At 41.1% G+C, this 72,089-nt stretch overlaps 4 protein-coding genes across 6 annotated transcripts in view; all 4 read left to right on the top strand.

Annotated features, from left to right (window-relative positions):
• Positions 1-27,923: 27,923 nt before the first annotated feature.
• On the top strand, positions 27,924-39,595 carry scrt2 (scratch family zinc finger 2). The gene is made up of 2 exons (XM_058050505.1): positions 27,924-28,475; positions 33,234-39,595. The coding sequence occupies exons 1-2, from the start codon at positions 28,313-28,315 to the stop codon at positions 34,022-34,024; spliced, it is 954 nt and encodes a 317-aa protein (XP_057906488.1). The 5' UTR covers positions 27,924-28,312; the 3' UTR covers positions 34,025-39,595.
• A 10,123-nt stretch (positions 39,596-49,718) lies between these two features.
• Positions 49,719-57,949, top strand: tcf15 (transcription factor 15). 3 transcript variants are annotated; one of them, XR_009119834.1, is made up of 4 exons: positions 49,719-52,892; positions 54,720-55,415; positions 55,662-55,875; positions 57,849-57,949. XR_009119834.1 is itself a non-coding variant. In XM_058052387.1 (4 exons), the coding sequence occupies exons 3-4, from the start codon at positions 54,933-54,935 to the stop codon at positions 55,716-55,718; spliced, it is 540 nt and encodes a 179-aa protein (XP_057908370.1). In that variant the 5' UTR covers positions 49,719-51,841; positions 52,834-52,892; positions 54,720-54,932; the 3' UTR covers positions 55,719-55,935. The 3 variants fall into 3 exon arrangements, 2 of the variants coding, with proteins under 2 accessions (XP_057908370.1, XP_057908369.1); XM_058052387.1 differs by lacking the exon at positions 57,849-57,949 and having other exon boundaries at positions 49,719-51,841; positions 52,834-52,892; positions 55,662-55,935; XM_058052386.1 differs by lacking the exon at positions 57,849-57,949 and having other exon boundaries at positions 55,662-55,935.
• Positions 57,950-64,511: 6,562 nt separating this feature from the next.
• LOC131104757 (uncharacterized) lies at positions 64,512-67,176 on the top strand. Its single transcript, XM_058052260.1, has 5 exons — positions 64,512-64,561; positions 64,628-64,753; positions 64,827-65,031; positions 66,391-66,533; positions 66,681-67,176. The coding sequence occupies exons 1-5, from the start codon at positions 64,535-64,537 to the stop codon at positions 66,729-66,731; spliced, it is 552 nt and encodes a 183-aa protein (XP_057908243.1). The 5' UTR covers positions 64,512-64,534; the 3' UTR covers positions 66,732-67,176.
• Positions 67,177-68,920: 1,744 nt separating this feature from the next.
• Positions 68,921-72,089, top strand: part of slc13a3 (solute carrier family 13 member 3) — a 15,598-nt gene continuing 12,429 nt past the window's right edge. Inside the window, exons 1-3 of the mRNA XM_058052258.1 lie at positions 68,921-69,086; positions 71,218-71,483; positions 71,571-71,749. Of these exons, the coding sequence (XP_057908241.1) occupies positions 68,955-69,086; positions 71,218-71,483; positions 71,571-71,749 (577 nt within the window). The 5' untranslated portion in view covers positions 68,921-68,954. The remainder of the gene's footprint in view (positions 69,087-71,217; positions 71,484-71,570; positions 71,750-72,089) is intronic.

Raw genomic sequence — 72,089 nt, 5'->3', positions numbered from 1 at the left:
CCCACGCATGCACGAGGAGAACATGCAAACTCCACACAGAGATGGCCGAGGGTGGAATTGAACCCTGGTCTCCTAGCTGTGAGGTCTGCGCGCTAACCACTAGACCACCGTGCCGCCCAGTCGGAAAATTATATTTGAAAATGATATTTTTCCGAATGGCAGATGGACTATTTTAGCATAAAGTAAAATGTTATTATTGGAAAGTGCATAGATTTCACACTTTGAGTTACTATGACTCAGCAACGGATCACAAAACAATTCTCCAGCTCAACTGTTTAGGATTCTAATCTCAGCTGTGCACAGCGTTGTTTTTTGGGCCGGGGCAGAAAGTGAACAAGCTCCCTGACGACCTACGAGACCAGCTGGCAAATATAGATTCCCCTCAGGTGTTAGAAGGAGGGGGGGGGGGTAAATTAGCTGAAATTAAATAGCTGACTCACATTCATCCACAGAACAGAAGCAGGGTTTCAAATAAATGCTGCTGTTGATTTATGCTTGTGTGTACATGATGTTTACATTTTCACCTGCTCCATTTAATCGATGCTGGTCTTCTTCGTCTTATTTACTTCTCTCGCCCAAATGTGACTGTAATTCACCCGAGAGCTGGCTTGGAGCCAAAGAAAGCTTTTTTTTTTAAATGACATCTGTTTTAAAGATAAGGTTACAAACTACACTGGAAGTTAAAACATGAAGACATTCTGACCTGATTTGTGTGTTTGCCGCTTGCATGCTGTATACTTCAGGGACAGCCATTCGATTTCTGCAGGTTTCCAATTTTTTCCCCATAAGAAACAATAGATTCTGAATCAGAGTGGAACCTTGATTAGCGTCATTACTTTGTCCCAGAGGGTCAGACTCTAACTGAAACGGACGCTAACCAAATGCATTTTTTGCCATAAGAAATAATGTAAATAATATAATCCCAAAATGTTAACACACGTTTTTTTTTTTATAGTTTTACAAATATAGTTGACATTATATAAATGATGAATAAAAGGAATAAGTCAGATTTAAGGTTACTTTGCCTACTTTACATTGGCCTTCAGTCTTGACTTGACTGTCCCCAAAGACGATGTGGCAGCGAGACACCACCACCAGACTATTTTGGTTTCATTCTGAGCAAATGGAGGCTGGGTGAACTTTGGCTGACCTTTTAATAAATGTGTAATATCTCAAAAACAAAAGCAGCAAAAGATCATTTAAATTGCACAAAACAGCACAAATGCAGTACAAATAAATTATTACTATTTTGTTTTTGTTTTTTACGCAAAAAGGCTCTCTGATGCGCAGTTCGGTACTGCGCCTTTAAAGGCAATGAGTTCATTTGATTGGTTAAAATGACACTTGGCTGGGTTAAATCCTCTCATGAGTTCTCTTTTTCCCTCTTTGCGATTAGCACTGGTGGGAGGTAGAGAGGCGTGGGTGCGCAGCGCTGCGCCGGATCGCGTACAGCGCGTTGTGACCGGGACTTTAGCCCATGCCCGATGGATGGTTACATCAAACTCACCACACCCAAGTGCTTGCCCCCAAATGCCACACAAGCGCCACCCTGATGCAACATTTTTTTGAGGTACGTTCTGCACTGTGTGAAAAAAAAACTTATATCACTCTCACAAAGACAGGAAGTTCCACACACGGCAGACATGGGGTTGAGCGATTTGAAGAAAGTATCGGCCGATACCGATCGGTGATCGATCGATCGAAGCACCCCGAATATTATTATTACAGTAAACCTCAGATATATCGGACTCGGATATATCCGAAATCCGCTCACAACGGACAGATAAAAAAGAACCAATTTTTCTGTAATGCATTTCCAATAAAAATTCATTGCATATATCAGATTTTTTTATAACGGATTTCGCCTATTTCGGACAAAATCTCCAGTCCCGTTCCAATGCATTTCCATTAAATTTCCCTCGCATATATCGGATGGCCGCATCGTGGCGCTCCGATTCGCCGAATCGTGACAGGCCGCTATACGACGTCATTTGCAGCGTTTGCAGCGTTGCCTGCGCGTCCAGGTACATTGGAAACATAGTCAAGGAAGTGCCTTTTTATAACGGATAAAATCCGATTTACGCATATACCGGATATAAATCCGATATATGCGTAAAACGGACATTTTCCGGTATACGCATATAACGGATTTCACTTATATCGGACAAAACCAGTGGGAACAATTGAATCCGATATATCCGAGGTTTACTGTATTATAAACATTATTTGTACAGACAATTCAGACTTTCCTAACCACCTCTTGTAAAGAGAAACATTAGAACACATTCTTTAATGATGAATGACAAAGGTGTGGGATGATTTGTGGTGCAAATCCGGAACACAATTGGAAGAAAAAGTGAAGCGCTGTTACTAGTATACAAATAAACTGAACAAATAAAACACATCCGACGATGCTGTCGTCAATGCTTTGAATCAGAGTCTGTTTACCTCACGTACTTCACGTAGCTGCAATCATCAGCAATCGGGGGATAGGAAAAGAATACGCGACAGCACCCTTCTCCGATATATAAAACCCATGTTTTATTGAGAATTCAAACAGGTGTCACACTGGTTTCTGATAGACAAAACAAATGATGGGCTACTGAGCCGTAAATAGCACAACAGACGATGGAAGATTGGCCATATGTCCACTGGCTGTGTGAGCGCCCGCTACTCTGGCTCCGTTTGAGATAGGATTCTTTTGGGAAGGCTGCAGTGAAAGCCGAGTCAATCGTATTATATATTTCACTCGTGAATTTCATGAATTATAAACTAAAAAGAACAAAACTGATTATCGCATTGATATAACAAAATTTCCGGGGGGGGGCGGGGGGGGGGGGGGCAGACTATATATTTTACACGTAACAGTCCACCTGGTATTATTGTATCTGTAAAATTGTCATGCAATCTGCTATTATTATTTATTATTTTATATTTATATTTAAATATTTTAAAAATAAAAAAATATTATAATAATTAAAATAAAATTAAAATAATAATTATTATATTATTATTATGTAAAATATGCAAATATAATAATATTATTATATATAATTAATATAATAATTAGCATTAATATAATACATATAATAATCATAATAGTTCTAATAATAATATGATTATTATTATTTTAATTTTTATTATTATTATGTGCTTGTGTCTCTTTTTTAGTCAGGAGCACTTTGTAAACAACAGACCATGTCAAACAACGAAATTGATAAAACCATCAAAAGGTTGGCTCAGGCCATGATGCCAGGTTGTATGTTGAGTTTAAATTAAATACTTTTGAAAGATTGGGCGGGCCGTATTCAAACACTTGGCGGGCCGGATGTGGCCCCCGGGCCGTAGTTTGCCCACCCCTGGTGTAGATGCATCAGGTGGGTCCCAATTTTGGATTCTGGAGGCTCGGTTAAATCGATATATAATTTTGTCCTGCCAACAGTTAAGCATGGTAGTGGTAATAGCACGGTCCATGACTGCATGAGTGCTGCCGGCACTGGGGAGCTGCGGTTTATTGCGGGAAAACATGAATTCCAATATGTACTGTGACATAATATTTTCCCTCTGGGAAACTGCATGGCAGTTTTCCAACATAACGAGTCAAAAGACACTTCCAATGACGTAGGGTGAAGGTGATGGAGTGACCATTCGAGCGCCACTGGTACATCCTCATGCAGGAGCATTCCACCAGAGATGTCATCGTGGAGGAGTTGAAGAGGATTCCAGTATTGGGTAATTGGGTAATTTTTGGTCAGTGATAAATATAAATTCCTTTCATCTACAAGCTATACATGGACTACTCTTATGTCAGCTGAATATAGATCCATAACAGTCCTGATTGGCTAAGGGACACTGACCCATTGTATTCTGTGTCCTGATTGGCTGTAGCCCACTGTCCATCAATTTCCTGTTATAATCTATTGTGGCTAGCAAACTAGCAAACCGTAAAACCAAGGCAGTTTATATATATATATATATATATATATATATATATATATATATATATCTCCTTGGTTTTTGTAACCAAGGATACAAAAACGCTACAGCCAAACGGCGTCAGACGAGTCACTTAATAATTTCTTGTGTAGGTTGATCATTAAAATTAAAAAACGAAATTTGAACTTTGAAAATGTTTAAACAAGACAGGGGCGGCACGGCGGTCGAGTGGTTAGCGCGCAGACCTCACAGTCAGGAGATCCGGTTAGACCTGGGTTCGATTCTTTAGAGAAGGTCATGAACAAGCATTTATGGTCAATAAATAGTTATGTTGCGCTGCACGGCGTTCAAGTGGTTAGCGTGCAGACCTCACAGCTAGGAGAACAGGGTTCAATTCCACCCTTGGACATCTCTGTGTGGAGTTTGCATGTTCTCCCCGTGCATGCGTGGGTTTTCTTCGGGTACTCCGGTTTCCTCCCACATTCCAAAAACATGCTAGGTTAATTGGCCACTCCAAATTGTCCATAGGTATGAATGTGAGTGTGAATGGTTGTTTGTCTATATGTGCCCTGTGATTGGCTGGCCACCAGTCCAGGGTGTACCCCGCCTCTTGCCCGAAGACAGCTGGGATAGGCTCCAGCACCCCCGCGACCCCCGTGAGGAAAAAGCGGTAGAAAATGAATGAATGAATGAATGAGTATTAAATGACTTAAGTTGTTAGGAGCTAGGCGGCACGGCGGACGAGTGGTTAGTGCGCAGACCTCACAGCTAGGAGACCAGGGTTCAATTCCACTCTCGGCCATCTCTGTGTGGAGTTTGCATGTTCTCCCCGTGCATGCGTGGGTTTTCTTCGGGTACTCCGGTTTCCTCCCACATTCCAAAAACATGCTAGGTTAATTAGCAATTCCAAATTGTCCATAGGTATGAATATGAGTGATTGATTGTTTATCTATATGTGCCCTGTGATTGGCTGGCGACCAGTCCAGGGTGTACCCCGCCTCTCGCCCGTAGACAGCTGGGACCCTCGTGAGGAAAAAAGCGGTAGAAAATGAATTTGGAAAATGTTAAAAGAGCCAGAACATCATGCGCCAGGAATAGAACCTGTTTCACTATGAATAAGAAAAAGTGCCATTTTTTTCCTGCAGCACTCCAGAATAAATGCGACGACTCATCATCTCCATGCAGCCGTGCGTTGTCGCATGTTGAACAAAAGCGTCAACAAGTGGGGGGTGCAATGCCGACACATTATGTGAGTAAGATTCATTTTACAGTTAAAACAAGAGCAAATCAGATTATCCCAGCATGTCTACTAAAAAAAAAAAAAACATTACTGTGAATGTAAACTGCCTGATGCTCCTCCTGTGTAAAAAAAAACAACACTTATCTCTGTAATGGAGGAAACACCCTCCATCATCTCATCATTCCTCAACAAGATAAATACGGTGGTCAAGACATTTTGAGACAACCGCTGTCCTTTTGCCTGCTCGGGTTTGGAGTGGTGTATTTATCATGGTTTCAAGTGGTGTCTGGGTCGAACCAAAGTACTGATTATTCCGAGTGAAGAGGAGCTGCCAGCCTGATGCTTCCCAGAAAATAACAATGTAAACATCCACCTCTTGTGGCCTTTTCGCTATGTAGCCTGTCAGAGCTCGTCAGCTGCAGCACCATTCATTCAATCTCAACAAGCTCTTGGTCGCTAGCCACCGTTCCTTTTACATTCCCTGCCTCACATTATATTATCTCACGAAGTCTTACAGGTCCCCCCCCGACCCCCTCACTACCGATTCTACCCCTCACTTCCTCCCATTCTGAGAAACTCCACAGCTCCACCCCTCCGCCCTGCTTGGTCCTGATGAGCCATTGTGAGATTCAAGCAGATGGATGGGGAACAAAGAGGTGAGAGGGGACCCCCACTCTGCCTGTCCCCCCCCCTAGCCCCCCTTGTATCACAGCCAGCAGGCCCTGGGTAATCTTCTCAAGCTTTCACAGCAGAGCAATGAATAACCGCAGCCTCCTCTCTGAGTCCCAGTCCTCCGCCATAGATGCCCCCGAACACCCCCGAAAACCCCCCCCCCCCATCCCTCTCTTCTTATCGCACCCTCTGCAGGCTCGCCAGGGCCGGCTGCTCCCTGGATAGCATCTCTCACCCTTGCTTTCCACTTACTGCCTCGGCCCTGCGCACCCTATCAGGTTTTTTTTTTGTTGTTTTGTTTCTAGGGGCGTGTTACAAGGCCCGGAGATTAATTGGGGCTGTGGCTGGATGACATCTGGTCCCAGCTTCATAAAAGTCCGGGTCCTTGAGGTCTACTGTGTATATAATGAGGTGTATATAAGTTAATTTTCTCATCAATAGTACATTAACCGGCGCCTCTACGGTCGCCATTTCAAGGCCCGCCAAGGGTTAATTCTGACTGTAGTCGTTTTTGACTGGAAGAACATGCTGATGTAATTATACTTTATATATTGATTTATTAGTACATGTACAAAAAACATTATATTACAGTAAACCTCGGATATATCGGATTCAATTGTTCCCACTGGTTTTGTCCGATATAAGTGAAATCCGTTATATGGGTATACCGGAAAATGTCCGTTTTACGCATATATGGGATTTATATCCGGTATATGCGTAAATCGGATTTTATCCGTTATAAAAAGGCACTTCCTTGACTATGTTTCCAATGTACCTGGACGCGCAGGCAACGCTGCAAACGCTGCAAATGACGTCGTATAGCGGCGATTGTCACGATTCGGCGAATCGGAGCGCCACGATGCGGCCATCCGATATATGCGAGGGAAATTTAATGGAAATACATTGGAACGGGACTGGAGATTTTGTCCGAAATAAGCGAAATCCGTTATAAAAAATCCGATATATGCAATGAATTTTTATTGGAAATGCATTACAGAAAAATCGGTTCTTTTTTATCTGTCCGTTGTGAGCGAATTTCCGATATATCCCAGTCCGATATATCCGAGGTTTACTGTAATAATAATATTCGGGGTGCTTCGATCGATCGATCACCGATCGGTATCGACCGATACTTTCTTCAAATCGCTCAACCCCATGTCTGCCGTGTGTGGAACTTCCTGTCTTTGTGAGAGTGATATAAGTTTTTTTTTTCACACAGTGCAGAACGTACCTCAAAAAAATGTCGCACCGGGGTGGCGCTTGTGCGGCATTTGGGAGCAAGCACTTGGGTGTGGTGAGTTTGATGTGACCATCCATCGGGCATCGGCTAAATCCCCGGTCACAACCCGCTGTACGCGATCCGGCGCAGCGCTGCGCACCCACGCCTCTCTACTTCCCACCAGTGCTAATCGCAATGAGGGAAAAAGAGAAGTCATGAGAGGGTTTAACCCAGCCAACTCATTGCCTTTAAAGGCGCAATAGTTTTTTATCTGTCCGTTGTGAGCGAATTTCCGATATATCCGAGGTTTACTGTATATTGATTTATTAGTACATGTACAAAAAACATTATATTATTTATTCTATTCATTTTAAACCTGAGCAAAGACACTGTGTCGCCTCTTGTAAGAACTCAATGGTCTGTGCTTATAAACCCCCCCCCCCCCAAAAAAAAAAAAAAAACAATCCACCTGTTCTGCTTTACAGAAGCAGCTCAACCACTCCACGGCTTCCTTGCACGGACCTGTTAAAATATTGAGCATGTACTTAAGTGCTATTTGGCTAAGTGTCATTTAGGCTGAAGGGCTCTCCATCCACAAAAGATGTCTTAAAGTGACTGGATCAGAGCTGCTAGAGAAGTACACAGGCATAAGCACGTGTTCAATAATTTAATGTGGATAAAATATTTATACTTTTGTCCCACAAACTACTAAATACAACAGTGAAGTAAGGCTGAAGCTACGCAGAGAGAAAGAACTTCACGTTATATTAAGGCTTTCCAGGATCAATGATAAAAATTGGATGTAAATTGAACTGGCATTTATTAATAATAAATAATTTATTAAAACTGTAACGATACTCCATGATAAAAAAAAAAATATTTAGTCAACTCACAATAATCTCTAACCATTTTTCTCCACAACAGCAATTGTACAAAGTCTTATCTGCCGACTCTCCATTTTGCTCCTTAAACGATGATGACATTCACTGATTAAATTAAAGCCGAGTTTACTTTTGGGAAGCACTTGCCTAAATCTACAAAGATTAGCCTATGATTAATGACGGACACTTAATCCTTTGTTCAAATTGGCCTGTTCAAAGAGAAGGGAGGACAAGATGATCGCTCTTCTCTGCTTCCACCTGCCAACAACCATCTTATTACAAAAGCTGCTATGTTGAGAAACAGCCTGCACAAATACACAACGTCTCTGGCTTGGAGAATTGCACTTTATTGACTAAAAAATGCCTCATAGAATGGGTTTTTTTATACTGCTTTTCACATTAAAATGAAGATAGAAGAACATGTGTGTGACTGTGGAGCAAGGACTTTGACAACAATGAGATAACTACGACTAAATATCCTAACAATATTATCATGACTGAGACTAATAAGCTTTCAAATTTTTGGTGAGGATCTGAATAAAGGTGCGGATACATTCCTGTATGCGGATAAATTCCGGTCAAATTTCGTGGCGCATCGCAGCACTGTGAGCAGCCAATTTGGTAATTTGTTAGACTGGACTGCGCCGAGATGATCATGGCGGCGCACCATAGGAGGTGTCCACATTTTCAGTTTGGCGCACTGATAATTTTGTGATAAAACAGTTGTGGCAAAAGTACGCTGAAAGCTCGCCAGCTTCGATTTGGTCTACTCTTGGCGCAGGCGAAGCGCACCCTGTGCAGTGGTAAATTGACAGGACAATCACTAAAACTTTTTTTTAGGTTTTTCAGAGTGTCAGTGAATCGAGTCACGCCCTAACCGGGGTCGGCTCCGCACTGGGGTAGCGGGGCTGGGCAACGACCCCTTAAATAGTAACCATCCAATCACTGTTAGTATGCAAATGAGCCAACACGTAGCACTGACTTTATGGAAACAGAAAGTGACCAATTAGACAACTAATAATTAACAACGACTAAAAGCAACAATTACTATAAATCTGGTTGTTAAAATGTGCCTGTAGTATATATATTTTTTAAATATAAATAATATTAATTTTTTTTAAAAATTTCTTCAGAGGATAAATACCACAAATATACCATCCAAGGTTCTCCTAGGGGTAGGAATGCTGGTGGAAAACAAGTACAATACCTGGGTTAGCCTGATGCTGCGTTTAGGAACAGATGATGTGCCTCACGAGGTGGCGTACGTGGTGCATGATGCGCACTGTGGCCTCTGATGCGCAGTCCAATCCTGCGCATTTAAAGACAATGAGAGGCGTTCATGTAATTGGTTACGATTACACTTGGCTGTGTTATAAACACTCTCACGCCTTCTCTCCTCCCTCTTTGCCACTGGTGGGAGGTACGGAGGCGTAGGTGCGCGGCGCTGCGCCGGACTGCGTTGCTCAGAAAAATTGCAAAGTGTTCTGCCCGCACCCCCACCGCAGGTACGGCGAAGGGCAGGTAAAATTAGAGCCCGGTATCTCAATAGTGATCATTCCACCAAAACATGCTCCTTTCTAAATATGTCATGAAATAGTTCAGCATAGGCTTTTTGACAAATGAGCTATTTTTATCCGGATTACCTGTCAGACGAGTGTTTTCATCTGCCACATAAAGAGCTCCAATCAGAGGTTTTATGGAGATCTGCAGGACAAAAAAGAACAGTTGTAGCCTTATTTAGACAGGAAAAGGAAGCAAAAAAAAAAAAAAAAAAAGCTTTGCCGGGATATCAGCCATCATCGCGTGACACCTCAGTCAGACTCAGAACTTGTTTATACATAATTCCTTTGTACTTCCAGCCGCTCATTGTGCGGTTGATCATATTCCCTTCCATGTGTGCCGGGAAGCTGACCTGTTGTGCAGAGATGTGCATATTTACTCTATTCATAGGCTCCACACACAACACATGCTACAGGCGCACATTCATTACTAAGTAGCCTGTGGCGACTGTCATGTGCAGACAATGGCGGAAGACAAAAAAAACAAAAAAAAAACAGTGCATCCAGCACACGGGGAATCTTGCACACTTGCATCCACTCTATGCAGATCGCTTGTTGTAGTTTTAATCATATTCACATAATCTTGCGAGAGTCGTATTTGGGATCTGCGATAAGCCTCCTTATGCTGCTCATATATTGCCGCAAATGAGCATGTCTGAGAAATGTAACACCTTGCGCAGTCGCTTGCATTTTAATTTCTATAGCATCTGTGACCAGTCCGTCATGTCTCTAAGTCCCCTGGGAGGGGACCCGCAACCTCCGTGCAGCAGACCCTAAAGCCCAAAGGGGGGGCAGGGGGACACATTTGATTGATGATGGTGTGAATTAAACAGAAAGAGATGGAGAGAATCCTTTTATCAGGCCCGAAACACGAGTGGATTAAAATGTAGTTGTACAAGCCCGCTGTATAATGCAGCAGCTTGACAGCATATCACGAGGCACCAGAAAACCCAGATGAGAGCTGCTTGTTATTATTGCACCACGCCCCCCCCCACCACCCCTCCACAACATACACCTCACCCCATAAACTTTTGCTGAGGCAAGGAAACAAGGTTGAAACAACACATCCACACTATTTCCAGCTGACTTTTATGACAATTAATCCTGACGACGATCCATCTGAGACCACTTGCTGCATTACGAACTACCTGTCAAAAATGAAGAAGCCCTTAATTGGCCTTAATGAACAGCATTGTGCAGTGTTTTTTTTTTAATGCACAAGATTAGACACATGAAATCCAGAAAATGATATTTAAATGTTACACTTTTTAAATAAAAAAGTGGGCTAATAAATTCCCCCAAAAAGCATAAATACTGCAGATTTCAGAAAACAACAGATGGAATGATACAGCACTAAAATAAAAATAAAAATAAAAAAAAAATTAAAAATTAAAATTAATAATAAAAAAAATCTAAAAATTGTTACAACTATAATGATGAAAATGGTAATATTAATGATGATTATAATAATGGTGATAATAATAACAATAATAATGGTAATAATGATAAAGATTATAACAATAATGATAATAATGATAATGATAATAATATTATTACAATGATAATAATAACAGGGGAAAACAAGACTGTGGCATGAACATGATTATATCTTGCAAAAATGGGTATTTATTTATGAATTTATGAATTTATGAATTTATGAATTTATGAATTTATGAATTTATGAATTTATGAATTTATGAATTTATGAATTTATATATATATCACCATATATATGTATTATTATTATTATTATTATTATTATTACTTTATATTATTATTATTATTATAATAATAATAATAATAATAATAATAATAATAATAATAATAATAATAATAATAATAATAATAATAATAATAATAATAATAATAATAATAATAATAATAATAATAATAATAATAATAATAATAATAATAATAATAATTATTATTATTATTATTATATATTATTTTATTTTAATATAAGTTTTTGCTTCAGCCTACTCCTTTTGGGCTTGTGATCAGATAGTTGAAAATTTGAAAATTTACAAATGTAAATAATGGAAAGTTATATTTTGATTGATGTAAGAAATGCACTGTAATGTTTCATATATTTGCCCAAATAAAAATTAAGAAAAAAAAAGCCCATCACGACATCCAGCATGTCAGATTAACAGCATGGGCTATGCACTTGACTTTGGTCCACTGCAAAATGTATTACCCTCTTGATGGCCTTCTCTGTGCACTCGTAGCGCAGGTGAGAGTTCAGTGGTTTGGGTTTAACATTCAAACCTGCCACCATAGCAGCACATACTGTACGCCTAAAGCAATTAGAGGAAACATGCAATTGCTGCAATACTGGCTCTCTCATGCAACCAGACAGGGACAATTTGTCAATGATAGCCCAATGGTATCTCCTGAGTCTGCACGGGGGCACCTGAAGGTAACATTGTCCCTGCTTCCTACGCCACAGCTGCCTGTGGCTCATGGGATAGCTGGGAAGACAGCCTGGAGGAAGATGTATAGCTAGGAATGCTATATTGGGTTCAATTATAGAGACAAGCCCTTTGTCTTTGACATATTTGGTCAACCAAGGGCAGACTATAATTAATAACGCAACGCAGGAAACTCACCCCATCATTGTTTGAATTTGTGGCTTCTTGTCCTTGTTAGGGCATGTTGGAGCCTATCCCAAAATGACGTCAGGGGAGAGGCGGGGTACACCCTGGACTGGTGGCCAGCCAATCACAGGGCACATATAGACAAACAACCATTCACACTCACATTCATACCTATGGACAATTTGGAGTGGCTAATTAACCTAGCATGTTTTTGGAATGTGGGAGCTAAAATAATGCATAAAGGTAAAAATAACCAATTACCTAAAAATGTCATCCAATACTTCTCTAAAAAAAAAAACTATATCAGGAAAGCAGGAAGTGAACAAATGTAACAGTTACTGATTGTAAAAGTACCAGATGGATGGGTAGGATTCTTCCTACTCCTTTTGTGACTCCTTATTTCTAAAATCACAAATACTTAAACTTGCTGATATAGTTAATTAACTGAAAATTAATTGAAAATTAATTGAAAATTAATTGAAAATTAATTGAAAATTAATTGAAAATTAATTGAAAATTAATTGAAAATTAATTGAAAATTAATTGAAAATTAACTATATCAGCAAGTTTAAGTATTTATGCTGATATAGTTAATTATGTGCTGATATAGTTAATCAACTGAAAATTAATTGAAAATTAACTATATCAGCAAGTTTAAGTATTTGTGACTCCTTATTTCTAAAACCACAAATACTTAAACTTGCTGATATAGTTACTTATATATAGTTACTTCTCTAAAAAAAACAAACTATATTAGGAAAGCAGGAAGTGAACAAATGTAACAGTTACTGATTGTAAAAGTACCAGATGGAGGGGTAGGATTTAATAAGCTTTGCTTCTTCCTACTCCTTTTGGACATGTGGAACTGGGAACTGATTATGTGATGCATTCAATTGTAATCTGATGCATGTTCAAATGAAATAAAACCATTACTATATCTCAGCAGCACCTCATTAAAGGTTTTGCAGCTACTTCACGGAGATCACGATCAACCAACAGAGCTGTTTGGTGTCTGAGTATGCACAATGGGACACTCAGCTTGACCTGCTGCAAGCCTACCCCCCCCCCACTCCCCCATTTTAAATGGACATGATAGATAGAAGTGGAGCAATGGAGGCAAAGACCATGACAATCCGAGTGCTGACCTGGTTTTCACTGTCATCATCATAAAAACAGAGGCGGCATCCCCGGTATACATGTAATGACATCGGACCTTTGGTGTAATCCACTATCTCACCGTGCGGCAATATAACAAAAGCCATTACATTTGCCTTGTAATTTGCCGCAACCCCAGCGAGGGATTCAGGTGACCGCAAACTCCTTTAATGGAGTTCCAGCGATAAGAACAGGTCTGTTTATTAGCCACATGCGGCCAAGCGTGGCGAGAACAGCTGAGCGCAGGCAGGTGCTGAGCCCGGCGAGGTTTGAGGCATCCCTGGCAGGCATCGGCAATCATTTCACGCACGTTATGACCACGCCGGCCGGGATAGAAAAAGAGGTCGGCGGGTGCACGGCAATATAACTGTTGAGTGATTAGCTTTCCTCAGAGTTACACGGCGCACCGACACCTCCTGGCAATTTGGATTGTTTGCGGAAATCAATGAGTCATCTGTGGTTCTGTGTTTTTTTTTTTTTTTTTTCGTCATGCAGAAGGAGCAGCTCTGCGAGCAAAACAGAAGGACTTGTTCCTACGGGGGCCTGCATCGTTTGAAATGTGCAGGTCACGCGCGTTTAAAGAGTGAGCGGGTTTGAAAAGACGAGCGAAAAAAACCCAAAAATAGAAAGATCACATAAGACGCTGCTAAAAAGAGAAGTTAGTCCTTGTGGCATGCATGCTTGCAGACATTTACAGAGCCTCGAGGAGGGGGGGGGGGATGAACTTCAAATTAAAATATCTGTTTGATGCATTATTCTAATCGGGACGGATGGGGAAAGAGACGTATATGGCGCTCTCATCGTTCAGCCTGAGGGGACAGACTTGGGGAGTTGTCATTAACAACTTAACCCATCAGGATAAGCCTGTTGGGGAGTGGAATCACAGAAATGATCTGATGTTTTGACAGGTGTCTGTGCTGGTTAATTCAGCAGGCAATTACGGAATAAATGGAGCTAAGGGAAACACCATTGATCTGTTTAAAAATGCATTTTCTGACTAAGACGTTTAGATGTCAAGTGCATCAAAATCGGCTTCAATGTTTACTTACCGGGAAGCACGGAAATCGAGTGGTTAGCACGCAGACCTCACAGCTAAGAGACCGGGGTTCGATTACACCCTCGGCCATCTTTGTGTGGAGTTCTCCCCGTTTTCTCCGGGTACTCCGGTTTCCTCCCACATTCCAAAAACATGCTAGGTTAATTAGCGACTCCAAATTGTCCATAGGTATGAATGTGATTGTGAATGGTTGTTTGTCTATATGTGCCCTGTGATTGGCTGGCCACCAGTCCAGGGTGTACCCCGCCTCTCGCCCTAAGTGTCAGCTGGGATAGGCTCCAGCACCCCCACAACCCTTGTGAGGATAAGTAGTAGAAAATGAATGAATGAAAACTCCCCTTTAAGGAAATTGTCGAATCAGCCTAACTGTAATTACCAAGTGTAATTATTCGTATTTGTATACAATTTGTATACATCATATTACAAAATGAATTAATATTAGAAATATTAGAAAATGAATGAATGAATATAATAATATAAGACATTTAATATGAGACATTTACACGTCAAGTGCATAAAAATCGGCTTGAATGTTTACTTACCAGGAAGCACGGCGGTCGAGTGGTTAGTGCGCAGACCTCACAGCTAAGAGACCCGTGTTCGATTCCACCCTTGGGTAATTCTGTGTGGAATTTGCATGTTCTCCCCGTGCATGCGTGGGTTTTCTCCGGGTACTGTCACATTCCAAAAACATGCTAGGCTAATACACTCCAAATTGTCCATAGGTATGAATGTGAGTGTGAATGGTTGTTTGTCTATATGTGCCCTGTGATTGGCTGGTGACCAGTCCTGAAGATAGCTGGGATAGGCTCCAGCACTCACATGATCCTCGTGAGGATAAGCGGTTGAAAATGAATGAATGAATGAATGAATGTCAACATGCATGGCTCTGCAAAAACAACAGATAAAGGTGTAAAGGTGTAGTGTGCAGGCCCAGACAATAGTTGGCAGGGTATTGAACACCTCATCAGTAAATGCCGGCGTACAACAATTGATGACGGAGCGAGTATGGCAAAATTCCAGTGTAGCAAAAGTGAAAATAATAATGCAACTCCAACCTAACCAGAGATGACTTGAGATGCAAGAGTGGATGAATCCTGCCTGTTTTTCCTCCCCATCTGTAATTCCCGCTGTAGCAGCTTCCCAATGGCGGATCCTGTAACTGTATTTACTTCCTTATTTGCTGACCCATGCCGCCAGCACGCTGAGTGTGTGTTCTCGCGTGGCTTCAATCAGATTTTTCTCCATTTGTAAACAAACTCAACCAAGTGGAAAATGGAAAATTCAAAAGAGAGCAAATGAAGCGTAGATGTCAAGAGTCAGCAGCTTAGGTCTGCTGTGCTAATAATGACTAAGCTTGAGGTCTCTTCCTGCTAAAAGGGAAGTAAACATTCAGTCATTCATTTTCTAACGCTTTTTACTCACGAGGGTCGCGGGCTGGTGCTGGAGCCTATCCCAGCTGTCTTCAGAACTGGTTGCCAGCCAATCACAGGGCACAAATAGACAACACACTCACATTCATACCTATGGACAATTTGCAGTTTATTAGCCTAGCATGTTTTTGGAATGCGGGAGTACCCGGAGAAAAACCCACGCATGCACGGAGACAACATGCAAACTCCACACAGAATTACCCGAGAGTGGAATCAAACACTGGTCTCCTAGCTGTGTGGCCTGCATGCTAACCACTCGACCTCCGTGCAGCCTTTAGGATACGATATAAACAATTTGTAAATGACTCTAAGTGCAGACATTGGAACTATCTGTGCACTTTCATGTGGACACATTGCTGCAGTTCCGGATGGGCGAGACAGCAGACGGGCATGGAGCCTTTATGTAGCCTATATAAAGTGTGACCCGGGAGCCAAGGCTTTCTGTAAGTGTGCCAATGTGGACATGCTTCCAGCAATAGTCATGCTTCTGCCAGCTGCATCATCTGTGCCTGCACAAAAGCATGCCCTTTTCAAAAGCGCCCAGCAAACACAAAAAGCACTCATGCATGCGGCACATGCATCAGTGTACAAATGTTCATGCTCACGTTATTACATTTTAGACACCCCAAAATGATTGTTGTCATGGGGAAATCAAGTAACATAAATGGTGGACAAAGCAAAAAAAAAAAAAAGTGTAGTGGTGCTTAAAGAAGAAAAATGTAAATGCGAGGAAGCAGCAGACTGAAGTGGAAGCAACAGAATTCATCTGTCCTCTAGCAAGAGACTCACTGTGAGTCATACCGAGTACACACATCACAGTAGAGACGCTCAATTATGATTCAAATCTCCATAACGGGGCAATAAAGCCATTTGTCATGTGACCATCTGCAGCGCATCTCCAATGATTCTGCCTGAAGAACTACATTTGAAACACTTCTATGCTAGGACTACGTTAAAAAGCCATAGCATTTCAGTAAGCGGAATCAAACTATGGAATGGATTGAGTAAGGAAATCAAACAATGCACAACGATGAGCCAATTCAAGAAACAATACAAGCAGTTGATGTTTGCTAAATACAAGGATGAAGAGTCTTGAACCAGTCATGATGTGCTATATATATCACTATATTGACACTTACTATGGTACCCATTATGGCATTGGATGCTCATATCACCTTGTATTTCGGTACGAGGTACATTATTTAAAAAAAAAAAAAAAATTAAAGTTTATACCATACTTTCAAGCCAAATGCTTCTTGTATAAGTGTTCATTCAAGGCAGTCATCAGTCAAATGAAAACTGCAAAAATTTTTTGAATTAAAACTTCCTCTTTAAAAAACCTTAAACTGTATTATTGAAAGCAGGAAGTGAACAAATGTAACAGTAACTGATATATAGTGAAATAAGGAGTCACAAATACTTAAACTTGCTGATATAGTTAAACAGCTAAAATAATGCATAAGGCTAAAAACAACCAATTACCTAAAAATGTCATCCAATACTTCTCTAAAAAAAAAAAACTATATTAGGAAAGCAGGAAGTGAACAAATGAAACAGTTACTGATTGTAAAAGTACCAGATGGAGGGGTAGGATTTAATAAGCTTTGCTTCTTCCTACTCCTTTTGTGACTCCTTATTTCTAAAATCACGAATACTTAAACTTGCTGATATAGTTAATTAACTGAAAATTAATTTAAAATTAATTGAAAATTAACTATATCAGCAAGTTTAAGTATTTGTGACTCCTTATTTCTAAAATCACAAATACTTAAACTTGCTGATATAGTTAATTAACTGAAAATTAATTGAAAATTAATTGAAAATTAACTATATTAACTGATATAGTTAATTAACTGAAAATTAATTGAAAATTAATTGAAAATTAACTATATCAGCAAGTTTAAGTATTTGTGACTCCTTATTTCTAAAATCACAAATACTTCAACTTGCTGATATAGTTCATTTTCAAACAGCTAAAATAATGCATAAAGCTAAAAACAACAAATTACCTAAAAAATGTCATCCAATACTTCTCTAAAAAAACAAACTATATTAGGAAAGCAGGAAGTGAACAAATGTAACAGTTACTGATTGTAAAAGTACCAGATGGAGGGGTTAGGATTTAATAAGCTTTGCTTCTTCCTACTCCTTTTGGACATGTGGAACTGGGAACTGATTATGTGATGCATTCAATTGTAATCTGACGCATGTTCAAATGAAATAAAAGCATTACCATGAATATAGTTGGCCCCTACAGGTTCTTTTCAGGTGTAAAGAACGGAACGTGTTGATTTATTAGTGTCGGACTCCTAATGTAATCACTACAGGATTTATAATTGTCCATTATTGTTTTAGTTTTTCTGCTCCGATTTGAAGCTCAGCACCAGTTTAGTCCTGGCACCATAATTATCGCCTGCTTTCTCCCTGGGATGTTCACGGACAAGGGGCCTCATAACAGGTGACAGAATGCCTGCCAGCTTCCCCCCAGTTCCCCGCCCCCCACCCCGGAATGGTGACTATTATAAACCAAAAACGTATGCTCTCAATATATATGCAAATGACGCGTGGTCCCAAGGTGAAGTTCGTGGAACAGCAACACCCGCTTGCCTCTGTTTTGCTCATTTGCAAAAATGTTGAGAGTAACAAAGACCACAGGAAATTGAAAAATTGTTACTAAGTATGAGAAAAAGCAATCATTTTCCACAGGGCCGCCTAATCCTGTGGAAATTGATGTCAGCCATCTTGCCTGACATGTACTAGAAGAAAAACACACGCTTGTCTGTGTGTACATACAATGCGTGTGTGGCTGCAGATTTCTTCTTATTTATGAAAGCGTTCCGTCTTTTGGGGTCACGGACTGTTTTCTTTTGTCCCTTCAGCCGCAAAAAAAAAAAAAAAAAAAAAAGCGTATTTGTCACTGGTGTGTTTTTCTCCATATCTTGCACTGTCAGTAATCTCTCCTGACTGCACCATACAGACGACACGCACGCAAATCTGCCCATTTGTTGCCTCGGTGGTCTAAACACTCCGGATATTATCTCACTTATGCATATTCTCGATCTTGCTTTGCGATGAAGTACAAATTAGAAACGACAGTCTATTAACTGCTCTGCTTAACACCGCTCTGACCTTGGTGACGGAACATAATGTGAAAAGACCTACGCTGACTTTTTATTTCAGGGACAAACCGGGGGGGGCAAAGATGCACTTCTGATTAATTAATGCAATTAATTTAGACCAAGATTATTGGAAGAATTATTTCTCAATAAAGCAGAGCAAGGTGCGATGATGACTGTAATAGTTTGGGGTTTAATTACAGCAATGGGAAATGAATGCGCTTGTATTGAGAACACAATGGAGCAGTTTTGAGTGTCTTACAATATGGGGAAAAAAATAATTACTTCCTTCTGTATGAAACCACGCTCGTTTTATAAGGCTTAGAATACAACAGACATGAGGGGGGGTACTTTGTAGCCCACATCTTGATTTTGATTCTTTTTGTCGTAGCACAAAAGAAATGATCTTTCCTTTGGAAGCTGCCACATTTATTCTTAGAGAGAGCATAGTAGCAGGGAAGCCGGCACAGATTTCATATGGTTTATTGCTGCTACTCTCGCTGGGATTATTTATTGAACTGCCGCTATAACCCCCGCCCCCTGTTCACTACAGCCACCCAAAGCCTCAGTTACCCCTCGTTATGCTACAGGAATGTACTGAGTACTGAGCGGGAATTTAAGTGCGATAATTCATACATGGGATGCTATTTACAGTAACACATTCGCACATTCCGCAGCTTCCTGTGAAGAATCTTGAAAGGAAAAATTGAAGAATTTGGTGTGAGTATTCCACAGGCTAAATGAAGAACAAACAAGCAACATGCAACACAGTGGAGGAGGAAAGATGATCATCTGCAGATGAAAGGCCCGAGAAGGAGAGGGGGAAGAGCTTCATTCACTGCCACGCAGCTGTCTTATTTGCAAGGTGTTTGAGAGACCAGTCCCCCCCCCCCCTTCTTCCTCCAAGAGGATGAAAAGATTCTTCTGAAGCCAAAAGGGTCTGCTATCATTTTTGGGCAGCTTGAGTGGTAGAGATGTTATTAGCATAAATTATCTCTGCAAAAAAAAAAAAAAAAAAAAAAATAGGAATGAACAAGCTCCTTTCTGCTTTTCACACTTAATTGCCCTATTTAGTGAACAGTTGCCCGTGGACAACAAATGCACACGCGCTCCGAGATGCACACAGGACAACAGGCAGACACAAGCCAAATAGGGCATGAGTGATACACTCAACTATCTGCCAAACAGTATTAGATACAGTGTGAATGGAGAGGCGGTTTGAGTTGTTGGACAGGAAATCCACAGCAAATTGTCAAATATTGCTTTCAGTGAGCCGTACATATGTACATTTAAAAAAAAAAAAAAACAAAAAACTCCACAAGAGTCAAATGCAAGCATGTCGGCAGCCAAGAGTCGGCAAATTCCAATCACAGGGCACATATAGACAAACAACCATTCACACTCACATTCATACCGATGGACAATTTGGAGTTTATTAGCCTAGCATGTTTTGGTATGTGGGAGTACCTGGAGAAAACCCACAAATGCACGGGGAGAACATGCAAACTCCACGCAGAATTACCCGATCGAACACAGGTCTCCTAGCTGTGTGGCCTGCATGCTAACCACTAACCACCACGCAGCTTTAGGATATTCATCAATTCATTCATTTTCTACTGCTTTTTCCTCACGAGGGTCGAGCGAGGGGTGCTGGAGCCTATCCCAGCTGTCTTCAGGCGAGAGGCGGGGTACATCCTGGACTGGTGGCCAGCCAATCACAGATTGGCACATATAGACAAACAACCATTCACACTCACATTCATACCTATGGACAATTTGGAGTCGCCAATTAACCTAGCATGTTTTTGGAATGTGGGAGGAAACCGGAGTACCCGGAGAAAACCCACGCATGCACGGGGAGAACATGCAAACTCCACACAGAGAGATGGCCGAGGATGGAATTGAACCCTGGTCTCCTAGCTGTGAGGTCTGCGCGCTAACCACTCGTCCACCATGCATACTATGTTACATTATTCTTTCTCACATATACACTTACAATACAATACACTTACAATATACATATATTATATATACACATATATACAAGGAGCTCTGAAAAGGAGCAGGAAGAAGCAAAGCTTATTAAATCCTACCCCATCTCCACGCCATAGCAGTTACCAATTCCATAAGTGATTTTTTTCCACACATATAATCACACAATCTTACATAAGACAAAACAACATAAGAAGAGTTTGAACATCGGACACCCCAGCAAAACCCCAGGACATTGCCGAAGCACACCACCACCAACCCCGCCAGCCAACCCACCTGGCCCCGACCCCCCTCCCCCTAGCCCCTGAGTGCACCCACCGAGCAGTCCCCGCACACCCCGCTGCCCTCCAATAAGACGCCATTTTGGCTGGACCCACAAGTATGTGTGATTCAGTGCCAAATTTTCAACAGCAATGCATACTTGTTGCATCAGCAGTGAACAAATATGGCGACTGCTCAAAAAAAAAAAAGCCTCATTGAAGTGACCCAGTAAGCAAAAGTGAGTTGAATTATAGATGCCTACGCCTAATGGACTCTTAGCTTCTTTTCACCTCACTCACTCGGATCAGAGTGACTTTATATAAGTACAGCCGAGTATGACACTTAAGATTTAATGCAATGGAAGTTCCGTATTCTGTTTAGCTCAGGGGTCTCAAACTTGCGGCCCACGGGCCACATTTGGCACCTTGATACCAAAGTTTAATGTTGAAATGACAGCTTAAAGCTGTGTGCACAGCGGACACAATTAACATGATTTTGGCCCCGCCCATACTGTTACCCTACCCTGTTACCCCGCCCTGTTTTGCTTTGGATTAGCAATGAAGCTAAAGGCTTATGATGCTGGGTACAAATAAATGCAGGAAATGATTTGGAATAAAAACGAAAAATACACGTCAAGATGAAGCATCTCATCAAACATGTTGCTAATTGCTAACATCTTGCTAATTGGGTAAAATGACTAAGTTTCATTAATGTTCATGTTAAAGGTTAAATAACTGTACATTTGAATCAGAAAAAAAAATTCTCTACCAACTGTATGTGGTTTCTTACGTTTTTCTTATTTGCTGTTTTATTATTATTTTACTTATTTATTACTGATTGATTGATTTATTGTTTTTATTCTTAATTTGTTTATTTTTTTTAATCTTATTTTGTGTATAGAAAAATAAAAATGAAGATATTTGAGAACAGTGGAATGTTTTATCAGATATTTTGGTGTGGAAAACTGGAACCAAAGTACTGAAAAAGTGTAGGGCATAGCAGAAGCAAGATAGTTTTTTTTATTGATTTTTTTCCAGTTTTTTTACCAGTTTTTAATAAATGCGTATTGTTTTTTTTTTTTTAAAACCTGATGCGGCCCGGCTTCACCCAGAACCTAGCTCCGGTGGCCCCCAGGTAAATTGAGTTTGAGACCCCTGGTTTAGCTGTTCTCTTGCCGTCAGGTGTCTGAATTAGCTGGGATTGACGTGATTAAAGAGGCATTGCGGTGTAAATATATAATAAACATTCCTGTGGAGAGGTAATTCTCAGCGGTGTGTCCCGTGGAACAGAGTGAAGGAACAAATCAAGTAGATTGACTTCATTAATTCAGCTGGCCAGGTCGTCTCCCAACCCTGGAGGGCCATAAAGGATGTTAATGAGGCTGATTGTATCACAGCTTCACCCCCATCCGACCAGAGCAGCCCAATGAGAAGACCATTCCTCCAGCCTGAGGGGGGGGTCAGTCGCTATGGTAACATCCTGAGGCTGTGACCACATGTCAGAGTCTAGGGGACATAAGCGAACCGGAGAACCAACCAGCTTGGATGCGGAAGAGTTGTGTAAACAATTGTTCCAGACATTTTCCAGCAAATGCAGGATTATTATTATTAATAATAATATATATTATTATTAAAATATATATATATATTATTATATATTTTATATAATAATTTATAATAATACATAATAATTATTAATATTTTAAAATTATTAATATTATTATATAACATATATAATAGCTGTCTTTGGGCGAGAGGCAGCTGGGAGCAGCCCTATTATTATATTCTATATTATTATTAAAATATATTATATATTATTATATATGTTATATAATAATTTATAACAATATATAATAATTATTAATATTTTTTAATTATTAATATTATTTTATAATAATATATAATAATATATAATATATTTTAATAATAATATAGATTATAATCTAGCTCCAGCACCCCCGTGACCCTCATGAGGAAAAAGCAGTAGAAAATGAATGAATTATTAATATTAATATTATTATATAACATATATAATAATATATATAATATATTTTAATAATAATATAGAATATAATAATAGGGCTGCTCCCAGCTGCCTCTCGCCCAAAGACAGCTGGGATAGGCTCCAGCACCCCCCGCGACCCTCATGAGAAAAAAGCGGTAGAAAATGAATGAATTATTAATATTATATAAAATATATAATAATATATATAATATATTTTAATAATAATATAGAATATAATAATAGGGCTGCTCCCAGCTGCCTCTCGCCCAAAGACAGCTGGGATAGGCTCCAGCACCCCCGCGACCCTGAGGAAAAAGCAATAGAAAATGAATGAATGAATATAATAATATTCTAATTATTATTATGCATTATTACAACATAAACAGAGTCATTTTTAATATTTAAATCTCTCTACATGATGATGACTGCAGACTGTTTCTGTGGAAAGTGTGCAAAAACACACTCGGCCTGAAGATGCACTGCCCAGCCGCGGTGTCGTAGATTTTTGTGAAGAGTCGCACACCGCACTCAACATCTAAAAGCTACCAATTAAGAATTTAAGGGCGTTAAAGAATGTGCTACGTTAAGTCCGGGTCAGAGACGGGGGATTATTATGAATAATTTAAAGGAAAACTGCACTTTTTTAAAAAATGTTGTCCATCATCCAAAATGCTTTTGTGACACACGTCTGTCTCTTTTCTGTGCATTCTAAAGATATAAAAACAGGTAAAAATAGGCAGCTAAGAATGTAGTTAGTTGGACACAACTATTCCAAGCTGCAATGCAATTGTTATTATTATTAAAGGGATAGTACAGATTTGTTAACATGAAGTTGTATGACATCCCCATCAGCAGTGTAGTGCATCAACGGTCACTTACCCCTACTTCCTTATGTGAGTTGATTTCTGGTCGGATTTTGGGGATGAGTATTTGATGAGTATTTCTGGTTCGTTGTGTGCAGTTATACGAGAAAGTAACAACAAGCGATTTTGAATTCTTTTTTTTAATTTTTTTTGTGTGCACACATATTTGTGATGCAAATATATTACTCTTTTGAACGCATATTGTTGAGTGAAGCCAAACTTCTACACATTTTTCGGTCCTTTGTGTTGAATTGTGGACTCCGATAGAGTAGCCACACACAATAACCAGCACAGACAGCTTTCTAGATCCTCCAGAATCTGCACCTATTCCAGCTGTATTTATTTGGATTTTGTGCTTACCTTGAATACAATCTGTTTTAAATGATTCCACCCATGGTAAGCACGAATGTGGCAACAATAAAACGTTTTGGAGGTGTTTTTAATGAATTATCTTTTTATCCGTCATTATATTATATGGGTGAAATTAAAAAAAGTGCATTTTTCCTTGAACTCTTTTGCAATGTATGCAATATAGCAGCCATGAAGGAAGTCAAACACCATCAGGTCTCACCGAGGATGGCTGAAGCGGGATTGAATACTGAGTTAACGTGCATCCACTGACGAAAAAGGTCATCATTTCACACAATCCCTCTTGGCCTGAACCCTCTTGTCCTTGTCTTGGCATTCCGACTGAACATGGTGACAGTAACATGAACATGTAATGAACAATCATAATTGTGTGATAAATCCACACTGTGATTTGTCACCTTCTCCTCTTGGGTGTTGCCTTGTCGGAGGCGCAAGGTCGCCATTCGTGGCGAGGATGATTTAGAATATGAGAGAGGACACCCTAAGTGGCCGGATAAATTTGTGGCACCTTTAATGACGCATCAACATGGAAGAGAAAAAGTAATGAGACCTTTCATCTCAAGCTTGAAGGATCTTCAGGTGATGTGGAGGATCGAATGCCGCAAATACGTCACGCTCATATACGGAAATATATAGTATATCAGGACTGTCAAATGATTATTATTTTTTAAAATCAGATTAATCATGGTTTTCACATTAATTAATCATGATTAATCACCATGTCACATTATGCCTGAAATATGCCCATTTTTACCTGAGCCCAGCGCAGCTCGGCGCACCCACGCCTCCTTCCCTCTCACCTGCACAAATGACACAGAACGTTTAACACAGCCGAGTGTAATCTTAACCAATCAAATGGACGCCTACCCATTGCCTTTAAATGCGTGTCACCAAGTACACCACCTCGCAGGACACTTGTAATCTGTTCTTGACAGTTACATTAAACACAGCAGCAGGCTAATCCTGGCATCGTGCTTGCGATGCACCTGCATTAGTGCTGTGTCACCGCCAAAGAGGAGAACCTTTGATCGTATATTCTCGGTATCTTGTCCTCATTCTCCTAGAGGAAAAATTAAAAGCTCCTACAGCCAGATTTTAACAACCAAATGTTATATTAATCTTTACTTTTAGTTGTTAACTATTAGCATGAGTTTGCTCATGAGTTTGCTGGCCAATCATGAATGAAAATCAATCAATGAAATGGGCATCTCCATAAAGCTTGTCAGCAGAAGGAAGCATAAATTGCCGTAAAATGTCCTGGTAGATTACTGTGTTGACTGCACACTTCAGAAAACACAGTGGACCAACACCAGTGGATGACATTCTTACCCAAATCATCACTGACTGTGGAGACTTCACACAGGAAGTCACACTTCAAGTCCAGCTTGAAGTCCAGTGTGAAGTTTCCACAGTCAGTGATGATTTGGGGAGCCTGGATCACCTGTGGCCTGTGGATTATTTATTTAATTGGCCTTTATTGGTACATTGGAGGAATAAAATTAGCTAATTCATAATAATAACACAGAGCTTTGTCTAAAATACATTTCAATATCAATGTGAGTGCAGTATTACAGGGGTGTAGAACTGGAATTTATGGTAATGGTTATGGTTTTATTTCATTTGAACATGCATCAGTTTACAATTGAATGCATCACATAATCAGTTCACAGTTCCACATGTCCAAAAGGAGTAGGAAGAAGCAAAGCTTATTAAATCCTACCCCTCCATCTGGTACTTTTACAATCAGTAACTGTTACATTTGTTCACTTCCTGCTTTCCATAATATAGTTTAATGTTTTTTTTTTTTTAATAATGACTCTTCAAGACTCTTCATCCTTATATTTAGCAAACATCAACTGCTTGTATTGTTTCTTGAATTGGCTCATCGTTGTTGCATTGTTTGATTTCCTTACTCAATCCATTCCATAGTTTGATTCCACATACTGAAATGCTATGGCTAGCATAACGTAGTCCTAGCATAGAAGTGTTTCAAATGTACTTCTTCCCTGAGATCATATTTCTCCTCTCTTGTAGAGAAGTATTGGATGACATTTTTAGCTATTTGGTTATTTTTAGCCTTATGTATTATTTTAGCTGTTTGAATATGAACTATATCAGCAAGTTGAAGTATTTGTGATTTTAGAAATAAGGAGTTAGTATGTTCTCTGTAGGCGGCATTATGAATTATCCTTACTGACCTTTTTTGCAGTACATTGAGTGAGTGAAGATTGCTTTTATAGTTATTAGCTCATATTTCCACACAATAAGTTTAGATATGGTAGAACCAGAGAGCAATAAAGAGTGTGGAGTGATTTCTGACAAAATTTTACTGAGAAATATTTCTGGTCATATTATGTTGTATTTGTAATATTTGTATATTTCTACAAATATTGTACAATATTCATCATATTGACAATTAATTAATTAATATGAAGTGGCATGAAGTAAAATATAACAGACGCTTGTATTTAATTATTGACAGCCAGTGAATGTATGTAGTACTTGTTGGTTAAGAATTGCATTGTAATTTATCACAACTGAATAAAATAAACAGGGGGAAAAAATCCATAATTCAATTGAATATTATCACATTTTTGAAAGGAATCTATTAAAAAAAACAAAAAAAATGTGGATGATTTGACTTTTAGAATCAAACATGTGGTTCCTGTTGATGGTGAATCAAACAGGTGTGGAATGAGTTTCTGATTTATTTGGTTTCCTTTTGAACTGTAAATGAAGGTTTTTCACTTCCAAAGTCAAAATCAACGTTGAGCTTTGAGGAAAAATCTAATTCATTAATTCATTCCCACAACAAGTTCACACAAACACAAAGCAAATGCTGAGATTCCTGGCTAATTTTGCGAGCGTGGATCTAATTCTAGATTTCATTCTAATTCAAAAAGATGTAATTAATTAATCAGATAATTCCCTGTCACGCATGGCAGGACACACATCTGTGGGAGAAAGCACTGCTCCCTGAAGCCGCCTCATCAACAACCCCCGGGAAATCCCGAGCGTCTTTTTCCCAAAAAAAAAAAAAATGGGTCCGGTAGTCCCAGACATGACCTCCATCAGTATAGTTTTGCAGGGCCCGCTAACATGTGAAAGCTGTTCGAGGTAACGCAGACGACATGAGGGAGGCGGCGGCAGCGCCTTTGCACAAGGCAAACATAAACTGTGCCACTTCATCTGAAAACAATGGGGGGACAGGACACCGAGTGTGCTCTCATCCACGTCTCCATTGTCTCCATCCCACCTCTTTCACTCCTCCTCCGAGCATGGAGCATAAGCGGGGTGAAAGAAGCAGAGGAGGGGAATGGAAGTAAGGATAGAGGAGGGGGGGGGAGCAGCAGCAGCAGAGGGGGCAGCGGGGGTCTGGCTATGTTCTTTCTCCTGTGTCTGTGTGCGAATGCACAGACGGTTCACTAGTAATTTGATGTGTGTCCCCGGGGACATTTGATGGATTAAAGCTAAGCAGCTCCATTTCGCAGCACCACCTGATCTTCCACTGCCTGTGCCCCATATAAAGGCTGGCGTGATTGCTGATCTCAGCTAGTCTGACAGTGTGTCTCTCTCTCTCTCTCTTTCTCTCTCCCTCCCCTGCGCCTGTCTCCATCTCTTCTCCTCCTCACTGGTCCTTTAAGCCGGCTGCATCACAGGAGCTATCCAGTGCTGAACAGGATCACTTTTATTTATTTATTTTTCATTTTTTCTGGGGGAAACTGAGGGAGCCAGAGTGCATTACACAGCATTGAAATCAGCGTTGTTTTCACCACTGGGTTGCATTTTTTTTTTATTATCATCTTTTGTTTTTCGGACACTGTTTTCTTCACAAGGATTAACCGTGAAGCCAGCATTATACCCGTGTGCTCTCTCTCTCTCTCTCTCTTTTTTAAGAAGGTTTTTATTTTTTGCTTTCATGCGTTTTCCGCCGCTCTGTGTTATCATCCACTGAAACATGCCCCGTTCGTTTTTGGTGAAGAAGATCAAGCTTGATGATTTTTCTTCATCCAATGCAGCCACCAACAATCATCACCACCACCTAAACGACTCGCTGACTTTTGCAGGCTCCATCACAGACTCGGTGACCAGCCTCGGCGGTGTTCGTCTGAGCGAGAATGGTGAGTTCACATACCTCCAGTTTGCAGACATGCAGACCGATGATGTGTGTTAGAGTGCTTGATTTCAGCACGCCCGATAACTCCACACTTAGCACAGATGGCATCATCCTTTGTTTTTGTAGCCAATAACATGTTGGTGGTGTGGGAAATGAAGAGCTGAGCTAACTGCTATTTGCATCAATATATATCCCGAATAATCTTCCACCGGGCTGCCCCTCACTACCCCCCCCACCACCACCACCCTGCTCCCAGACTTTTGTTTTTTTGACTCCAAGTGAAGGACAGACACGATTCAGGTCACAGCCGCGGATTAGCTTATGTAAATAGGGAACAAAACGTGTGTCTAATCACTTGTGTATGTATGGCCGCTTCAGCACCAACGCAAGCTGAACGCTCGCTAGCGGATTTTATTCGGTCTTCATGCGGGTTGATAGACGTGAGAGACCGGAGTACCGGACCATACATTTGTCCTTAGCTGTTATTGTCCTTGAGTTTCCCATCATGGTCCGATCCTCCCTTTTGCCCCCCTCTCCCCTCTCCAAATGGAGCATGCACATGTCTCCCCACCCCCATCGCATCGCTCGGCTACATCTTTCTCTTCCTTCCGGGCATTTGAAAAAACTAGCAGGGGTTAGAGTTTCAGCCATGCAGGCCCATCGCCGCCACAAGAGACATGAAATGCGTTGAACAAGTGCAGCCTAGGAAGGAGGCGGCGAGCGATAGGAAAGAGAATAAGGAGACTAAAATGCTTGGGTATAGCGTCAAGGTCCGTCACGTGAGGTTTTACAGTAAACGGGAAGGAAAGGCTCGAGAGCCTCACACTGTGGCTCGGACAGTCTGAGCTCCACTCTACAGCGCCGAGAGCGACCTTCACTTTCACAGTCACAGTGTAGTTTAAGATCATTGCTTCCATTTTGCGGCCCTAAGTGCCATATGTGCGCCTTTGTTATTATTATTATTTATTAGGATATCTTTACAGCATTATGACAGATTAATATTGCTAATGGACACCTGTTATTCAGTCAGTTTTTTAATGGATCTGACTTTTTGATTGTTTGATTAAATTACAAATACTTCAGAGTGTCTTCCTTGGTTATGGTTGATCTATCTATAAAAATAACCTTGAAAATTCAGTCAATGTTTTTTTTTTTAAGCCAAGCCTACAAAAGGGTAAACAGATGAATTACCAGGAGACGTCAAGCATCAGCACTTCTGCTGTGCTAGGAGATTTTTTTTTTTTTTTCTTCCCCCCATTGTGGAGACATTTGACTTGAGTGTCTGTTGACAACAAAGAGGGCTGGCTGAGAGGGTCCATTAATTACATGCTTGCTTTGCATCTGAGGAATGAGTCTATGAGGCTGTAAAAAAAGGCTTATACAGCCCGGCGTGTGTCCTAAACGACGAGCTTCATTCCTGACCTTGACTCATTCAAACACAGTAAACAACTCTGAGATGTAATCATATTATAGAACTGTAGTGTTATTTAACAAAAAATCCGAAAGATTTTTCATTATTTATACATTTTGGTATGTGTTGCCTGTCACCGAAACGGTCAACCCACGCGGTGTCACATGGGAGTGTTTACATGCCTGGTGTTTCGATGTCATAGCTGTGTCTTTCACAAAATCGGTGCATGGACAAAAAAAGTCCTTGGCCATCGACACACCGCCATCCAAGAGCACTTGAGCTGATTTCTTAATGGTTTCTTCAAGCCACTTGAGCATGCTCGCCGCATTAGACAGGTGACCCTCTTCACGAACCGATATACGTCTCCAATTGTCAGTCCTCGAGCAAACCGGGTTCAATAAACTAGCATTGTTTTGTCGCCTGATACCCGCTCTTGTTGTTGGCCTCTTGCAACATCTGCACTATTTTACACAGGATAGAATATTGATCAGTTCAAATGTTTGAATTTCATTAAAAAGCCATCAATACCCAATTTCCACTGCTTGCTGCACACAGTGTTTATAGGAATGGCATTTTCTGCCAGCTATGCACCAATGCCTCTCTGGGAAAGAAATTCTCGTTTCTGCATTCAAATGATCAACCTAAATAATCAAAAGGTGTATTTCCCCTGAAGGTAAACTGCAACTTGAATGCATTCAGCTCTCCGGAGTCGCAGCATGAGAATGTATTGGCTTCTTTTTTGGTTGCCAGTAAGCCTTTTTAGTACTTTTGGCACTAGGCTCTTTCAGGAAGGAAATGAGAGCCTCAAATGATGCCAGGAAATATTTCTCTCGGAATTCAGGTTCTGTACTAACAGGGAACTTTTCGGTATCACTCTTAAGAGTGTTTAACCTCCTTGAAGGAGGACAAAATGCAACGTACCCGGTCATTAGCATAATGCAAATGGGCAATATTTCCATCACTGCCTCTGTTACTACCTCAATCATATTTATTTATGTAACAATCCAATAGAATACACTCATATGTGACTTTACTCACCAGTATACACCAGTCATTATTTGCACTATGACCCATTGATCATTGCACTAAAATTAATATATCTGCTCCTGCATATGCTCCTGTGCAATACTATGTGTATATTTTGGATATCTTGTATATATTTTGTTAAATTGTCTTTTTTACTTTACTTTTATATACTTTTTTTTTTTTAAACTTGACTACTGCACTGAAAGGAGAAGCTCTCCAATCTCGTTGTACATCTTGTATAATGACAACAAATGCCATTCCCATTCCCATTCCCAGTTGTACACAGTAGCCATACATTAGAACAGTGTTTTTTACATTGGAAAAATCTTGTGGCACACCACTAACCAAAAATGTTACAAAATGTCACCACAACGTCACACGTGCATCAATAAGTCTATGGGAGGAACAAGGCAGGTGTTGCCACACGGAGCAATATTACATTGCTATGCTAGTCTTTACGCCACAGACACTCGACAGTTGCCACGTTTTTACATGAAGAGTTTTTCTCTTTCCGAATGACCTTTCGGGAAACAATGGTATCCATGGAAAGGAATATTCCAATCTCTTGTCTACATGCGCCGTGAAAATCAAACAGAATAGTCAATAGGGCATGCCCAGTAAAGCGTAAACATCAACATCACGTGATAAGTTTTTCTTTCACTTGTTGGAATAACTCCGTATTGCCACTTTTTCGTCTGTCCAGTCTTGAAATTTAGTTTGAATCAAAAACAAACTTTGCTGAGTCCGGCGCCGATTGCTGGCCTCCATTTTTAAAAGTGAAGAACGTCTGGATCTGCGTGCTACGTCATATCTGAGCATGCACTGAAAGAACGCACCCGGGATAAATTTAAACAGGAAAAGGTCAAATTCAATCTTGCTAATATTTTATAATGAAACTCAGGACATGTTTTATATAGATATATATTTGATTTTTTTTTATAAAACTGCACTTGTGAATAGTAATACATATTGCATAACTGCAGGGTCTTGAGACATGCTAACTCGCAAACTAGAGAGCTATCGACCTAAACGGTAGCCTCCAAGTTATTTCCTTTAAACTTAAAACGCCAAAAACTTACCACTTCCACACGGATAGGGAGGATAACTATTGTTATTTAACCTTTAACATGAACATTAATCAAACGTAATAATTTTTTCTGGGTACATGATACCATACAGCATCCATATCAAACTTGCGCGGGCCGCACTGACATTAAACTTTCATATCAAGGCGGGGGCCTCAAACTAGTGTCCGTGTGTTTGAGACCCCATGGTTTAGATTCAGTTTCACAGATGGCGGTAATGCACACGAAAGCTGCTTGCCAACCGCCAATAAACAACAGAAGAAGAAAAACACCACAGAGAAAAAGGACGCACCCTGACAACTTTCCGTTTGGAATATTCAGGAATATTCCATCCCTGTTCAATTCTTTCCGTTTGAGCAAATAAACCAAATGAAATTGTAATATTTGGCTCCATGTATACTATTGACATAATGGCTGTTGACATCATATTTGCAAATGATGATTAATAAATGGGGCGGCACGGCGGTTTAGTGGTTAGCACGCAGACCTCACAGCTAGGAGACCAGGGTTCAATTCCACCCTCGGCCATCTCTGTGTGGAGTTTGCATGTTCTCCCCGTGCATGCGTGGGTTTTCTCCGGGTACTCCGGTTTCCTCCCACATTCCAAAAACATGCTAGGTTAATTGGCGACTCCAAATTGTCCATAGGTATGAATGTGAGTGTGAATGGTTGTTTGTCTATATGTGCCCTGTGATTGGCTGGCCACCAGTCCAGGGTGTACCCCGCCTCTCGCCCGAAGACAGCTGGGATAGGCTCCAGCACCCCCCGCGACCCTCGTGAGGAAAAGCGGTAGAAAATGAATGAATGATTAATAAATGTTAATTATAAAAAGTGATATTGGATAATTCCTCACGGCACACCTGAGGGTTTCTCAAGGTACACAAGGTTGAAGTACATGCATTAAAGTACTCCCAAAGCACATCTTCCACCTATGCTCCACGTTTGTGCCTGCCATTCAGCAATCATAAACATAAGCTTGAGCCAACACAACTCGTGCCTTCATCTTTATGGGAATATTTTAGCGACTTTCCTCAACGCAGCTGAGCTCATCAGGTTTCCGTGCATGGCTGCACTTTTGTGTGCTCCAACCTGTTGGGATGCGGAAGAAATGCAATTACCTCCGTGCGGCTCTTTGACTATTTCATCCAACATGATAATGATGTAATCAGCAGGCATGTCACCGCGTCCTCATCCATCACAACTGCTGGCCAACTGTGTTTGCGTGCGTCTCTTTACCCAGGCTACATCCAGGATTACATCACGCCATCTGTATACCAGGGGGAGAAGAAGATGGAGCACAAGCCGGTGTCGGACCCGCTGTACACCCACGTGAGCAGCGGCGGCGAGTACTGCGACCCCGACCTGAAACACCCCGACAGCCCCCAGTCGGGCATGACCGCCAGCGGCTTCTACAGCGGCGAATCGGAGGCCCTGTCCGAGGGTTACACCATGGATGCCTTCTTCATCTCTGACGGGCGCTCGAGACGAAAGGGAGACGTCGAGGCTCGCGAGGGAGATTCGAGAAGCAGCAGCGCCAACGCCGCCGCGCAGGAGAGGGCGACGGGTACGGCTCGCCACACCTGCAACGAGTGCGGGAAGACGTACGCCACCTCGTCCAACCTCAGCAGACACAAGCAGACGCACCGCAGCCTCGACAGCAAGATGGCGCGCAAGTGTCCCACGTGCGGTAAAGTGTACGTGTCCATGCCGGCCTTGGCCATGCACATCCTCACCCACGACCTCAAGCACAAGTGCGACGTGTGCAGCAAGGCCTTCAGCCGGCCGTGGCTCCTGCAGGGTCACATGCGCTCGCACACGGGGGAGAAGCCCTTTGCTTGCGCGCACTGTGGCAAAGCCTTTGCCGACCGCTCAAACCTCCGCGCCCACATGCAAACACACTCTGCCTTCAAGCACTACAGATGCAAGCGCTGCAATAAAACCTTCGCTCTCAAGTCCTACCTGAACAAGCACTATGAGTCAGCTTGCTTCAAGGGCTCCGCAGACGAAGACGACTCTGGATCAGACAACTAACAGTGTGGAAGTTGCGGAATTTTGAACCCCCCCGCCCCCCTCCCTTTCACCATTATAGGTTCACAACCGTTAAACCCCCGATCACTCTGCCTTCCATGCCTTTTTTTCTTCCCTTTTTTTAGAAAGCAATATTTTCACTGAGATTATGAAGAAGCTCTAACGATAACGGCAAAGACTATTTCAGAAGATGCTGGATTTCTTTTTCCCTGCACAGTAGCTAATCGTCCACAGATAAATACAATCATTGACCTTTCCCAAATAGAAACTGTAGATGATAGTCGTAGACGTAAGCGACGTGCTCATGCACTAGCATGGGCGCAGACGAACACACACACACACACACACACTTATACACACGTTCACAATTATATACGAGGCCTGGCATGTGAATTTTTATCAATGACTATACTAATATCAATAGTAATAATATTTAGATTCTTGATATTTTATAGCAAATAGTAATGAGAAAAAGAACAAAAAAAAAACAACCTAAAAAAGGACAGTGTTTTGTTTTTTTTTTAGAGACAAAATGACCTCTTGTATTTTTATGCTGCTTTTTATTTGCTAAGAATTGAATTCTTTTGCAACTGCCAACATGAACTTTTTATGAAAATGTGAACTATGACAGTATTTGCAAAAAAAAAAACAAGGGGAGATCATTTTAAAAAGGTTAAAAAGACAACCCCCTTTTTCCACACCAATGTTATTTTTCTATTTGATTTTTCTAAAATTATTTTTTTGTGCTTAATATTTCTTGTTAAAAAAAAAACAAAACATCTTTGTAACTGTGGGTATTTCCAAAACATTTTACGAAGCTCTCCATTGATGTTGAAATTCTTTAAGAGCTAAGATGTGGAAGTGACCTGTGTGACAGGTCTCATGTACTGGAATTAAGTCGTCTGACTCAAATAACCGGAGAACCGGAATAAGAGGTCGGGTGGTTTATTTGTCGACGGTTATGAAAATACATTGTTCTTCCTCCGCCTTGGTGGCGTACGTCTGCTGCCTTTTTAGGTGCATGGGTCAGAGAATGAGCTCTCCTCGCATAAAAAGTTTGAGTTTGAGCGAACACACCCTCAGTTACAAAGTGACTCTTTTTATAATGTCGCTCAAAGCTCCATTCATTTTTTTTAAGCTGCGTCTAATTAGTATGTAAATACTTGATTTCATTATTTATTTCGTAATTTATTTTCTATTTATTGAAGACTTAATTGCTATGTATTTATTTATTTATAATTGAAAATAATCCGATGAACTTGTAAGATGCTGCTGCACTTCAACAAAGAAAAATGTTTATATGCATGAAAACTGTAGAGAGTCCACCAGGACTTAGTTTTTTAAAGAGGAACAATGTACAGTACCACCGCAAGCGGAAGTCACACTCTTGGTTTATTACCGTGGCAATAACTTCACCGACATGACAACTGACGTGTTTAACAATCACAGCTGTCTTGTTTCCACTCGATGTAGGGCAATAAAAAGAAACCTCCAAATATTCTCAATCTTGTCTCCTAAAAAAAATGAACACAATAAGCTCCCAGAGATTCTTGATACAGATGTAATGTAGGTGTGATTATGTCACACCAAGGTTTCAAAGGTGCAAAAGCAATAATAACGGTGGTGCGGTAGCTTTTTTTTTTTTCTACAGAAGTGCTACAAGAAACAAGTGGAAGTGCTATTTTATATGCTTATTGTTGTGTTATTGTATCAAGGTTTTATAAGAACAGTTAAGGACCATTTGACTGCTATAGAAGACTAATTAAATGATTGAATAACAAAGTGAGCTGCACAGTGCTCGAGTGGTTAGCGTGCAGGCCACACAGCTAAGAGACCCGATTTTTCGATTCCGTCCTTGGGTATCTCTGTGTGGAGTTTGCATGTTCTTCGGTTTCCTCCCACATTCCGAAAACATGCTAGGTTAATTGGCGACTCCGACTTGTACTATACAAGTATACCTACCAACTCATTCATTCATTCGTTTTCTACCGCTTATCCTCGCGTGCTGGAGCCTATCCCAGCTTTCTTCTGGCGAGAAGAATTATAGAAACTCACATTCACATAATTAACCTAACATGGATGTTTCTGGGGGCCACACAGTCAGGAGATCAGTTTCGACCTGGGTTCGATTCTTTAGAGAAGGTCATGAACAAGCATTTATGGTCAATAAATAGTTATGTTGGGCTGCACGGTGTTAAAGTGGTTAGCGCGCAGGCCAAACAGCTAAGAATCCAGAGTTCGATTCCATCCTCGGCTATCTCTGTGTGGAGTTTGCATGTTCTCCCCGTGCATGCGTGGGTTTTTTTCCGGGTACTCCGGTTTCCTCCCACATTCCAAAAACATGCTAGGTTAATTAGCGATTCCAAATTGTCCATAGGTATGAATGTGAGTGTGAATGGTTGTTTGTCTATATGTGCCCTGTGATTGGCTGGTGACCAGTCCAGGATGTACCCCACCTCTCTTGCCCCAAGACAGCTGGGATAGGCTCCAGCACCCCTGTGACTCTTGTGAGGGGAAGCGGTAAAAAATGAATGAATGAAATAACAAAGTGGGCTGCACGGTGCGAAAAGTGGTTAGCGTGCAGGCCACACACCTAGGAGACCCGAGTTCGATTCCACCCTTGGGCAACTCTGCGTGGAGTTTGCATGTTTTCTGGTTTCATCCCACATTCCAAAAACATGCTAGGTTAATTAGCGACTCCAAATTGTCCATAGGTATGAATGTGAGTGTGAATGGTTGTTTGTCTATATGTGCCCTGTGATTGGCTGGCGACCAATCCAGGGTGTACCCCGCCTCTGTCGCCCCAAGACAGCTGGGATAGGCTCCAGCACCCCCTGCGACCCTTGTGAGAATAAGCGGTAGAAAATGAATGAATGTAAAAAAAAGTAGGATCTGGTAAACAATCTAATGCACATCCGACTCCCCCTGTTATTCGTCCCCGACATCCTCCCCCTCGCCCCATCAGCCTCCATCTCCATCCCAACTGCCTCTAAACAGACGCACAGAGGATGAGATGTGCTGAAGTGGGATTGGCGGAGGGCGGCCGAGTGTGGGAGGATAACAGGTGTTTGCAGACAGACTGCAGATAGGAAGCGTAATTGAGTTGGTGAGCAACCTCCAAGGGGAAGGTCAAGCACCAGCAGGCAAATGCACTGTCAGCTATTTGCATATTGCAAATGGATGAAACCATCGCAGTGACGGCGAATTTCTAACACTAAAAGAAAAAAAAGGAGTTTCCGCTCTGTTTATGCGGCCGATATATCCTGTCGACGGCTGTCGACAGCAGTGCAGCTGAATCACTGCGTGAGAGCAACCGAACCACCTGTCTCCTATCACCACCATTTGGCACGTCTATGAATGATTGAACTTTGAACCAACGCACAAATCATTACTTCCATCAGACTCTTTCTTATAGGTTATATATATATTTTGTGTCTATTTTACAGTAGGAGAACGATAAAGCATTTTAAGCGTTGAGTTTGAAGCAGATTGGATTATTGACTTCCACATTGTGACCGAAACGCGGCATTGTTCCTCTTTGACAATTTTTTTGTAAATAGATGTGTAAATACATAACAGCTATAATATGCATGTAGACATTTAATTTCCCTTTTTTTTCTACCCATTCTGTCTTTTTTTTTTCTTACAAAAAAAAAGAGACAAAAACATGTATGAATTACAGTCTGGGTGGCCACATGAATCAGGGAGTGTCTCGATATTCTGGAAGCTACAAAGAATTGATCATGCTCAACCCCTTCCCCCCTTCCTTCCCCCCTATTCCTTCCTTTATTTATGTGTGCAGCTCGGCTGTGCAAAGAGAAGTGCCAAAAAAGTATGATTTCCATGACAAAAGCCTTCAACATATGGTTGGCTGCTTGAAACCTTCCATATGGCCCTCAAAGAAAAAAAAAAAAAAAAAACTGATTAAGATTTTCCACTTTCTCGCTCTTTCTCTCTCTATTTCTCTCTCTCTCTCTCTTTCTATTTCTCTTTCTGAAACTTAAGCCATGATTGCTGAGGGGTGTTTTGATTTCTCTTGTTCTGCTACAATTTATGATGACAACAATAGCAATGATAACGTTAATAAAAACAATAGCACAAGCAACCTGCATGTCTACTCTTATTGCAGAAAAAAAACTTTCTTGTTTGTCATTTTTCATGCAACATACACAATAATTGACCCGAATGCTGTATGAGAACCAAATCACGTATAATGTATTCTGCAAATTGGTGTAATATATAAGTGTGAAACACATCGAGAGGGGAAGTGGACTTAGTCAACATTAACTCAGTGGGTAATTATGACAGTAATGCGCCTTCAGCTGGTGCCTCCTCTGTCATTGTTTGAGAGGTTTTAAGGGCTTTATTGTCAATTTACTTCAAATTTCATTACTAGGAAGCACACAGCTATACTATTGTTCGGCGTGGCTGTCTTGGATAGGAGAGAACGTGACGGGGCTGATGACACTTTGAATAAGAGCTAAGACGTCTGAATTATTTAAAAAAAAAAACAAAAAAAACCCAGGCATCTGTTTTAAGCTCTTCCTGGTCATTACATTTTTAATGGGACATTGATTTTATGCTGGAACTACTCTTTCTGAGTGACTCCATAAATATGGAAGAAAATAAAAATGAATCATGACACCAGACAGGGATTATTATTCTGGGTTTTTTTCTTGATTAGTTTCCAGGGAATATACAACACTTCAATTGAAGTGCTTGTGTCCTTCAGAGTCCTCTAGCAGCTCCGCGGCATCATGACCGAGCATTGCCGAGATATTCTTGCCTTCCACGTGGAAGCCGTTAATTTAAAGGCATACAAAAAGAGCCAATAAATGCATGCCGACGCCCGTCCCGGAACTGTGTTAAATACAGAAACAACAGGACAAGCTTCACCCTGCACACATGTCGCTGCTTAATAATAAGGTTTTACGAAGCAAGTAAACAACTGCCTTCATTACATGGCAACAGACTGTAAAATGGGGACCCGTGCAATTCAATTACATCACCAGCCTGTGCAACAGGAGCCATCATCAGCACCGTGAGGAAGGTGGGGAGGGCATGTAGCCCCGCATGCACATCAACCAAAGACTGCCGCCGCCAACGCCGCCGCCGCCCGCTGCCACGCTCTCCCAGAGCATGTCAAGTAAATTATTGAAACCAACCTGCAAAATTGAGAGCGTGATGCTCACACTTCAAAGATATTGACCCCGAGGAGGCATCATCGTTTGAGAGAACATATGAATATTTCTGAAAGAGGGAGATGGGTCGCTGCAAGGTCACGGGGGCCTCACGGCTCACATTCATCCACAGTTGATACTTGATGGTGTATTTTCCTACTGATTCTTAATAATGAAAGGCATCATATTCGACAAGAAAACCTCCCCGTATGTAAACAAAGCGCAACTTACAGCAAAAGACGAATATGATACATTCTCAGAGAATCTTCTATTTGAAGTACATTTTGAAATTGTTAGTTGTAGTTGTAGGATGAGTGGTGAGCACGTAGGCCACACAGCTAAGAGACCCGGGTTTGATTCCCCCCCTCAGGCATCTCTGTGAGTTTGCATGTTCTTTCCCGTTTACTCCAGTTTCCTCCCACATTCCAAAAACATGCTAGGTTAATTGGCGACTCCAAATTGTGAGTGTGAATTGTGAGTGTGAATGGTTGTTTGTCTATATGTGCCCTGTGATTGGCTGGCCACCAGTCCAGGGTGTACCCCGCCTCTCGCCCGAAAACAGCTGGGATAGGCTCCAGCGCCCCCCGCGACCCTCGTGAGGAAAAAGCAATAGAAAATGAATGAATGAATGAGTTGTATGATGAGTGGTTAGCAAGAGACACGGGTTCGATTCCGCCCTCAGGCATCTCTGCGTGGAGTTTGCATGTTCTCCCCGTTTCTCCGGGTACTCCGGTTTCCTCCCACATTCCAAAAATATGCTAGGTTAATTGGCAACTCCAAATTGTCCATAGGTATGAATGTGAGTGTGAATGGTTGTTTGTCTATATGTGCCCTGTGATTGGCTGGCCACCAGTCCAGGGTGTACCTGTTTATAATTGTTACATAATTGTTTGACATAATTGACAAAATTAATCTTGAATGACTTGTCTTTTCTTGATTGATGATTTCATCCACAAATATCATGATTTTACTGAGTTTTGCCATTATTTTTCCATTAACTGCATATTGTAGTTGTACATATTGTATTGTATTGAGTTATCATTTGATATGCAACACTGCAAAAAAATATATTTTGATTCCCTTTCAATCAACAGGTTCGTAGAATGTGTTCTTTCAAATAAGAATTTCCATTATTATGTCTAAATTCATACAGATTAAATTAGTACAACTAGCTGTAGGATGAACCAATTCATGCCAAACTCTCACATTTTGGAAAATGAATAGGTTCAATATATTGTTGAATAAAATGATTCACATGCAACTGGTGTCATGTGTTAGATTAATTCATTAGATTCATGTCATGAGAACAACTGTCATTATTTTGTTGCTAAGATTCGGAATAAACTGGTGACGTCCCAGCTGTGACCCTTCATGGAGACGCCCCCTGTTGGCAGAACACATGTAATGCATGAAAAATAAACAATAACAAACATCCATCCATTTTCTGTACCGGTTATCCTCATGAGGGTCGTGGACATGCTGGAGCCTAACCCAGCTGTTTTCGGGCGAGAGGCGGAGTACACCCTGGACTGGTCGCCAGCCAATCACAGGGCACATATAGACAAACAACCATTCACACTCACCTTTATGGACAATTTGGAGTCGCCAATTAACCTAGCATGTTTTTGGAATGTGGGAATAAAGGTCACCGTGCAGCCCGACAACAAACAATTCCATTTTAATTTTACAGGATCAACATTTTTAGCAAAAAAGGGTGGACTGCCCCCAAAAATACAAAGACTGTCCTGCATCCTGCCAAAAGTATTTGGAAGAGGAGGCCAGTCCAAGCAGCTTTAAGCGGCCCTTTCAGGAGTACGCAGTTACTTAGTCTCTGCACATTGTGCATCACAGGATAGCTGCTCATTAAAACCTCCATTCCTGGGTGTTTCATCAAGTGAGATTGCCAAGCTCTTTAACTCACTGTTCTTGATGTTTGTGCTGTTTGTGGAAAAACCCATCTGTTTCCTCGTCTCTCTGTTGGCACAGGGTCCACCTCATCCGTATGCTACGCTTTTTGAAGTTGTGTCGGAATCACATTTTTATGCATCTAAGATATCCGACTTGTCATCAGCACTCAGGCAAAAGTCAAGAGTGGCGTGCCTTAAATAGCAGCCCTTCCCCTTCATCGGGAACAAAGAAACAAACAAGCATAGAAAGGGACAAGACACCGTTCAATTGTTCACATTAATTGGTATATCTGAGAAAATTGTATTTCATATTATATATATACAGTATATATACTCTGGCTTAGTTGTTAGCATGTTGGAGATCTAGAAGATTTGGGTTCGAATCTCCTTTGGGCATGTGTAGAGTTTACATGTTCTCCCCATGCAAAGGTTTTCTCCAAGTACAACAACAATCCATCCATCCGTTTTCTATGCTATGCCGCTAAACCTTCACAAGGGTCGTGGGCATGCTGGAGCCTATCCCAGCTGTCTTCAGACGAGAGGCGGGGTACACCCTGGATTGGTCGCCAGCCAATCACAGGGCACATATAGACAAACAACCATTCACACTCACATTCATACCTATGGACAATTTGGAGTCGCTAATTAACCTAGCATGTTTTTGGAATGTGGGAGGAAACCGGAGTACCCGGAGAAAACCCACACATGCACGGGAGAACATGCAAACTCCACACAGAAATGGCCGAGGGTGGAATCGAACCCGGGTTTCCCAGCTGTGTAGCCTGCGCACTAACCACTTGAACACCGTGCAGCCCAACATAACTATTTATTGACCATAAATGCTTGTTCATGACCTTCTCTAAAGAATCGAATCCAGGTTGAAACGGATCTCCTGACTGTGTGGCCTGCGGTGCGGCCCCCAGAAATATCCATGTTAGGTTAATTATGTGAATGTGAGTTTCTATAATGGTCGAGTGGTTAGCGCGCAGACCTCACAGCTAGGAGACCAAGGGTTCAATTCCACCCTCGGCCATCTCTGTGTGGAGTTTGCATGTTCTCCCCGTGCATGCGTGGGTTTTCTCCGGGTACTCCGGTTTCCTCCCACATTCCAAAAACAGCTGGGATAGGCTCCAGCACCCCCGCAACCCTCGTGAGGAAAAAGCGGTTGAAAATGAATGAATGAATGAGTTGTAGAATGAGTGGTAAGCAAGAGACCCCGGTTCGATTCCGCCCTCAGGCATCTCTGCGTGGAGTTTGCACGTTCTTCCCGTTTCTCCGGGTACTCCGGTTTCCTCCGACATTCCAAAAACATGCTAGGTTAATTGGCGACTCTATATGTGCCCTGTGATTGGCTGGCGACCAGTCCAGGGTGTACCTCGCCTTTTGCCCAAAGGCAGCTGGGATAGGCTCCAGCACTCCCCGCGACCATCGTGAGGAAAAGCGGTAGAAAATGAATGAATGAACGAGTTTGTATAATTGACTGACAACCAGTCCAGGGTGTACCCCGCACTCGCCAGAAGAAAGCTGGGATAGGCTCCAGCATGCCCGTGACTCACGTGAGGATAAGTGGTAGAAAATGAATGAATGAATGAGTTGGTTAGTATAGAATTACTGCACCATTACAATTTCCCCTTCATGAGACCACTTTTTCAGTGGTGAGGTGAAGAGTGGATTTTACTTCAAGGCAAGGAAGACCATTACCAAACACAGATCCCATTCCAGAGGGAGATGGCGTTGTGGCAGAAATAAATTTAAAGACAAGTTCATCCAGCCAGAGCTATAAAACAATCCACATCACTGAACAAATCAGCCTCACCTTGGACAACAACAACAGCAGCAGCAGCATCCGCGGCTGCTAAACGCTGTCGTTGAGTTCACACACAATCATCCATCACAGAGCCGCAGTATGATAACTGAAAACCACCGTCAGAATTATTATCACTTTAAAAGCACGTCAGTGTGAAAAGAAAGGTAAAAGACGGTATAAATAAATATAGCCCCGTTTCTGGCAGGTAATTTTCTTCAGCTGTGACAATCCCGCGAGGACTGAAAATCTAATATTAACAGCAAATCATTACGTGGGAAGTGTTCATGCATGACCCGAGGCTGCACCTGTGTGACTAACTCAATTGAAGTAAATAAGAGATGTTAGCAAATAGAACACACTCCGCTTTGACAGCAAAGGGTCGCGCAGAGTGTAGTGGGACTCTGATGATTTACATGTCTATATGCCTTGACTGACAGGCGCTCTTCGTCTCTTTCTTTTAACTGGGTAAAGTCTGTATATGCTGCATTGTGACTGACACTGAAGGAATGGCTCATATTCATGTTGAATAAACTACTCAAATACCCAGGGGTGAAGTGTCATATACATATTTACTATATTTACTTAGACTCCAGTCTTTACAACATACTTTGTGTAATTGATGTTTTCAAGTAATAAGGCGAATAGCTCCTTAAAAAGTTGAAACATGATACGCTTTGTTCTGTTTTAGCCTGTAAATATATATAATATACTGATACCACGGTTAACGATTTGACTATATATAGCGCTCTTTCATGTTGGAACTGATTCCCATGTGACCAATTAATCGGCATAAAAGGCGCCACCGTTGTAGTTCAAAGTATTTGTAAAAATTCTATGTAACGACCTGCCTCTCCTGTCCAAGAAATCATTTTTAATTGTCTCATTATAAGACACTGTAGCTTACAGTGTGTGTTGGACACAACAATTGTTGTGTTTATACAGATCTTTTTGAAGATCTACCTGTGCAAAGACGCAACCCCAGATGTCCTGTTTTTGTAACTGCGCAACCCGCACGTCTCTTTGAAATCCCTGCAATAGAATGAAGCGCTTTGAAGCCGTACGGCGTATCGTGCAACTAAATAAAACCAAAATAGATAGTAAAAAAAATAGTTACAGGATGCGGGGTTTAGTGGCTTTTCACTTGATCATGAGAACATCTGTATTCCTCAGGATGAAGTTACAAATAAGGCTCTGGACAGGATGAACAGTATGTTACGAATTCATGCCTTGGCTCTATAAAACATCTGCAGTACATCCAGAATGCTGCTCGAGTCCTGACTAGAACCAAGAACCATGAACATATAGTCCAGTACTCACTTTTTATCATTATGTTCTGCAAAGCACTGTTGTGTACAAATTGGGCTCTATAAATAGACTTGTTTTTCCATACCATACCAACCGTCTACATGCTATCACTCTTCCTGAAAATTGTGGCGAATTAATAAAAATTTGTAAAGCAGAGCTAGTAGAGTGCTTGGTTGGTTCAATTCCCAATTTGATCTCAAAACTCCCAATTTACTCTTACTTTCCTTCTAAGTTTTAACATATTTCCACAGCATTTCAGTCAAGCTTCAGCTTCCGAACGACTCCTGTGTTCATTCTAAATTTTGATTGTTATACCTTTTCTCTGTGTTTCATCCATCCATCAATCAATACATTATCTGTACCGCATGCTGGAGCCTATCCCATTTAAGCGTTTCAGTTTCGCTTCAGCTTTTAAAAATTCACACGCAATGTTTGCTGACATTGCATAGTCTAGTTATTTAAGCCAAAACCAACATTAAAGGTGTTATGATGATGTCACAATAAAACAAATGTATGTATTGTTTAGAATCCTCATTTTAATGACTGTGATTTTCTGGTGAGTGTTTGACCTGATCCCTCATATTTTCTTCTACATCTGTGAGCATCTTTCAAATGACGATCTGCCTGCTGTATAATTGTTGTTTTCCTTCCAAGGCGGGAGCAAACATCCACGTCGTCCCTCCCATTGATGTGTGTATGATTTTTATCACTTTACTGCCCACCAGAGAATGAAAAGGCAGACCACCCCTGACCAAGTCATCCAATCAAACATTCAACACCTGACCTTGGAGCTTTTTAAAAGAGTAGGTAGGTACTAGGTCCCTTTTTAATGATTGCTTATGATTGTTTATGATTGTTTGAGGCCGTGGCTGCAAAGCAATGGATTTCCAGCAGGGGGCGGCAAAACTCTGCCATCAATGCTTCCATTTTTACCATTTAATGGTATATTATATGTGTGATAGTTTAGTAGTTTAGAAGCACCATTATTAGTAGTATTCAAGTCACATTCAGTAGTCATTCTTAGCTGCTATAAAGAAGATTGTAAAGCCAGTGTGTTCATATTGGAGAGTTTTCAGCAGTACATGTTATTATGCATATTACAGCTCTGATAAAGCTCCACTTGAAGTAGAAAGTGAAATAGTGCTATCATTTCTGATGTAATAGTACAATGCAAATACATCATATTATCAAGAACATAACTTTTTTCATTCATTCATTAATTTTCTACTGCTTATCCTCATAAGGGTCGCGGGGGTGCTGGAGCCTATCCCAGCTGTCTACATTCATACCTATGGACAATTTGGAGTCGCCAATTAACCTAGCATGTTTTTGGAATGTGGGAGGAAACCGGAGTACCTGGAGAAAACTGGGGAGTACATGCAAACTCCACACAGAGATGGCTGAGGGTGGAATTGAACTCTGGTCTCCTCACTGTGTGGCCTGCACGCTAACCACTCTTACACCATGCAGCCCAACATAACTATTTATTGACCATAAATGCTTGTTCATGACCTTCTCTAACAGTGACTACAACATAGCAGAAAGGTCCTTCAAGCTGTAGGTGCAATTTTTAAAATGTTTACTCATTATCTTGATTACCCAGTATGAACTAAAAAAATCAAAAGTCGTCAGTGCCTCACCGGCAATGAACTTCACATGTCACAGTTTTCCAGTTGAGGCATTCTTTGTACAAATGAATTCCACTTCAATCATCCCAAACAATACTATTCAATGTTGGGTATTCTCAAAGCAAAGCAATATCATACATTCAGACAGACACCAAGAGCAATCCTTTGCCTTGGAGGAGAGAACCGTTTAAGGAGTACTATTGATGAGCTCCCTTTGTGGCTATTGAGGAAATTAAGGGAGACCAAACCCGAAAAGGCTCAACATTTCCCCTTCAATTTGTTGAGTGTGAGATTTCCTTCCTGTAGCTCTCACTGTCTGGAAGTAACCAAATCCTCAAAGGCCTTTTGACATGCAACACCGACATTAAAAAAAAAAAAAAAAAAGACACGCACCTGTTGTTTTGGGGAGGCGTTGGCATGGGTGGCTCTCTGTGCTTTATCTTTGAGGATTTAAGGAGATGGAGGATAATTTTTAAGTGTAAAATGCATTGTTTCCATGTAAATGTTTGTCTTTTCATTAATGCTTGCGTGCACAGTCCTTGGATAGTTGAATATTACATTGTTTAATTACTTTTTATACTTGTATGTCAGTTAAGAACGAGTTTCCTTCCACTAGGCCTGTCACGATAATGCATATATCAATTAATTGAACGATTTAAAAAAACAGGCATATAAGTGTATCTATTAGTCTCTCTGGATGACAAGAGGTTCCACTCTGCACGTGTCTGTGTACATTGGCTCTATATGAAATGAACACAGAAGAGAGTGAACATCCTCTCAGCTATTAAGCATCTTTGTGTCAGTAGCGAGGCTACAGGATTGCTAGCAAGTTAGCTAGCAGACGCGAATATGAATGAAGGCACAAAGGCGATAGTTTGTAAGCCGAATGCCACAATGTGGCTGCGCAGCTAAGAAATTAACACTAATTGCGGATTTTGATCGGTAAATATTAAAGGAAAAAGCACAAAACGGTGCGCGTTGACAGTCTGTGATGCAGTGTTTTTTTTCTGAAAAGAGACTTCCTGTTTCCCAGAGTGCTTTGCGGTACTGTTTTGTAAACGATCTAATATTTAATAGCACAGTTTTCGACCAGCAGAATGTGTTATGGTAGAATGGTAGTTCTAATTGATAATATTAATTGAATAATTGTGCTCATATAAAGTATTTTAAATGTCAATTATTGCACTAATAACTTTAAACCTAAATCATTTTTTTCTCCATCTCTACCTAACCTCTTGGATATTGGATCTGTTTGTGGTTTCCTGTCCTTACATTGATAATTGACAAATCCAGGTGTTTCCACCCTCTTTGGGAAACCAACGCTTAAGTGAAGTTGAAAAATAGTTTTTCATCGAGCAGCACACTGGTTTGTTCCACTGTCAGAGGCATTCGTTTGTCTTACGTGTTCACAGTCCACAGTGATTTCTCACCGCTTCCTATCCGGAACTAAAACCGACTGCTGGTGTCTGCAGGCGTGTAATTTGTGCCAGATTTGCAATGCAGTGTCCACTGGCTGACTCCGCTGCACAGACACGCATCATGCATGAGCTTTCACCTCTGTTTGTCCCCCACGGAAATATTCATTCAGCTGTATTTCACTCAAGCTTAAAACCCTGTAAAGTGTCTCTATCTATGGGCTCCCAATTGTTGTAAACACGTTCTAACGTCATATCTCATCTTCAAAACGTCAGTAGAAAGAACTGTAAAACATAAACGTAGGTTGCTGGACACAGAAAATGTACTATGGTGACGGACATCCTCAGCGGAGATATGGTGAGTAGTACCGTTTTGAATAACATAGTGATGTTTTCAATATGTTGCCTTGACTACGGCTGTATTGTCATTTGCATAATAATTTTAATTAATTCCTTAGGGTTAGGGTCACGGGTAGGCTGGAGTCTATCCCAGCTGTCTTCGAGCAAGAGACCTGCACTGGTCATGTTAGCTGATCGCAGATTTTTAAATGTATATATAGTCATTCATTCATTAATTCATTAATTTTCTACCGCTTTTTCCTCACGATGGTCACGGGGGTGCTGGAGCCTATCCCAGCTGTCTTCAAGCAAGAGACCTGCACTGGTCATATTAGCCAATCGCAGATTTTTAAATGGATACATATTCATTCATTCATTCATTCATTTTCTACCGCTTTTTCCTCACGAGGGTCACAGGGGTGCTGGAGCCTATCCCAGCTGTCTTCGAGCAAGAGACCTGCACTGGTCATATTACCCAATCGCAGATTTTTAAATGTATACATATTCATTCATTCATTTTCTACCGCTTTTTCCTCACGAGGGTCACGGGGGTGCTGGAGCCTATCCCAGCTGTCTTCGAGCAAGAGACCTGCACTGGTCATATTAGCCAATCACAGATTTTTAAATGTATATATATATATTTTTAAATTAAATAATGGCCAGGCACGGCGTTCAGCACACAGCCCTCACAGCTAGGAGACCCGAGTTCGATTCCACGCTTGGGCATCTCTGTGTGGAGTTTGCATGTTCTCCGGTTTCCTCCTACATTCCAAAAACATGCTAGGTTAATTGGCGACTCCAAATTGTCCATAGGTATGAATGTGAGTGTGAATGGTTGTTTGTCTATATGTGCCCTGTGATTGGCTGGCGACCAGTCCAGGGTGTACCCCGCCTCTCGCCCGAAGACAGCTGGGATAGGCTCCAGCAACCCCTGCGACCCTTGTGAGGAAAAAGCGGTAGAAAATGAATGAATGAATGAGTTGTAGGATGAGTGGTTAGCAAGAGACCCAGGTTCAATTCCGCCCTCAGGCATCTCCGCGTGGAGTTTGCATGTTCTCCCCGTTTCTCCGGAGTTCAAATCCCTCTGAGTTCAGTTTTTAGTGTACAACATTTAAAACCGAGCTGACTGTTTTGGAACGGCCTGACCGATTTCAACACTTCTAGCTATTACTCAAGTATTTACAGTAGCGGTATGGGATGCAAGAGAATGCAATAACCAGCTGCCTCGGCTATTCCATGATGCAAGATTGTCAGCGGCGTAGGAAAAACTGTGTGAGCGAGTCAGCTAAGTCAACACCCACGGCTCCTCCGCAATGCTACAAAAATGCAACAAACTTCAGCTCAATACCACAGCGAGAAGACTGGGCACTTCGATCCAACTGCCGACTTTTTGTGGGAACAAGTAGCGAGGCCAATAGGATGTCACTTAAAAAGTGAGAGAACATGTTCCTCTTTGTTCTGTGACTCAGACAGATCATCAATAAGGACTCAGTGGGTGGCAAATCCAGGCGGCTTCGGCCTCATCACTGAGGATAAATGGATAGACTCTCTCTCTCTCTCTGATGAGCTCGATAACAGTTCACTGCTCCATAGAAAAGAGCTTCTTAGAACTTGTCTTCTGTTCAAAGTAAACTATCTTCAAGTAAATCTGCCACATTTAATGCAGACCGAAATTAGATGTTAAGAACCTTGACTGTGGGACCTCTAAACTTGAGGGCCTCTTCAGATATATTCATTCATTCATTTTCTACTGCTTATCCTCAAAAAGGTCGCGGGGGTGCTGGAGCCTATCCCAGCTGTCTTCAGGGCGAGAGGTGGGGTACACCCTGGACTGGTGGCCAGCCAATCACAGGGCACATATTGACAAACAATCATTCACACTCACATTCATACCTATGGACAATTTGGAGTCGCCAATTAACCTAGCATGTTTTTGGAATGTGGGAGGAGAACATGCAAACTCCACGTAGAAATGCCTGAGGGCGGAATCAAACCCGGGTCTCTTAGCTGCGTGGCCTGCGTGCTAACCACTCATCCTACAACTACAACTACAACTGTTTTTAGAATGTGGGAGGAAACCGGAGTACCCGGAGAAAACCCACGCATTCACGGGGAGAACATGCAAACTCCACACAGAGATGGACGAGGGTGGAATTGGGGTCTCCTAGCTGTGAGGCTTGCATGCTAACCACTCGGTCGCAGTGCCGCCTAAAAGGGGACCTATTATACAAATTTTCGGACTTAGACACAATAGTCCGCACAGAAAGCTTTCTAGATCTTCCAGACTCTGCACCTCTTCCAGCAGTGTTTCCTTGAATTTCCTGCCTCCCACCCACCCAGATTCATCGTGCTGCTGAAAGAATTGTTTGTCACTAAACTGGATGGTTGGGAGGAGTTGCTCTCAGAGAAGGTTGTAGTACCAGTCGTTACCCATGGCTGTGCTCTTTGGCAAAACAGTGAGTGAGTCTCAGAAAAAGCAACCAGGCCTGCTGACTGACCTCCGCTGAGGATGTAGTTGGACGGTGGAAGGAATTCTTTGAGGCCCTTCTCAATCTCACTGACATACCTTCCATGGAGCAAGCAGAGTCCGAGGATACGTATGCAAAACAGTTCCAGGGATTATGTCTCACAGCTGGCCCCAGGAACGCCTCGGTGGCCGGGGACCAGGAAGTCTGGGCTTCCTTACTGAGATTGCTGCCCCTGCAAGCCGGATAAGCGGAGGAAAATGTAAATGTAAATGTAAAGAACAAGGGATTGGTTTTATAAATAGCAAGTAATTTGGGCTTCATGTGGATGTTTGCTATGTTTACTATGATTTCAACGTGTCCATGAATGCAGCGGCACCGATAAAAATCTTTTAAATCTCTTAATGCACAAATAATCATTCAAACGTACTTATTTTATGATATGATGCACACTGAGCAATAAACAATTTGACACTCTGTCTCCTTCCTGCTCTGATATCCATTTGACTGTGCTGTACTCCCATAGTCCGTGTTGCCACCTTTGCGACTTTTTCGCTACATCTGGCGACATGTTTTCGCAAAAGCGACTAGCGACAAATCTGGCGACTTCTTCTGGTGTTGTTGCGGAATTATCTGGTATTTGGCGAATTCAAGTAAAAACACGTATTGTACTACAGTTTCTGTTCTCACTGAGCAGCAGCAGGTGCTGGTGAGAGGTGAGGTACCCCGCCAACCCCCCAAACCGGTCACAAGTCATCAGTGCCCTATCAGCATCCGCAGCACGCAGAGAGCATAGCATAGTGGAGCGCTAAGCAGCCATGAAATTCCGCCGGTCTGGATCTTTCCCTGTTTTACAGAGCAGGATCTAAATCGTAAATGTTTCTTAATCTTAATTAAATTACTACTCATAAAACTAAAAAAAAATCCTGATGCCAAACAAGCATCTTGTTGAGTCTTTCTGGTGAAATTGAGTGCTCAGTATCCACTTTTCTGTCTGTGAATGACACTGAGACTAGCAATTAGCAAGGCGTCATGTTAGCTAGCTATTATCAATGCGCAGAAATCGCAGAAAGAAGTTTCGTTAATGTTTTAAATAGTCAAAATATGGCAAGATACTGCAACTATTACATGTTATCATTAGATTCATAACCAAAATAGGTGTATCCCAATGACAGTATTGTAAGCTAGCTGATATTAACTTGTTTCTTTGTGTTATAATGCACAGAAAAGGGTAAGAAACATGTGTTCATGTTTCACATAAGCATTGTGAATACTTATTTAGGATTGTTTTACACATGTAAAATTCTAATAACTACAAAAACTTGTTTTGTTACAGGTTTTGAGAGCCAACCACTGTTGACATCGTATAGCGGGGTGATGTAACGTCTGATTCCGCTTGCCATTTTGTTTGCTAGCTTACAGTATGTCAACAAGGAAGGATGTTTACTGATTTAAAAAATATATATTGAGAAAAGAGGTGGACTCACGCAGATCAGGATCTAAAACGTAAATGTTTCTTAATCTTAATGAAATTACTACTCATAAAACTCATTATTCAGACTCTGTCACTTACCTGTCAGTGTGTCTGAACGGGATAGGAGAACATTGTGTGATAAATTAAACAAGTAGGCTTAACCGCAAGTTAGAAGATGGAGGCTGGCGGCTAGTCTGAATTACGCTGTGGAGACTGAGTGGCGCTAGCCGAGCTAAAATACTTACAACAACACTTACGATGCTCGCTCTCATTGGGATGGCTTTGTCTTCCAGTCCTCCGGTAAAAAAATCCTGACGCCAAACGAGCATCTTGTTGAGTCTTTGTGGCGAAATTGAGTGCTCGATATCCACTTTTCTATCTGTGAATGACGCTGAGACTAGCGATTAGCGAGGTTGTCGTGTTAGCTAGCTAGTATCAATGCGCAGAGAAAAGAAGTTTCGGTAGTGTTTTAAATAGTCAAAATATGGCCAGATACTGCAACTATTACATGTTATCATTAGATTATGCCGCAAATAGTCACTTTTCTTACAACTTTTCTTATAACCAAAATAGGTGTATCCCAATGACAGCATTGTAAGCTAGCTGATATTAACTCGTTTGCGACTAGCGAGGTTGTCGTGTTAGCTAGCTAGTATCAATGCGCAGAGAAAATAAGTTTTGGTAGTGTTTTAAATAGTCAAAATATGGCCAGATACTGCAACTATTACATGTTATCATTAGATTATGCCGCAAATAGTCACTTTTCTTACAACTTTTCTTATAACCAAAATAGGTGTATCCCAATGACAGCATTGTAAGCTAGCTGTTATTAACTCGTTTCCTTGTGTTATAATGCACAGAAAAAGGTAAGAAAAATGTGTTCATGTTTCACATTAGCATTGTGAAAGCTTATTTAGGATTGTTTTACACATGTAAAATTATAATACCTACAAAAACTTGTTTTGTTACAGGTTTTGAGAGTAACTTCTGATTTTGTTTGCTAGCTTATAGTATGTCAACAAGGAAGGATGTTTTCTGATTTCAAAAATATATATTAAGAAAAGAAGTGGACTCACGCAGTGTATTAATAACATGACAAGATATGCGCCTTATTGTACGCTAACTGGAAAAAGAACACACACCGAGGCAACAAAATAGCGGGGTACATTTTTGACATTAGCCAAAAAACACACTGAGGCAGACACTCCCAGAGATTCCACTGTACTTAAAAATACCTGTGTAGTTAATTGTAAAGGTTTCATGACATTAACCCTTTATTCTCATTCTTCCAGGTCATTGTATTCTCAGGGCATTCAATCGATCGCAACAGGACTCGACAAACAAATTAAAGGTACATTAGCATCTTGGAATTGTGTTCCACTGTACTGTTTTCTTCCAACTTTTGCATCCCATTGGCCAAAGAGAGATTGTGTAGTGTATAAGCTGACAAGGCCTGGCAGCCCTAATTCACCCATTTGTCTCTGTGTTGTTTTCTTTTTGCACTCGGGGCCAAGCAAGCAAATAAATCCTTGCCATTCCAGGATCATCTGTTCACTGTTTGTTTACTCACACTTAGCTTTCTCCTTCTGTGTGACCCGTGGACCCCGTCAGTTTGAGCCACGGCCAGCTTTTATAAGGCCATATACAAATAAATCACTACATTTGTTCTGATAATTGTACTTTGAGATTTGAAATAATAATATTCAAAGCCAATTAAAAGGTTGATAGTTGGATGTATAAAATAAACTGTATGTGTGTGCTTGGAGCCAACGTAAACACAAAGCACAGTGGGTGGGAGCTGCATAAACATACTGGCTAACACACGTTTGTAAACCTGTAAGAGTACACATGATAATACAGCTTGATAAAACATTTGCAAAATCATACAAAAATGATGTCCAATGAGATCCTATAGAAACACTGCATCTGCATGAACAATTTTACATAGCAAATGACAATCCTTATGTGTTAAATAAATAAAATGTGAAATATAATGCCATTGTGAGGACGCTTAGTTAGACTACACTGCATCCATTTAGCAAATTTAACTCACCCAGTGTGTCATAATAAATTATAATCATTGCATTATGATAATGGTAATGATTTTATTTCATTTGAACATGCATCAGATTACAATTGAATGCATCACATCATCAGTTCCCAGTCCCACATGTCCAAAAGGAGTAGGAAGAAGCAAAGCTTATTAAATCCTACCCCTCCATCTGGTACTTTTACAATCAGTAACTGTTACATTTGTTCACTTCCTGCTTTCCTAATATAGTTTTTTTTTTTTAAATAATGCACCACGTACCGAAGTAGGAGGTGATATGAGCATCCAATGACATAATGGTTACCATAGTAAGTGTCAATATAGTGATATATATAGCACATCATGACTGGTTCAAGACTCTTCATCCTTGTATTTAGCAAACATCAACTGCTTGTATTGTTTCTTGAATTGGCTCATCGTTGTGCATTGTTTGATTTCCTTACTCAATCCATTCCATAGTTTGATTCCACATACTGAAATGCTATGGCTAGCATAACGTAGTCCTAGCATAGAAGTGTTTCAAATGTACTTCTTCCCTGAGATCATATTTCTCCTCTCTTGTAGAGAAATATTGGATGACATTTTTAGCTAGTTAGTTATTTTTAGCCTTATGCATTATTTTAGCTGTTTGTGATTTTAAAAATAAGGAGTTAGTATGTTCTCTGTAGGCGGCATTATGAATTATCCTTACTGACCTTTTTTGCAGTGAGTGCAGTTTAGTGAGTGAAGATTGCTTTTATAGTTATTACCTCATATTCCCACACAATAAATAAGATATGGTAGAACCAGAGAGCAACAAAGAGTGTGATAAATAATAATAATAATAATAAATAAAGAATATTGAAATATTTCTGGCCACCTTATGTTGTATATTTGTAATATGAGGTTTCCAGCTCATATTTTCATCTATTGTGATCCCTATTAAATTACAAATGTGTATATTCTCATATAATAAAACACAATCGGAAGACATTCATAACAGAATTGTAAGAACTCTTAACTTCTGATCTGAAATGATGTGAATGAATGATGAGCAGGTTCTTAATCTTAGCATAAATATGAATTCATGCATTGCATTGGCCGTTATTAATCATGCACATGTGTGGTGTTTTTATTTGTTTAATGCAGCGTTATACAGCAAGATGAAAACAAATGTAAACAACACTGCAGGTCACTGCCTGCAGCTCCTCCCATGCAGCCCAAGGACCCCGGAGCCAATCTCTCATGCAGGCCACACCGCAGCGAGCACTTCAAAGTCATGTTCCTCTTGTAGCCTCCAGCTGCTGACATGCGGCTCTGCTGTGACCGATAAAATTTGACAATTTGTAGCAAAGCCCAATCATGACCTTCGCCATGCTGCGACCGGTGTCCGCGCACTTCTATTCCGACCTCAGCATCACGTCCGAGGATGACGAGAACCGCAGCGAGAGCGACGACGGTTCGGACCGGCTCTGCTGCGGTGCTGCTGCCGGGAAACGCGGGAGGATGGCGCGCAAAGTGGAGGGCGAATCCGTTGCGGTTGTGATGAAGCAGCGGAGCGCCGCCAACGCCAGGGAACGCGGCCGGACTCAGAGTGTCAACACCGCCTTCACGGCACTAAGGACCCTCATCCCTACCGAGCCGGTGGACAGAAAGCTGTCCAAGATCGAGACCCTGCGCTTGGCTTCCAGTTACATTTCCCACCTGGCCAATGTACTTCTTCTCGGGGACGGCTGCGAGGATGGACAGCCGTGCCTGGATGTGGTGCATGCTCAGGCTGCAGAGAAGGGAAGCAAGCAGCCGAGGACCATCTGCACTTTCTGCTTGAGCAACCAGAGAAAAGGGGTAAGAAATCATGTACTAAAAAAAAATTGTTCTTATTTTTCATCTGAATTTGGGTGTGCAAACAGCAAATCCATTTGCATTGTATTCATATCATCATTGAACTCTTGCATTTCAATATGGTGTCTAAATTTCATTTGAATACAGCTTTGTTTACAGACAAATAAATATAAATACCACCAAAAATTCCATAACCGAGTATAAGTATGTCTCCGCTTGATGATGACTGATGCATCTTCTCCGATACAGGATGCCGGTGACTGTTTGAAGATGCGCAGACTGGGCCCACTGCGACTTCGACGCTGACCAAAAAACCACCAATGGAGGATTAAGAACCCGAAAAAAAAAAAAAAAACCCTCAAAAGACTTTCTCAGGGAAGACTCAGACCTGTTGTTAGAGCACACATACATGCTGGATCCCGCGGTGGAGCCAAAACAATATTTATATACGTGACCGAGAAATGTAAGCATAAGCCACTCAAAGATGCAGTGCGTTTGTTTGAGTCTTATGAGTGTAGTATGATTTTTTTGTTTGCTAAAAGTTAAAAATAAAGTTTATTTTATAAAAAAAAATATGCTTATTGAGTTTGTTTAAGTTATGGGAGGTATATATTGTCTTTATATATTGTTTTCATTTAAATACACATAAAGACAACAGTAGTTTGGGGTTTATGGAGCCGGTAAGAACTACAGCAAAAGTTTCCGGTGTGAGTGAGTGGTTAGTGTATTTTTTTTTTTTTTTGGGAATCTCACAATTGGTGTTTTTTTGAAGTCTGCTATCGATTAGTCACGGCAAATAGTAGCCCACACTCTGCTCGAAGCCCCAAACACAGCTGTTGGTATGCCAGAGGGATAAATCACTGCCATGGGCCCAACGGATAGGGGAGAGATGGGGTGAGAGTTCAGAGGTCATGACAGGAAATAGAAGTAAAAGCCTGTTTGTTGTCTGCTGCAATTGATGCAAAAAAACAATGAAAGTGTATGCTGCATCTCATGTTTGTGATGCGTTACCTCACTTTGTCTATAAGTTAGCTATGAAGCTACATATACAGTACTGTGCTGTGTTAATTGCCTTTTTCACAAAAGATACAAAACACAACTTTTAATGTAAAGGGTGAATACAGGAGTTGCAAATAATTAAATGTCGGTGCTTGAACATTGTCCATAAATCAACAATTAGCCTCAACAATGAACAGATGGGTACACATAGAGCAGCGTATTACATTCATTGCTGAAATCTAATTAGGTTTAATCTCATTAAGGTCGCGGGGGTATGATGGATCCTATCCCAGCTGACTACCGGTGAGAGGCGGGGTACACCCTGGAATGGTCGCCAGCCAATCACAGGGCACATATACACAAACAACCATTCACACTCACATTCATACCTATGGACAATTTGGAGTGGCCAATTAACCTAGCATGTTTTTGGAATGTGGGAGGAAACCGGAGTACCCGGAGAAAACCCACGCATGCACGGGGAGAACATGCAAACTCCACACAGAGATGGCCGAGGGTGGAATTGAACCCTGGTCTCGCCAACCAATCGCAGGGCTTCTCTCATTTCATCATTCATTTATTTTCTACCGCTTTTCCACACAAGGGTCGCGGGGGTGCTGGAGCCTATCCCAGCTGTCTTCGGGCGAGAGGCGGGGTACACCCTGTGGACTGGTCGCCAGCCAATCACAGGGCACATATAGACAAACAACCATTCACACTCACATTCATACCTATGGACAATTTGGAGTCGCCAATTAACCTAGCATGTTTTGTACCCGGAGAAAACCCACGCATACACGGGGAGAACATGCAAACTCCACACAGAGATGGCCGAGGGTGGAATTGAACCCTGGTCTCCTAGCTGTGAGGTCTGCGCACTAACCGCCGTACCGCCCTGATTTCATCATTTTGTTTTTTATTGTTCCTACAAATCGACCGCCGTGCCTCATTTCATCGTTTTATTTTTTATTGTTTCTACTGCTGGGATAGGCTCCAGCACACCTGCAACCCTACTGAGGACTTAGCGGTACAGAAAATGGATTTCAACACCTGTTGATCATTGCATAATGTGTTGTTACGCATTCTTTGTGTGTATCTTTGTGTGGATTAGAAAATGGTGACAACTGAACACAGGAAGTGAACATTTTATTGGGAAAATATAAACAAATTATTGTAAATGTTAAACATGCCTGAAACAAATAAACAACACTGCACCAACTAAGGTCAGCTCTTCAAAAATATTACATGAAATTCTGCTGAGAAATAAACTATGCCCCCCCCCCACACGTGCAAGTTGAATGGAATGATCCCTGGTTTCTCAAGAGGCTGTAAGAAAAGTGACTATTTGCGGCACGCTGGGGGTCTAAAGACTAAACTAAGCCCTCCCTCCTTTGCCCAGTCAGGCTAACTGGAATTTGCTGTGTCCTCCATGTTCAGGGCCCCCCTCAAATGGCTCCCCGAGGCTCCCCCCCCCACCCGACAGGAAGATGTCACAGAGGCACAGGAAGGGAAAACAACGTGCAGCCGACCTCTCTGAGTAACCCTCTGTGCGGCGGGCTTTGGGTCAGCGCCAGTCTTGACATCATCCTGTGCTGGGACCCAGATGTACAGCTCTCTGGTGGGTCCATTCAGGACCGGCACCAAATAGCGAGCTGCAGCAAAGTCGGAAGGACGGTCTTTTACCGGATGACAGGTAACAAACGATCAGAGGAGATGGAGGATAGGATGTGTTTAACATGTCTGACAGGTGAGGATGTAGACCCACCTGGGGACCACTGTAGAACTTCATACTTTACTGCCTCACTTCCCTTTTCTCCACATCCTTAGACAGACATCCTTAGATCCCTAAAGAAACTTTGTGTAGTGATTTGATGATAAGTACAGTAAGTGACCGCAGCCTGAGTTTCAGGGCCCATTGATGGTAGTGTAGTAATGGTAATGGTAATGGTAATGGTTTTATTTCATTTGAACATGCATCAGATTACAATTGAATGCATCACATAATCAGTTCACAGTTCCACATGTCCAAAAGGAGTAGGAAGAAGCAAAGCTTATTAAATCCTACCCCTCCATCTGGTACTTTTACAATCAGTAACTGTTACATTTGTTCACTTCCTGCTTTCCTAATACAGTTTAAGGTTTTTTTTTGTTTTTTTTTAATAATGCACCTTGTACTGAAGTATGTAAGTAAGTATTATTATTTATTATTTATTATTTATTATTTATTATTTATTATTTATTATTTATTATTTATTATTTATTATTTATTATTTATTATTTTGTTTATACCGCTTTTTCCTCACAAGGGTCTCGGGGGGTGCTGGAGCCTATCCCAGCTGTCTTCGGGCGAGAGGCGGGGTACACCCTGGACTGGTTGCCAGCCAATCACAGGGCACATACAGACAAACAACCATTCACACTCACATTCATACCTACGGATAATTTGGAGTCGCTAATTAACCTAGCATGTTTTTTTTTGGAATGTGGGAGGAAACCGGAGTACCCGGAGAAAACCCACGCATGCACGGGGAGAACATGCAAACTCCACACAGAGATGGCCGAGGGTGGAATTGAACTCGGGTCTCCTAGCTGTGAGGCCTGTGTGCTAACCACTTAACCCACCGTGCTGCTCTGGAATAAATAAATAAATAAACAAAGGAAAAACATTGAGAATAGGTGCAGATTCTGGAAAATCTAAAAGGTTTTTGGAATGTGGGAGGAAACCGGAGTACTGCGCGCTAACCACTTGACCGCCCTATATTATATATTACTTTTATAATAATAATAATTATTATTAGAATGATTTTTAAACAAAGAAGAAATATCATGAGGACATTGATGAACTGTGAAGAAGAAGACGCCAGAACAACACAAATCATGGACCTGTCAGTATGCAGTGCTCATTTTGAAAATAAAATAGATGGTCCAGAAACAGGAAGGATGTAATCCCCCCCCCAACATCATCCGAGAGCCGTCTTGATTCCCAGACGGGTGCTCACCTTCAACATGTAGTCATCTTGCCAGACGGCCTGTTAAAGTCCAACCTGTACATGATCATAATCATGTTAAAGTTTCACTACACATGAGGACATGTCTCCAGAGTACAAGGAAGTCTGCGTGACATTCCGCCGAGCCGTTGGTGGGGGCCTTGTGAGGGGGGGGGGGCATTTTCTGTGGAGCCGATTGTGTCTCTTCAAACATTCAGGAGCAATTGTTTTCATGCAGTAGAGAATTTGGCTGGGCCTTCTGACAGAAAGAGGATGATGGACGACGAGCCAATCGGATGGGTGGGGGTGAAGGTACAGAGCCTCAGTTGGTAGGAGGAAATCCCAGAGATGAAATTACAACACAATACGGATGATCGTAACCGCTTTTTGTTCTATTACAGACTCCCGACAGTCAAGCCCCGGTCTCCAGCAGCCTGGCTGAGAATCAAAAAGTACAGTGGTACAGAATGTATGTGACATGGTAGCCAATTTGGATATGCCAGCAAATCATATATTTCATACACACACACACAAAATGAAGATGATTCCACTTCCAAAAAAATGAGATGGCAACAGAAGTGTCAACTCTACAAATCCAACAGTCACCACTGCTAACAAAGAATTATTACAAGCAACAACATGTTCCTTTAAAGGGGACCTATTATGCTTTTTCCATATTTTTGACCTATAAATGTAGTAAGAATGTTGTATTCTCGTGTAAAACGATGCCAAATTTCAGATCATGAGGTTTGCGTATTTGGAAGTGAGCCCTGAAAGAAGTTTGGGATGGCTCAAAAGGATTGGTTTCAAAGGGGCGTGGTAAAACTGCCCCTTTGTGATGTCACAGAGGGGAGGACTTATATGGGTTCTTTTTCCCTTCCGAGAAAATGAATGAATGAATATAAAATAAAATAAAATAATTAATAATATATTGAATAATATATGAATGAATATATTATTGAATAATTGAATATATTATTAACTAATAAAATTAATTAATATAATAATTAATAAAATAATTAATAATATATTGAATAATATATGAATAAATATATTATTGAATAATTGAATATATTATTAATTAATAAAATTAATTAATATAATAATTAATAAAAAATAATTAATAATATATTTAATAATATATGAATGAATATATAATTGAATATATTATTAATTATTATTTTTATATATTATATATTCATTCATTCATTCAAATGAATGAAAATTAATGGTTGCACCTGTCAACCAATTTATCACTGCGCAGGGTGCGCTTCGACTGTGCCAGGAATAGACCAAGTTGGAGGGGGCGAGCTTTCAGCACACCTTTACCGCTGAAAATGTGGACACCTCCCCTGGTGCGCCGCTGCGCCCATCTCGGCGCAGCCCATTCGACCAAATTATCAAATTTGCTGCGCATTGTGGTGCGCTGGACCAAATTACCACTGCGTTGGCTGTGGTAATTGTAGCGGGGTTGCTACTACCCGTTTCCTACCACAATTAGTGGCCATATTAGACGTTACCGATGCTAAAATGTTAAAGCTACTTACTGTTAAGAGAAGTCTTGAAGTAACGTCTTTTCTTGAGAAACATCCGACTGTCCAGTCTCTTTTCCTGATCGGATTCGGAATCCAAAACATACGGCTGGATGGTAAAAGCCGACATTTTAAAAAGATACATTTTTATCAACTCCAATACCGTTTGCAGCTAGCGTCGAGTATGACCAACCACAGTGGAGTGGGCGTGTCTGTCATCAGGTTGAATTCCCATTATGTGTGACGTCTTTGATCTGATAGATGAGATGGGACAATTAATATAAAAATGCACATGCTGGTTGAGATTGCCTATGTTTTGGTGATGTCTCTGCACGGTGCGCCAGTCAACCAATTTATCACTGCGCAGGGTGCGCTTCGACTGCGCCAGGAATGGACCAAGTCGGATGGGGCGAGCTTTCAGTACACCTTTACCGCTGAAAATGTGGACACCTCCCCTGGTGCGCCGCCACACCCATCTCGGCGCAGCCATTGCGCATCGTGGTGCGCTGGACCAAATGAACAAATCTAAACAATTCAACTAAACTAAACAATTCAAAGTGAACTTCTATTAGTTGTAGTTTTTAATCCGGACTCAGATCAAATGAACTAGTTAAAAATATTGTCTTTGGCTTATCCAATCCCGTAACGTTGGTACTTACATGGTCCATCAAAGAGTCATAAATCTGTCAAACCTCGTAAACATTCAAAGCCATCATGGGAAAGTCTCAGTGCACAGGACCTGTGGGAGGGCCGGCGGAACCATTGGGATGTTTCATGTCAGCCTACGGAGCAAACAGTCAGAGGATTTCCTCAATCAGAGACGAGAGAGTGTGCGGCGAACAACCTCACTGACAGAAAAACGGAGACCAGCGCTAGCAGCTGGGGCGTGCTAACAACCTCCGGGATTTACTTTGGTGTGCAACACCCTTCAACTGCGGCATGAAGGGCCCCAATCATGCACACTCGCTCGCATTTCCACCCCAAAAAAAAAAAAATTCAACCTTTAGAGAATCACAACTTTAATGAGTCTTGCAAGTTTTCAACGTCGTTTTCGCTGACCGTTCTCAGCTGCATTTTTTTACTCCAGATGTCTTTTCAAATGTGTCTAGTTTCCACAACAACTTGGAAATATTTACAAGATAACACGCATGAAGTGTCACACTTCAGTATTTGAACTCTGGCCTTCCACTTGAGATTTGAACTGACATTGTCTCACAGCTGGGCGGGCGCTAGGAAGTGGCCAATAACTCCTCATTTCCACCGATGCTTTGTAGGAACGTCAGTACATTCGCTCGTCTCTGTGGTCACTGGTGCCAGCTGCCGTAGAATGAGGTATTGTTTTATGCAGATGGTGAAATCCAAAGACCCCGGTTCTTCCCTTTTCCATTAAGCTTGTCAACTATTAATAACCATATATCGACCTCTTTTGTCAGAAAGAGCAACACCTACAAATAATATGCTCGCGGAGGGACAATGGGGAGTTCCCTGGGACTGAAAACAACAGGATGGAGCTGCCTCATTTGTGTGTGTGTGTGTGATGTTTTTAAGTGTTCTACTTTAGTCTGCTCGGGAGTACATTTGAAGTATTTCCATAATGCCTCATATTAACTCACTAGCAAGATCTCAGTGTATAGACTGGTCATATATATCATCTCGTTTCATATTACAGTAAAACTCGGATATATCGGATTCAATTGTTCCCACTGGTTTTGTCCGATATAAGCGAAATCCGTTATATGCGTATACCGGAAAATGTCCGTTTTACGCATATATCGGATTTATATCCGGTATATGCGTAAATCGGATTTTATCCGTTATAAAAAGGCACTTCCTTGACTATGTTTCCAATGTACCTGGACGCGCAGGCAACGCTGCAAACGCTGCAAATGACGTCGTATAGCGGCCTGTCACGATTTGGCGAATCAGAGCGCCACGATGCAGCCATCTGATATATGCGAGGGAAATTTAATGGAAATGCATTGGAACGGGACTGGAGATTTTGTCCGAAATAGGCGAAATCCGTTATAAAAAATCCGATATATGCAATGAATTTTTATTGGAAATGCATTACAGAAAAATCGGTTCTTTTTTATCTGTCGAATATAAATCTGAGCGAATTTGCAATATATCCGAGTCCGATATATCCGAGGTTTACTGTATCTACATACTGTATTGTATAGAACTCTGGGTAAAACTGTCGATTTTGTTAATACTTGGGTTGTTTATATTGTTTATTTTTCTATATTGTGTATTTTTGTACTGCTGAACTGATTCTGTACTCTTGCTGCTGTGCAATGCAAATTTCCCCACTGATTTTCTCTTATTTCCTTGTCATCCATATTTTGGCCAATTTATTTGGCCAGAATTTTCAAAAGGATGCAACGTATGCTGCAAAAAAACGGATCATAAGGAAGATTAAATGTCTTTAAACAAGGCCAAAAAATGCTTTTTTTTTTTTTTGCCCGATCGATCAGTGTACCGCTACACTCATATACAGTACATTTCCGTGAATTACTATCTCATAGAACCAAGTCACAATTTGTAGTCATGGTGTGGTTATACATTCAATTATAGCTAATGTCATTTGCTTTAATGTTAGTAGCTGACAACAAATATAACTATTCCGTGTTTGTGTGTGTGTGTGTTACGTGAAGCATGGCATGCAATGGCGGGGCAGGAAGAGGGTGTGTTTATAATATTTGCAGCACAAAAGAAACATTTTGCCATACCTAAACGACACCCACATTGCATCATCTAAAAAGGATAGGAGAACATTTCACACTGAAATACATGTCTTCTGATTCATGAACAGTTTTCCAGTTTTCTGGGAACGTTTTTGTTTGTATTGACAAGTTTACTCCATAAGTGATTGATTCCAACAAACAGATATATTATAATATTTCTTAATAAACATTGAGTTACTCATGTTAGTGATCACATTTTAAACTTCTGGGCAATCATGGTGGAATTCTCCAGTAGATATGAAATGACTAATTATTGTAATTATCATAATTATTGTACAGAATTGATACAAAAATCATTAAGACCATTTGTAATAGACACAGGATTATCAATAACTTTATTACATACATGGAGGCGAGTTAGTAGTTCATTTATGCGCTGTCACAGTTTAGAAATGTTGCCTTTAGCTTCTTCAATGAGTTTGATGAAGTGATTAATCTTTTGACCACTTTATTCATTAAATTGGTGAAAATAAGGTGGTCATATTCGTTTTCGTTTTCGAAAAACAGATAAAAAGATGCCCGGTGCTAAATCTGCTACAGCAATGTGAAACATTTGACCTAAAGTGACGTAAAGAAATTGTCCTATTACAGTTTTTATACTTTATGTCGACAATACAATTTAAATAAACATATTTTAGACTAATGAAGATTTGATTTAAACAGCATGCATCCAGAAATGAACTTAAACCCTATGTAGGTCAAGACTACAATATAAAGAAGAGCTTTGCTTGGTTGATGAACTACTCGTTAGCACCACCTGGTGGCCAAAATCTACTTACTACAAACAGCAGCAGGATACAGGAAACGCCTCTTATCTGGTCACGTGAGCAACAAGTATCAGTCATCACAGGATCGCAACTATGAAACAGATAACACTGTTTCTTAAGGTGACTTTCTATACATTCAAATATAAAAAATGATATTGAATGTTAATATATTTGAATATTTTACAGGTTATGATTGTGTATCACGTAGTCAGCCGTAGTCAGGCAAAAGTTGAAGTGAACTGTGACGAAAATGTCAACCTAAGCTGCTCATGTCATGACAGCAAGGATTTCCTGGCGCTGACTTGGTACAAGGTGAGTCTCTCATTTCAGACTATTAGCAAAAAAAAAAATATGAAATGAATTTTAATGTCACTTTCACATTCAGATGAATGGCGGAGAAAGTTCTGTCATTATCATCAGTGGCGATGATAAAGAGATGCACACATTTCCTCGTCCAGCCACGTTAGGAAAGGGGGAGAGTCTGCATCTGCAAAAAGTAACCCCACAGGACTCGGGCACCTATAAATGCATCATCACTGTAGGTTTAGGATATAAAAATAAAGAATGTGAGGTCGACCTTCTGGTTCATGGTAAGCCATTATTATTATTATTATCATTATTATTATTATTATTATTATTACATCATCCGGGTAAACAATCCAGACCATACAAAACTGCATGACGTTTATTTTGGTGTAATGTCACTCCAGTTCAGATCCAGTATGAGATAAAGTTCCAACAAATACCCTTACACATAATACTTGCTGTTTGATTCTCACCAGCACGACACAGGAAGTGGTTGGTGGTGGGCACATATGAGTACATATTTCCCCCTTATTAACATATGCTACTAGAAATAATATTTTCCATCAAGCATGGATTCCTTCTTGTTACACTGTAACGATACGTTTTGGTGCATTTGGTGAAATTAGATTTTTGCTGTAATTGATCCATGCAAGAGGGGCGGTGTGCGGTGGTCGAGTGGTTAGCGTGCAGACTTCACAGCTAAGAGACCAGGGTTCAATTCCCACCGTCGGCTGTGTGGAGTTTGCATGTTCTCCCCGTGCATGCGTGGGTTTTCTCCGGGTACTCCGGTTTCCTCCCACATTCCAAAAACATGCTAGGTTAATTGGCGACTCCAAATTGTCCATAGGTATGAATGTGAGTGTGAATGGTTGTTTGTCTATATGTGCCCTGTGATTGGCTGGCCACCAGTCCAGGGTGTACCCCGCCTCTCGCCCGAAGACAGCTGGGATAGGCTCCAGCACCCCCCGCGACCCTCGTGAGGAAAAAGCGGTAGAAAATGAATGAATGAATGAATGATCCATGCAAGAGGGGCGGCACGGTGGTCGAGTGGTTAGTGTGCTGAGACCGCTAGGAGACCAGGGTTCAATTCCACCCTATATAATATAGGGCGGTCAAGTGGTTAGCGCGCAGTACTCCAGTTTCCTCCCGTATTCCAAAAACCTTTTAGATTTTCCAGAATCTGCACCTATTCCCGATATTTTTCCTTTGTTTATTTATTTATTCCAGGGCTGCATGGTGAGTTAAGTGGTTAGCACACAGGCCTCACAGCTAGGAGACCAGGGTTCAATTCCACCCTCGGCTATCTCTGTGTGGAGTTTGCATGTTCTCCCGGTGCATGTGTGGGTTTTCTCCGGGTACTCCGGTTTCCTCCCACATTCCAAAAACATGCTAGGTTAATTGGCCACTCCAAATTGTCCATAGGTATGAATGTGAGTGTGAATGGTTGTTTGTCTATATGTGCCCTGTGATTGGCTGGCGACCGAAGACAGCTGGGATAGGCTCCAGCACCCCCCGCGACCCTTGTGAGGAAAAAGCGGTAGAAAATGAATGAATGAATGAATGAATGCTCCATGCAAGTGAAAAATGTATAAAATGTAGTATATTAATGTTCTGCATATTGTGTTTTCTAAATCTCACCATAGCGTGCACGACGCCAACGCCAAATGTGTTGACCACGACTGTTAACTCCAGCAAACATGCGGAGGACCTGCCAATCATGTGGAGTATTCTGGGTTACTTGGCAGTGGGCTCGGTCAAAGTGCTTTTATCGTGTATCACTATTATGGTAAATATGTTCATGTATTTGGTATCACAGGTTATTATGTAATAACATCCTGTTGTTTTGGCTATTTCGAAAAACAGTCTGGGCATTTCTGCAGTTTGAAAACGCTCTCTACTTATGCTGATCTTCTCTCTTTTTTCCGTCCTTCAGGTCATTCGAGCTTGCCGTATCGGATCTTCAAGACAAGTGCCGCAGAACTAGCTGTTAGTTGTAGTCGTTCAAGGATGAAACTGGAACAGAAATTCGTTTTTGAAAGGCGCCATTTGTGGTAGTTTCAAGTTGACTGCTACACAGAGAATACCGCTCTGATACTTTTTTGGCCAAATCCGTATTAAAAGGGGAGGATATGGTCATTTTTTTTTACCCTTTGTATTGAGTTGTGGACACCTATAGAGCAGCTGCACACAATAACCCGCACAGAAAGCTTTTCTAGATGTTCCAGAATCTGCACCTATTACGACTGCACTTCCGAGGAACTTGACACAATGATGGATAAGCACGGGAGACTAATAGAATGCATGTGACAGGTGCCTGATTCTGAAGGCCCTGATTACATTTAATGGCTGAAATCTGATTGGTCAAAAAAAAAAAATCTAACATACACATGTACAAAAAGTTTCAAGTTGACTGCTACACCGAGAATACCATTCTGATATTTTTTGGCCAAATCCGTATTAAAGGGGAGGATATGGTCTTTTTTTTTTTTACCCTTTGTATTGAGTTGTTGACACCTATAGAGCAGCTGCACACAATAACCCGCACAGAAAGCTTTTCTAGATGTTCCAGAATCTGCACCTATTCCGGCTGCGCTCCCGTGGACCTCTGGACTACTGCCGAAACCCACTTTCTAATTTGCTGGTGTATGACATAAACCAAAAAATTAGAAAGTGGGTTAAGTGGGTTAAAGTAGTTAACTCCTACACTGTAGGAGTTGATAATAAATGAATAAACCCTTTGGGGAGCTACTTGAAAAGGGGTTTAGGAGCTACTTGTAGACCTACAGCTCCAGCCGGCTCACTGTGAAGTCACAATGAGCCCGTGCTCTCTGGAACCAAGCGTTCAAAGTATTCCCAAACTTTTTTCAGGGCTCACTTCCAATGCGCAAACTTATAATTATCATAATTTAACACGAGAATACTACATTCTGACAACATTTATAGATCAGAAAAGTGACCCGCGACCCTCGTGATGAAAAAGCGGTAGAAAATGAATGAATGAATGAAAACAGGGAGTCACTTTCCAATCACCCATTGTTCTTTATCATAGAACCATTTCAGTGTACTTTCTTCATCCTAGCAAGAATTCAAGACAGTTAAGTAAAGAGTTTGGCTTCTAAAAACAATATGCGTTCGAAAGCATAATACATTTGCGTCACAAAAATGCTGAATAGAAAAAAAATCAGACCTCACTAATCGCTCGCCGTGATTTTCTCTGCCGTCGTATCACTTTTGCGTTCCCGCCTATCCATTGTTACCTGCATTTGCTTCACCGATTTAATAATAATAATAATAATAATAATACATTTTATTTGTATAGCGCTTTTCAAAATACTCAAAGACACTTTACAGACGAATAAAGTTGAATAAAGCAAGTAAACGGAATAGAAGACACACCAAAATACAACATTCATTGGTTAATACACAGTTAAAACATGACTAAAAGCGTTTATTTGTTTATTTAAAATTGTTTATTTAAAATCTTAACACAATGATGGATAAACACGGGAGACTAATAGAATGCATGTGACAGGGGCCTGATTCTGAAGGCCCTGATTACATTTAATGGCTGAAATCTGATTGGACAAAAAAAAAAAAAAAAAAATCTAACATACAAATGTACAAAAAAGTACTGGAAGCAATGCAACCAAGAAATATGCTACTAAAATGTTGAGAATAAATGATTCCAAATACGTGGAACACATATTAGAAATGAGGTTGTAAATGAATATCAGGGCTTCTGGTGATGGTGACGCCATCAGAGGAGGTTTTGCTGGCCCTGACTGCATATGGCCTTATGTACAAATACAACGGCTCGTTAGGTTCTAGAAGAAAAGCAGAATGTCCACATAGAAAAGCCTCTCAGGGTCAAATGTTCACGAGCTAAAGCCACAAAGTAATAAAGTGAGTGTTCGACAAGTTACCCTTGAGTGTTAACAACCATTAATAACTTAATTATCTACTAAAAAAAACACTTAAGAACATAGTTGTTCTCTTAACACAAAAAAAAACACCTCAAAAGAAAAAGGCCCTCCTCCAGTGGATGTGGGAGAGGCCTCCTCGGGGGAAACCTGACCGTCCCGTTCAACTATTTGACACCACCGTACGAGGAGTTAACCTGTAGCCAAGCCATACGGTCAAATCTCACAGCATTCAAAGTTGTGCCAAGCGGCTTCCTGTCAGCTCGTCTGGAGCTCCTTCCTCTCTCATGGGTGCAAAGCAACGTCTGGAGATGAAAGTATCCGTGGTCTCCAAGAAGCTGTGGTGTGTACACAAACCGCTGGTGCTCCTCATCACGCCGCTGCTTTTTTCACCGTTACTTGTGACAATGCCAGAAAAGGTGAGTCTTTATTACACTTACACAGTACAATTCCTACAGTATTTTCTATATACAGAGATAAAAAATGTACTACAGGTGTGTGTACATAGTATCATAGCATTCTAAGTGTAAATATTAACAGTATTAGCTTAAAAAAATGTGCATAATCAAACACAACATTGAATATGACTTATCAAGCATGTATATGGTTATATGAGGTTCTACTGTACAGGACTGGGTCACGAATATACACCGCTGAGGTTCCTTTGAGCAATGTGTCAATAGTCATTGTCTGTGTATGACATCTCCTTGCATGCTTGAATGTCCGGCAGGCATTTCCACAGCAAGTCATCTTATTGTTAAAGCAAAATGCACTTCCTGACACAATTATTATTATTATTATTATTATTGTTACTATAATACTGTGAATAATTCAATCCACTTTGTTTATAAAATGTGCTATATAAATAGAGGTTCCAAAGTGCTGCACTACACTGACTAGTAAAATAAAATACAATAAATAAAGGTACGGGCGGCACGGTGGACAAGTGGTTAGCGCGCAGACCTCACAGCTAGGAGACCAAGGTTCAATTCCACCCTCGGCCATCTGGGTTTTCTCCGGGTACTCCGGTTTCCTCCCACATTCCAAAAAAACATGCTAGGTTAATTGGCGACTCCAAATTGTCCATAGGTATGAATGTGAGTGTGAATGGTTGTTTGTCTATATGTGCCCTGTGATTGGCTGGCCACCAGTCCAGGGTGTACCCCGCCTCTCGCCCGAAGACAGCTGGGATAGGCTCCAGCACCCCCCGCGACCCTCGTGAGGAAAAAGCGGTAGAAAATGAATGAATGAAATAAAGGTACAAATTGAATTTCATCCAAAACTAAAAGATCAAATAAGAAATAAAATAGTAAAATAGATATTAAAACATTATTAAAACAACAAGAAACAAAGCAATAAAAGTATAAAAAATAAAAACAATAAAAATAAAAAGAAAGAACTAAATGACACAGGACCATAAAACCAGCATTTGAACTAAACATGAACTGACTTAATACACTTCTTAATACTACAATTATCACGTTGCAATTACACAAACCATCAATAATCAATAAACCAAAAAAATCAATATATAATGTTGTGGCATGTATTGGACATGAATAGCATTATTATTATTATTAAGGTCCTGTCCATATGGGAACATTCTTGGCATTTTTTTTTTTTGACGGGTTGACAAAAAGTCGCATCCACTTCGATAACTGAATGAAAATGATAAAAATAATAATAATAATACACAGGGCACACCTACATGTGTGCTGTAAACACATACATAGATTATTATAATAAAATAATAAAATATTCATTCATTCATTTTCTACCGCTTCCTCACAAGGGTCGAGGGGGGGGGGGGGGGGTGGAGCCTATCCCAGCTGTCCCAGCGGGCGAGAAGCGGGGTACACCCTGGACTGGTGGCCAGCCAATCACAGGGCACATATAGACAAACAACCATTCACACTCACATTCATACCTATGGACAATTTGGAGTCGCTAATTAACCTAGCATGTTTTTGGAATGTGGGAGGAAAACCGGAATACTCGGAGAAAACCGGGAGAACATGCAAACATGCAAACACAGAGATGGCCGAGAGTGGAATTGAACCCTGGTCTCCTAGCTGTGAGGTCTGCGCGCTAACCACTCGACCATCGTGCCGCCAAGAAAATATTGTAATTCATTCATTCATTCATTTTCTACCGCTTTTCCTCACGAGGGTCGCGGGGGTGCTGGAGCCTATCCCAGCTGTCTTCGGGCGTAAGGCGGGGTACACCCTGGACTGGTCGCCAGCCAATCACAGGGCACATATAGACAAACAACCATTCACACTCACATTCATACCTATGGACAATTTGGAGTCGCTAATTAACCTAGCATGTTTTTGGAATGTGGGAGGAAACCGGAGTACTCGGAGAAAACCGGGAGAACATGCAAACATGCAAACACAGAGATGGCCGAGAGTGGAATTGAACCCTGGTCTCCTAGCTGTGAGGTCTGCGCGCTAACCACTTTACCACCGTGCTGCCAATAAAATATTGTGATATATATATAAATTTTTGTGAGGTGTTCTTCTCACCACTCTAATGTTTTCCTTCTAGGAGGGAAAATGCCTCTATGTGGTGGTGCTCATGGCCACGTTTTGGTGCACCGAGGCTCTTCCACTGGCCGTCACTGCAATGCTCCCCATCTGCCTCTTTCCAACGCTGGGAATCATTCCATCGAAAAAACTCTGTCCTCAGTATTTTCTGGAAACCAACTTTCTCTTTCTTAGCGGTCTGGTGATGGCATCGTCCATTGAGGAGTGGGGCCTTCATCGCAGAATAGCACTGAAGGTCCTCACCATTGTCGGCGTGAAACCAGCCTGGTAAGAAAGTTTCTTAACATTAATGCGTACAAATTTATTATCATAATTGTCATTCTCTTCTCTTTTTCTCCATATGCTTATTTCCAGGTTGATACTGGGCATGATGGCGACTTCGTCCTTCTTGTCCATGTGGCTCAGCAACACCGCCACGACCGCCATGATGCTACCCATCGCCAACGCCATCCTGGAAAGTTTGTTTGGCGATTTGGAGACCCTCAAGCAAAAATGCAAGTTGACAGAGGATCGTGACAGTGGCGTTATTAATGGTATGTTGCATATTTTTGTTATGATAAATATAACAAATAGACGACCCTGGGGGGGGTTGCTTTCACTTGGCATTGTTGTGTTATGGATTGGCCGTCCGTCCATCAATACATTTTTTATACCTCTTATCCTCACTTGGGGTCGCGGCGGTATGCTGGAGCCTATCCCAGCTGACTTCGGGCGATAATCGGGTCACCAGCCAATCACAGGGCACATATAGACATTTATCTATTGTTATTAATTGTTAAATCTCATACACGTACCGGAAGAACAAGAAAACTGTGGACTAAAAACTAATAAGGATCACTTACACACATATACACAGTACACATATAGTACAAT

The sequence above is a fragment of the Doryrhamphus excisus genome, chromosome 16 (genome assembly GCF_030265055.1).
Source record: "Doryrhamphus excisus isolate RoL2022-K1 chromosome 16, RoL_Dexc_1.0, whole genome shotgun sequence".
In the NCBI taxonomy this organism is placed as follows: domain Eukaryota; kingdom Metazoa; phylum Chordata; class Actinopteri; order Syngnathiformes; family Syngnathidae; genus Doryrhamphus; species Doryrhamphus excisus.
This window is presented reverse-complemented; position numbering and strand designations above follow the sequence as displayed.

What these genes read in the sequence shown, in the direction of transcription:
- scrt2 (XM_058050505.1), top strand. Translation starts at nt 28,313, where the DNA reads ATGCCCCGTTCGTTTTTGGTGAAGAAGATCAAGCTTGATGATTTTTCT. An exon ending in TGTTCGTCTGAGCGAGAATG is followed by an intron (nt 28,476 to 33,233) that starts GTGAGTTCACAT and finishes CTCTTTACCCAG; the next exon opens with GCTACATCCAGGATTACATC.
- tcf15 (XM_058052387.1), top strand. Translation starts at nt 54,933, where the DNA reads ATGACCTTCGCCATGCTGCGACCGGTGTCCGCGCACTTCTATTCCGAC. An exon ending in TGAGCAACCAGAGAAAAGGG is followed by an intron (nt 55,416 to 55,661) that starts GTAAGAAATCAT and finishes TCTCCGATACAG; the next exon opens with GATGCCGGTGACTGTTTGAA.
- LOC131104757 (XM_058052260.1), top strand. Translation starts at nt 64,535, where the DNA reads ATGAAACAGATAACACTGTTTCTTAAG. An exon ending in AGATAACACTGTTTCTTAAG is followed by an intron (nt 64,562 to 64,627) that starts GTGACTTTCTAT and finishes AATATTTTACAG; the next exon opens with GTTATGATTGTGTATCACGT. An exon ending in GGTCGACCTTCTGGTTCATG is followed by an intron (nt 65,032 to 66,390) that starts GTAAGCCATTAT and finishes ATCTCACCATAG; the next exon opens with CGTGCACGACGCCAACGCCA.